We start from the raw sequence: 71203 nt of genomic DNA on the forward strand, positions 1-71203 counted from the left end.
CGAGGGTGGAGTTGTGCTTGAAGCCCTTCCTGCAGTCGGGGCAGCGGAAGGGCCTCTCCTCTGTGTGAATGCGCTGGTGTGAGAGGAGATTGGAGCTGGTGTGAAACCTGTTCCTACACTGGGGACACTCATAGGGCCTCTCCCCAGTGTGGATCCTCTGGTGTCTGATCAGGTGGTCTCTCCGGCTGAAGCTCTTCCCACACTCCAAGCACTTGTGGGGCTTCTCCCCATCATGAAGCTGCTCATGGACCAGCTCAGAGCCCTGGCTGAAGCTCTGTCCACCTTCCTGGCACTGGGTGGGTCTTTCCTCCTCAGAGCCCCCTGGGATGGGTTTGGAGCTCCTCCTCCTGAGGGATATCTGGGGCTTTTCCTCCCTGTTGGATTCTTGTACTGTGGAGCGACTTAAAACTTCTTCTTCCACGAGGTTCTGCTGGAGGGATTTGTCTTCCCTGGTCTCCAACCTCAGCTCCTTGTCTGGAGGAGGAAGGACAAGGAGAGGATGGGATTTGCCTCCATCCCAGAGAAAAGGGGAAGGAGATCCCCTCAGTCCATCCCCAGCAGGACAGTGTTGGCAGCAGGGCTGTCCTGCAGCCGGGGGCCGTGCTGGGCTGGGAGATGGAGCAGGAGAGAGGGGGAAAGAGGCACTGACTTCCTCCTCACCTGCCTGGTTGTCCTGGGGCATCTTCCTCTTCATCGTAGACTAAATTAAAAAGCTAAAAATTAAAATAACAATTCAGTAGTAAAACAAAAAAACTACTAACAGAGTCAAAATACAACCTGACACCCAGTTAGTCAGGGTGTTCGTGTCTGCAGTCCTTTTGGAGTGACAGATGTGGTTTTCTTGAAGCAATGACCTTGTAGAAGGGTGTAGTTTTCCTCTGAAAGTCCAGTGCTGGTGCAGATGGGTCTGGTGCTCCTCTGGGAATCCAGTGGAAACAGGCTGCTTCTGGGGTGCTGAATGTCAGATTATATCCAGGTAGGAATGCTTGGCTCCTCCCTGTGGGTGGAGCATCTCACAATGGGATGATTTACTTTTATCAGTCATGCAGTGAGCATCAATGGCCCATTAACAGAAGATGAGCCCCTGGAGGGAGGATGGGTTGTGGAAGAGATAAAGAACACTGCCCCACCTGGTTTTAACAGATGGGAATGGAATACAAACTTTTGGTTCCATCTTGCATTGCAACCCAAGACTATTGATAAAATGCATATTCATGAAGACTATACACTTTTAAACATTCCTTTGTGTGCACATTTTCTGGGAATTCTTTGGCTTAGTTTGACCCCTGACCTCATCTTCCTAAAGTATGTGCCATAATGCAGATGTGATTTTGAGACTTTTGTGTTTTATTACCTCTCAAGGCCACCTGGTCTGTGGTTTGGCAGTTATTGATGGCCAAAGGGTCAGTGGTGGATTCCTCCTGGTTCTTTCTGTGTTATTTGCCTGGGGTTTTTTTCAATGTTATCATATCATGCAGACATTTTAGCCAACGTTTTTCTTTGAATCAACATTAGCCATTTCACTATTGTCAGTCAGTTACAGAAACACAGGCATCAGTCATTATTTCCCAACCATAGTCCCTTCTGCCAAGGTAATTAGCACATTTTAATTTTTTAATATTTATATAATCTGTTAAATAGTATATTTATATTATTTATATTTATATTTATGTTTATGATTATTGTCTTTATATTATGTATTTAGACTTTTATAATATACTCTATTTCAATATTTTGCAATACCATAAACTATAATACGTTTATCACACTGAAACATGCAATCTCCACAGGGATTAGGGTATTAACTGCTAAAGGGTGACAAATTAGACTATATCAAAAGCAGTTTAAAAGAGATTACAAACTGTACTGTGTCAAAATAATTTGCAAAAGGCAAGATATAAATGTGAAAGCCAAGAACTACACAGTTATTTCTAACAGGTCTCCTGGCCTAAAAGAACACCAGGACAGTGCTAAATGAGCAGATTGAAGGAATTACAAGGATGCATGCTAGGAGTACTGAGGACACATGAAAGGCTGTCTTTGTTTGAAAGACAGGGATCTGCTGGGGAGGGGCAGGGCCTCCCTAGAAATGGAGAATTCAAACCCCCTCCCTCCAAATTATTATAATGTAGAAAAGGAAAGGGGCTTTCAGGCAGAGGGATGAGGTTAAGAAGAACAGTTCTTTACTAGTATATATAACAAGGCAAACAAACAACAACAACTGCAGCATTAATAGCAAACACAACCAGGAACCTTGGGAGGCATTGTTTCACAAAGCCCAGGGCAGTCCAATCTCTTGGGACCCTGAGAGCACCAGGCTGGAAGAGTGGAAAAAATCCCGGGCTGGTGGATGGGATCAGAAGCTGTGCAGTGGCAGCTGGAATGGCAGGGATGTCCCAGCAGGGCAGGGCAGTGTGGGGTCACAGAGCAGCAAAAAGCCTCAAGGCAGCGCCAAAGAAACGGCGGCAGCGGGATGGGGCTGGCCCAGCAGGGCAGGGGGAGACGAGCTCAGAATTCCTGGGCACATGAGCAGGGGTTGGCAGATTTCACAGGACTGCACTTTGGTGCTGGCAGCAAACTCCTCCCACAGCAAGCAGCAGCCTGGCTGTCCTTTCCCTGACACCGAGAGCAAGAGAGAGAAGCTGCCCCCAGCCCTGTCCTTTTTCCTGCCCCAAAACTCATGTTATCTCCCCCTCCTGACTTTTGGCCATCTCTGTATTTTGGTCAAGCACCCATAATTACTCAGTACTTGGTCTCCTAGCAATTTATGGAGAAAAAAAATCAGTAAATAAAAAGGATCAAACTGAACCTCCAATACTCTCCTGCTCCAACTCCTACTTCAGGGAACTTGGGCTCTGTTTTGGTTTGAATAGACAGGTATGTGCCAAGGAAGACTGGAGTCTCCCTTGGAATGTAAGCCCCCTCTCCTCTTTTTCAAACTATTGTTAATTTGCAATTAAAGGGGTGTTAGGCAAAGATTTTGGGGATAGGTATAGCAGTTCTTTACTAGGGATATTAAAAATACAAATATTTTAGTAGAAAAGAATAAGCAAACAAACAAGCAAGGAATCTCAGAAAACAAACAAACAAACAAAAAAAGAAACAAAAACAAAACCAAAAAAACCCCTAAAACTAGACAGTCAGAAATACAACCTGACACCCTGTTAGTCAGGGCGTTGGAAACAGTCCAAAGTCAGCCCTCCTGGACTGGCAGAGGTGTCCTGTTGGAAGCAAAGACGGTCCTGTGGAGCCAGGGGTCCTGAAGTGGGTCCAGACTTCCTTTGGGAGTCCCGTGGGAACACCAGAGTGCCTGATGACACATGTGGATCTTTTTTATCTTGGTAGAAATGGTTTGCCTTCTGCTCTGTGGTAGAGCATCTCACAATCGGGTGATGAAATGTGTCATGCCATTGCTGAGCTTTAATGGTGCGTTAACAGAAGATATTCCCATGGGGGTAGTGAAAGACTGAGCAGAGATAAGAGATAATATCCCACCCGGTTTTTAACAGCTGGCTTGTTATCAGAGAAGGCAGTTACCCCCCCCTTCTGGAGTTACAACAGATAAGATAAAACCTCCCCAACCGAGCTTTGCGCCATCTCTTTGTTTTTGGTCAAGTACTTGTTAAGTATCCAACACTTAGTCTCCTTGCTAATTTATGGAGAAAAAAATTCTTTAAAGTAAAAAAGGAGCAAACCTCACCCCCAACAAGCAGCCAGACTGGCTCGGGCACCAGCCTGCACTTCCTCACTTTGGAGTTCTACAGTAGTTTTTACTTGTCTGATTGTCCTTGGGAGATATTCTTCTCTTTAATGCTTCATTGCCATGACTATCTGTGCATGCACTGAAGAGAAATGAACTCACTTTCTGGGGAAATGAGCAGCTGCAAGTTGAGGGTGTGAATTTGAGATGGTTGATAACTGGGTCTTGCAGGGCCTTGGGGCTGGCCATGGATTTTCCAGCAAAGGCTGCAAAGACACTGGAACAGACTTGTCTCTGGATTTCTCAGTCCCTGTGGATTGGTTTTCAAAACCTTTGGATGGATTGCTGAAAGTCTCTAGATGCTTGTTGAACTCCAGGAATTTTACCAGAGCAGACTTTCTTGATTGATTTTCCAACCTATACTCTGAATTTTGAATTTGAACCATTCAAGAACATAAAACTGAATTAAGGTTGTTGTGGGGTTTTTTCTTCCCATGCCCGTAAAGTTTCTTACCTTTGAGAACTTTATCAGTCTTCTGCAGGGGCATATGCTTGTCTCTGATGATTTTGCAGTTTTCTTCCTCAGTACTGTTTTCATTACATGACTTTTATCAGTGTTTTATCAATATTAAACATCTGAACAGTGTATTTCAGATGAATACATCACAGCCCATAATCAGCCTCAAAGATTTTCCAGATTATCTGAAGGGGATATAGCTAAGATAAAGGTGTCAAATACCACAGTCACTTAGAGCTTGATCTCTCAAAGTCCTCATCAGCATTTTTTAAACAGTATCCTTTTCCATCTCCTTTCATGTAAGAAAGGTCTCATTCCTGCCATCACGGTGTCCCACAATTAAAACCCCACAGCTCTGTTTAGTACCTGTAGGTAGTTGAATTGCACTGTTTCCTTTGAAACCAGGTACGTGTTTGGGCTGCAGCCCTTGAAAGTATTCCTGATTGCAACATAATTTTGTGTGTCACAGGAGGTTATTGCTGCTGGGAGGCTCTGTGCTGATCTTTTGGAGAAGATAAATAATATTGAAGGATAAATCCAATGGAAAGCTAAGACAACAGAGTCATTGAAAGTTTTACAGGTCTTAGTTTTGTCAGTTTTCCCTTCCTTTAATTTTTTTAAAAGTAATTGTAATTTAAAGAGAAAGTCTGTTTTTCAGCAAAAAATTATTTGGAAGTTTAGTGGGCCATTCATTCACTCCAAATCTGGTACCAGTTCTTTTGACTCCATGATGACTCAGAAAATTTACAGTCATTCCTTTTGAACTTTTTCTTACCTCTTATCTTATCTTTTTCTTATCAGTGGTAGTGCTGATAAAATTTAAAGGCTATGGTTTCAGCAGAAAAACGCCTTTTTATAGATCATCAGATTATTTTCATTGTGGGAAAGAGGTATTAATTGGAAATAGATTCTCTTAGGGAAGGTAAGATTTTCTATTTTGAGGTGATGTGTTGAAATATATTCATGGAAAAATTTGACCCATTTATCTCCATCTGGTTTTAGGGGGAAGATGTGCAGGCTCTGAAGAGCAGCATTTGATGTCCTTGAGTTGGGGAACTCCAAACCCAAGGTATCTGTTTGGGAAAACGTTGATTTCTGTAGAGCTGGTACTAAAGTTGGGGCCAGAGCTGGGAAGTGTGGCTCCCAGCCCAGAGCCATCATCTCCATAAAACCACTCCTCCAAAGTCCTGGCATATTTTGGGATAGCCTGCAGCTCAATAGTGAAAATCTAAGTCTTGTATAAAGAACAGAGAGGGAAAAGGGGAAAAAAGCGTCAAAAGAAAGTAATTTGCATGTCTTGGGAGCAGAGAAATCATTTCAGTGAGCCCTCTCTGACAGAGAGTTTTGGAAAACTGGCACAGAGTTTTAAATTCACTGCAGGGAAAAAGCCAACTCCATGCTCAGGCCATGATATTTATCAAAAGCAAGTCTGTGACTGCAGGAACTCTCCTGCACAGAGGAATCCTGCAGGGCCAGCTGCTCTCCGGAAGGAGCCTGTGAGCTCCATCAGCCTTTTTGTCAAGCAGGGGCCAAGTCCCAAGTGTAGCAAGTGACTGAAAGATCCTGCCCAACCCCTGCCCAGGTGACCCAAGGTGAAGGGAGGGAGACCCCAGAGCCTTTTGGGGACACCTGGGACCCCCTGAAATCCCTTTGAGAGACCCCAGACTCTTTTGGGGACACTTGGGAACCCCCGGACCCATTTGGGGAGCCCCAGGACCCCCCTGGGACACCCCCAAAACTCTCTTGGGACCCACCCAAACTCCTTTAGGCCCCCCTTGGGACACCCCCAGACCCATTTGGGGAACCTCCTGGGGGCCCCAGACCTTTATGGGGACACGTGGGCACCCCTAGGTTCTCCTGGTATCCCCCCAGACTCATTTGGGACACCCTTGACACCCCAGACCCATTGGGGGTGCCTGGGACTCCTCCACACCCATTTGGGGAGCACTTTGGGACCCCCCAAACTCCTCAGAGACCCCTTGGGACACCCCAAGACCCATTTCGGACTCCTCTGAGATCCCAGACCCATTTGGGGACTCCCAAAAACTCTCTGGAACCCTTTGGGACCCTGTCCCAGACCCATGTGGGGACACCTGGGACACACTTGGACGCCCAGACCCATTTGGGGACCCCCAGAGACCCTCAGACCCACTTGAAGATGCTCCAGGACCCACCTGGGACACCCCCAGACCCATTTGGTAACCTTTAGAACGCCCCAAAATGCCCTGGGGACACCACCCAGGCCCATTTCTGCCCCTCCCCCTCCCTTTCTCCACCCTCCCAGACCCCCCTGGGTAACTTAGGGGATATTTTCAGGTTATTTTGGAGATATTTTGGAGTAAATTTAAGGAATGTTTTGGGGTAATTTTGGCAATATTCTGGGACTATTTCTAGCTAATTTTGGCCTATTTCTGAGGTAATTTTTCTGAGATTTTGAGGATAATTTGGGGTAATTATGGGGATGTTTTGGGGTAATTTGGGGTTAATCTTGGTGTAGTTTTTTGGATATTTTGGGGTAATTTTGGGGATGTTTTGGTGATATTTTGGGCTAATTCTCGTGTGATTTTGTGGTAGTTTTAGGGGATGTTTTGTGGTAAATTTGGGGTAGTTTTGGCTTTTTGAGAGTACACATTTTGATGATATTTTGTGGTAATTTTTGTGTAATTTTGTGGATATTTTGTGGTAATTTGGAGACAGGTGAGAGAAAATTCCCCAGGAATTTTCCGAAAAAATTCCCAAAAATCTGCGGGGGAGGTTGCCTAAAATGTACCTGAAATATTCCAAAAAAGTTCCAAAAAATGTGTGGGGAATGTTTCTCTAATCCCCCAAAACCCATCTCTGTGTGCTCAGCCTGTGCTCAGCACCCGGCCCCAGCAGTGTCCCAGTGCCAGCCTCTGTGGCATCGGTCCCCACAAGGGCTTTCCATGGCAATGGCCAGGCCAGGTGACCCAGGTGTGGTGTCCCAGGGAGGGCTGCCATGGAAACAGTGGCCAGCCCTGACCCTTTCTGTCTGCCTGAGCTGCCTTTGGCCCTGGCAGTGGCGTTTGCTGCTGGTCCCGCGGCGCCTGAGCAGCCAGCGCGGCACAGGGCAGGTGGCCATGGCACAGCCCCCAGCAAGGGATCCCCTCTGCCTCTGGGCACTGACACCAGCCCTGAGCAAGGGGCCCAGGCAGTGGGCTCAGGGCAGTGCCCGTGGCCACAGCCCCTTGCCATGGCCCAGGCCAGCTTGGCATGATGATCCACCCTCACTCCTGGCCCAGGCCAGCCCTGCACTGCCCTTCCCCACTGCCTGTCTGCACACAAGCACTTCCAGGCCTCTCTGCATTTCCCTTCCCTCACTCTGGGCTCACTCACACACCTCCCAACAACCCACCTGCAGCTTGGAGCTGCAAGGAGTTCAAAGCTTGTCTGGCCTTCAGCAGTTGGTCTAATTCTGCCTTCAGCCAACTTTGGATTTGTGTTTCTTGCAGAACTTCCTGTGTGTCTGAAACATTCCTTGCATGGTTCTGCCTTGGGGAAGGGGAACCTCCTTGGTGGCACCTTGGGCTTGGCACACACACTTGAGGAGTGTGTTTGTTTTCAATGGGGAAACTCAGAAGTTTTAGACTGCTTCAAAAAATAACAGAAGAAAACCCCTATGTTGGCTGAGTACAGCCATTTCTGCAAGCAAAGCAGGTCCCAGGTGAGTGAGGAGAGACAGGATGGGGTTGAGGAATGTGGAGCAAGGCTGTCCACACTGAGCCAGAGCTCAAGGCACAGCCTCTCTGACCAAAGCAGACCTCCTTGGGAGAGACTCTGGGTTAATATCAATCACAGAGTGCTGCAGTCACCTTTTCTCTAAAGACAAAAATAGACCCTTGAAAATAGGAATGTGGGTTTATTAGAAACTCTTTGAAAGCTTCCTCAATAACTCTAGGAAAAATGACTTCCTAATGAACTGCAGCAGACCAGAGGGAAATCAAGGCACAGCCATGGTTTGTCAGGACTTGTTTGATCCTAATGAGCCCCGTGGTGCATTTGGTGCTGAGCCCTGGAACCTCAGGGCCTGAGAGGAGATTGCACAAACCTTTCCAGGAGTCAAAGTCAGAAGAAACACCCAAAGTGTCTGGAAGCATTAATGAGTCCCACTGAGGTCCATCCCCAACATAGGCCTCTCATGGAGTTCTTGGAGGAAAGAATTGGAGGCCAGGATTGCACAAAAACTTCTCAGAGACTCAGTGTAGAGATGAAAATCCAAAATACCTTTAAAACCTTGAGTATCTTAAAGCATGAATGAGCCCCACTGAGTGTCAATGCAAAGCTCCAAAGGGACTCGTTAAAGCAGATAATTGGAGGCCAATTATCACACACAGCACTCAGACTCAGTGTCAAAAAGTAGTTCCTTAATAAACTTTGAGTTCTGTGAAGTGCTAATGAGCCCCACTGAGTGTTGTTACTGACTCAGAATCCCAAGGGACTTGTTAAAGTAGATAATTGGGGCCATGATTGCACAAACTTCTCATCGAGTCAGTTTTTAAAAGGGAAACTCCAAGTACCTTAAAATAACTAAAGTATCTTGAAGCATTACTGAGCCCCACTGAGTGTCATTACTGACAAAGCCTCACAAGGGAGTAATTACAGCAGATAATTGGATTGCACAAACTTCTCAGAGATTCCAAGGCAAAAGCAAAACCCAAAGTCCTTTGAAGAACCTGCAGTCCCTGGGAGCATTAAGGAGCCCCCCAGGGCCATTCCTGACCAAGGCTCCCCAGGGACTCCTTCCAGCAGATCCTTGAGGCCACTGGGATGGGAGGGGGATGCTGAGGGCAGGACAGGGGGCTGACAGTGCCCAGCCTTGCTGGGGCTGTGCCAGGAGGCCCCAGGGCCTCAGGACAAGGTGTCTGCTCACAGCCCTTGGTGGCACAGAGGCTGCTGTGCCCCAGGACATCAGGACTTGGCTTCTCTTTGTCCCCACCTGTCATCACTGCCTGCAGTTCTCTGCTCTGCCTGGGGCCTGGGGACACTTTCTCTCTCATGTCCCTCAGTGGGACCCATTAAAACTTCCAGAAACTTTGGAGTTGGATTCTGACCTGTAGATCTGGAGAGGTTTCTTCATCTCCCTCTCAGGGACTGATGTTCAGGGCCTCAGCAGAAGCCCCAAGAGGGTCATTAAAGTCCTTCTGCTGTGTCTCTGCTGCTGAGATGGGCCGGGCTCCTGGCACAGAGGCAGCTCCTGGCAACCAAGAAGAGCTTAAAACCACATTTCTCTTGATGAGCAGCTCTTCTCCCAGCCCAGCAGGGCTGGGGCACTGCCTGCAGCCACCCTGGGCACAGCACACAGGCACAGAGACCTTCAATCACTCAGGGCTGAGAAGGGGCTGACAAGTGCCTGGGGGAGAATCACTCCCAGCCCTTGGCACAGGAACCTCTGGCTGCAGGACAATGCAGCTGCAGCTCCTGCAGTCCTCTCCTAAAGCTGGAACATGCCAATGCCTACAGACTCTGTGAGTACATTCTCTGCTTCTCTCCTGTGTAGAGCAGCCAGGGGTGCCCAGGGCTGTCCTGCAGAGCAGGGCCCTGCAGCCCAGGGCGCTGTGCTGGGGCAGGGACTCTGCTGCCTGCCAGGGACAGCTCTCAGCCAGCCCTGGGAGCTGCTCCCAGCACTGGGGGACAAGATCTGGGTGGAAGGAGACATAGCTGGTGAGTTGTGGAAGTGTTCTTCTTGTGTGGTGAAGATGTTGAATTGTTCAGGACTGCTCCCACCATGACATTTAACTGCAGAACATTTCCAAGCAGATTATACAGGGAGCAAAGCGAGGCAGGGGCTGGAAAAATGGGGAACTCTTGCATGTTAATCTACATCTCTGGGTAGCCTGCATGGGAAATTGCACACAGATATTAATCTCTCTGTCCAGGTTGAGAAAAATAACACATTTTTCTCTCAGATCTTACTAAACCAGGCAGTGACAGGAATCACAGAGTGTCCCTTGCAGGCAGCACCAGTGTTGATTTCCCAGCCTCCTCAGGGTTGCTCTGATGTTGCCATCAGAGCCTGCAGAGCCAGAGCTGCCCCTGGGCAGTGCCTGAGCTGGGAGGGCTCTGCAGGGCAGAGCTGAGCCCCCAGGGCTGGGCTGGGCTCTGGCAGCACTGGCAGGGCCCAGCCCTGGGCACAGGGAAGCAGCTGCAGGCAGGGACAGCTCCAGGCAGCAGAGCCCTGGGCAGGCAGTGGGGGGAAATTGTGCTGGGATATTGAAAGTCTTGTCTTAACTGAACTATTCCATGATTACTCTTTTTACAGATCCCCATGCCAAGACACCACAAATGTCCAACAGCAGCTCCATCAGCCACTTCCTCCTGCTGGCATTGGCAGACACGAGGCAGCTGCAGCTCCTGCACTTCTGCCTCTTCCTGGGCATCTCCCTGGCTGCCCTCCTGGCCAACGGCCTCGTCATCAGCGCCGCAGCCTGCGGCCACCACCTGCACAGCCCCATGTTCTTCTTCCTGCTCCACCTGGCCCTCAGTGACCTGGGCTGCATCTGCACCACTGTCCCCAAAGCCATGCACAATTCCCTCTGGGACACCAGGGACATCTCCTACACAGGATGTGCTGCTCAGCTCTTTTTCTTTCTGTTCTTCATGTCAGCAGAGTTTTCCCTCCTGACCATCATGTGCTACGACCGCTACGTGTCCATCTGCAAACCCCTGCACTACGGGACCCTCCTGGGCAGCAGAGCTTGTGCCCACATGGCAGCAGCTGCCTGGGCCAGTGCCTTTCTCAATGCTCTCCTGCACACAACCAGTACATTTTCCCTGCCCCTGTGCCATGGCAATGCCCTGGGCCAGTTCTTCTGTGAAATCCCCCCGATCCTCAAGCTCTCCTGCTCCAAATCTTATCTCAGGGAACTTGCGCTCATTGCTGTTAGTGCCTGTTTATTATTTGGCTGTTTTGTGTTCATTGTTTTCTCCTATGTGCAGATCTTCAGGGCTGTGCTGAGGATCCCCTCTGAGCAGGGACGGCACAAAGCCTTTTCCACCTGCCTCCCTCACCTGGCCGTGGTCTCCCTGTTCCTCAGCACTATCGTGTTTGCTCACCTGAAGCCTCCCTCCATCTCATCCCCATCCCTGGATCTGGCCCTGTCAGTTCTGTACTCGGTGGTGCCTCCAGCCCTGAACCCCCTCATCTACAGCCTGAGGAACCAGGAGCTCCAGGCTGCAGTGTGGACACTGATGACTGGATGTTTTCAGAACTATTAAACTGCTGGCCAATTTCTGAAAATCACTTGTAATAAAATTAATCTTTGATATTTCTTGTTTGTTTGGTTGTGGGTTTTCTTCCAGCATTTGGTATTTTTAATCTTATCAACAAAGAAATGTCGTTGTTTGTATCTGTTCTAATTTTGATTCTCTCCATCTTCCTTGCAGCCACAGTCTGTGTCAATGAGGGACTGCTCTCTTGGTGTCTTTAAAAGAACTCAAGGATCTCCCAGCCAAGTTTTCTGCAGAGATCCCCTTTTGTTCTCTTCTTTGCAGCTGCAGCAGCACGGTCTGTGTGCAGAGCTGGGGGCAGATCAGGGCTGGCACAGCAGCTGTGCCCAGGAGCAGCAGCCCTTGGTGCTGCCAGTGCTGCTGCCGTGGCCCTGCCCCGCTGCCCTCCTGGCCCTGGTGTTGCTGTAGGGCCTGAGGGCTCTCGGGGCCGGGCACAGGGCTGGGGGTGGCAGTGCCGGGGCTGCAGCAGGGACAGGCCATGGGCACTGCTGGGGCAGCGCTGACGCCTCAAGGCAGGGCCTGGGGGCTCCAGGCTCCTTGCCCAGGCTCTCTCCAGAACACGCCCAGGCCAATGCTCAGCACAGAAAAGCCCTGGGAGCAGCCCCAGGCTGGCCCTGGGCAGGCTAGGGGCAAACAGCAGGGCTGGGGCTCTGCAAGGGCCCTGGGGGAGACGGGAAGGAGCAGCAGAGCAGGGGCTGATCCATCCCCACTGCGCTGGACACCCCAGGGCAGCGTCCCAGAGCGTCCTCATGCACCTGCCAACAACATCCCCCCTGGGCAGCCCTGGCCTCTCCCCCAGCTCACACAGGGGCCGCATCCTTGCAGGCACAGACACGGCAGCACTGCCTCAGGAGCCCCTGTTTGCACTGCCCGGAGCAGGCCTCAGCACCCCCATGCTGTTGGGGTGGGGAGATGAACCTGAGGGAGCACAAATGCCATCAGCCCCTGGGGCCAGGAAGGGCTGGGCCACAGCAGGGAAACCATTCAGCTTTGTCGTGGCCTCTCAAGTCACACAGAGAGTTTGTTCCCATCAGCTCTGAGTTTCCTGTGCCACTGCAGACGTTGTTGCTCAGAGCCAGGGCTGCCTGGCAGCCACCCCCAAACTGCCCTCAACATTTCCTTTGCTTCACCTTGGCTTTCTTTCCTCTTCCTGCTACAAATTTCTTCCTCTTGCCCACCCCTGTTCCCTCCCCTGCAAACAGCCCATCCCTGGTTGCCCTTTCCTCTCTGGCCCCACTCCCCATTGCAGTTCCTGAGTTGGCACCATGGGAACGTCCCTTGGGGAGCAGGATCATCCTCCAAGGGCTTCAGGAATTGTCTGCAGGCTCCTGCAGTGCCTGGGGCTGCTCCCTGTCCAGAGGCACCCCAGGCCAGGGGGGCACATCTGGGCTGCTGTGTCTGGCTGTGGGGCTCCTGTTGTGGGCCATGAGGAGGAGCTGCAGAGGCTCTGCAGGACTGACAGGATGGGCTTTGGGGCTGTCAGGAGAAGCTGAGGGACCTGGGCTGCTGCACCTTCTGAAGAGGAGGCCCAGGCCTCATCCTGACACTGCTGCAAGGCTGCTTTCAGAGAATCACACAATCAGCAAGGCTGGAAATGACCTTGGACATCATCAAGTCCAAGCTGTGCCCTGACACTGCCTTGTCTCCCCTGAGCCTCCTCTTGTCCAGGAGAAAGAAGCCCAGCTCCCTCAGCTGCTCCTCACAAGACTTGTGTTCCAGAGCCCTCCCCAGCCTTGTTCCCTTCTCTGGACACGCTCCAGCCCCTCCATGTTGTTCCTAAATTGGGGGGCCCAGAACTGGACACAGCACTCGAGGTGCTGCCTCAAGCAGTGCCCAGCACAGGGGAAGAATCTCTGCCCTGCTCCTGCTGGCCACACTGTTCCTGATCCATAGGAGTGCCAGGGCTTGGATGAGGGACATGGTGGGCAGGGCCTGGGGACAAAGTCGAATTTCTGTCAGCCATGAAGGGTGTCTTGGGTTTTCTAACAAAACAAACAAACAAATAAACAAACAAACAAAAAACAAACATGAAAGAAAAAAAGTTTATTCTATTCCATCTTTTGAAACCTTGTTTGTTGAGGTGTTTTTCTTTATCTGTTGTATCTCCAGGAGGGAGGGTGCAAGTGCCTTTCTGATAACAAGCCAGCTGTTAAAACCGGGTGGGGCATTGATTCTTATCTCTGTTCACCCTCCCATTACCTCCATGGGGATCTCTTCTGTTAATGGGCCATTACAGCTCAGCAATGACAGTTAAAAAATATTTGTGGGATATTTTTCAGATATTTTGGTACCAGTGTAGGGATATTTGGGAATAGTTTGGGAATGTTTGTTCTTGGAGTATTTTGGGGACATTTTGAGAAGATTCCTTAATTATTTTAGGAACATTTCACAGACATTTTAGAAATGTTCTGTGATTTTTTTGGGGGGAATTAGGAATGTTTGGGGGATATTTTGATGAAGTTGTGGGCATATTTCAGGGACATTTCAGGAATGTTTTGGGAATATCCCAGAAATATTTTGGGAACATTTTTGGGATATTTCAGGGATATTTTGAGGATATTTTGGAGATGATTTGAGAAGATTCTGGGAATATTTCACGAATATTTCAGAGACATTTCAGAAGCAGTCCACTCACATTATTGGGAATTTTTGGGGAACATTTTGAGGATATTTTAGATACACTCCATGAACACTTCTGGGAATTTTTTGGGAATATTTCAAGGGATTTTAGAAAGACTCCATGCACATATTTGGGAATATTTTTTGAGAGTGTTTCAGGGGATTTTAGAAACATGCTTGCACATTTTTTGCAATATTCTGGGAACATGTTAGGGGATTATAGAAACATTCCCCAAACATTTTTTGGATTTTTTTCTGGAATATTTCAGGGACATTTTAGGCACCAACCCCGCACATTTTTGGAAAAGTTTTGGGAACCTTCTCGGGGAATTTTCTCTCACCTGTCTCCAAATTACCCCAAAATATCCACAAAATTACCCCAAATTATCCCCAAAATCTCAGCAAATATACCTCAGAATTAGACCAAATTAGCTCAAATTTGACCCAAAATATTGCCAAAATTACTCCAAAATATGCCTCAAATTTACTATAAAATATCTCCAAAATAACCTCAAAATACCCCCTAAGTTACCCAGGGGGTTCTGGGAAGACGGGGAAAGGAAGGGGGAGGGGGAAAAATGGGACTAGGGGTGGCACAAGGGGATATGGGGGGATCTCAAGGTTTCCAAATATGTCTGGGGGTGTCCCAGGAGGGTCCTGGAGCATCCCCAAATGGGTCTGGGGTCTCTGGGGGCCCCCAAATGGGTCTGGGGGTGTCCCAAGGGGGTCCCAGAGGAGTTGTGGGGGGTCAAAAAGGGCTCCCCAAATGGGACTGGGGGAGTCCCAGGTGCCCCCAATGGGTCTGGGGTCTCAGGGGTGTCCCAAATGGATCTGGGGGGATCCCAGGAGTAACCAGGGGGTCCCCATGTGTCCCCATAAAGGTCTGGAGCCTCCTTAAAGAATCTGGGGTCTCCCAAAGGGATTTCAGGGGGTCCCAGGTGTGTCCCAGGTGTCCCCAAAAGGCTCTGGGGTCTCCCCCCCCTTCACCTTGGGTCACCTGGGCAGGGCTTGGGCAGGATCTTTCAATCACTTGCTACACTTGGGACTTGGCCCCTGCTTGACAAAAAGGCTGATGGAGCTCACAGGCTCCTTCCGGAGAGCAGCTGGCCCTGCAGGATTCCTCTGTGCAGGAGAGTTCCTGCAGTCACAGACTTGCTTTTGATAAATATCATGGCCTGAGCATGGAGTTGGCTTTTCCCCTGCAGTGAATTTAATATTCTGTGTTCGTTTTCCAAAACTCTCTGTCAGAGAGGGCTCACTGAAATGATTTCTCTGCTCCCAAGACATCCAAATTACTTTCTGTTGACTTTTTTTTTCCCTTTTCCCTCTTTGCTCTGTATTCAAGACTTTGGTTTTCATTGTTGAGCTGCAGGCTATCCCAAAATATGCCAGGACTTTGGAGGAGTGGTTTTATGGAGATGATGGCTCTGCGCTGGGAGCCACACTTCCCAGCTCTGGCCCCAACTTTAGTACCTGCTCTACAGAAATCAACGTTTCCCAAACAGACCCCTTGGGTTTGGAGTTCCCCAACTTGAGGCCATCAAATGCTGCTCTTCAGAGCCTGCACATCTTCCCCCTAAAACCAGATGGAGATAAATGGGTCAAATCTTTCCATCAATCTCTTTCAACACATCACCACCTCAAAATAGAAAATCTTACTGCTCCTAAGAGAATCTATTTCCAGCTAATACCTCTTTCCCACAATGAAAATAATCTGATGATGTATTTAAAAGGGTTTTTTCCCAAAGCATCGGCCTTCAAATTTCGTAAGCACTACCACTGATAAGAAAAAGATAAGAGAAGCAATAGGAAAAAGTTCAAAAGCAATGACTGTAAATTTTCTAAGTCATTATGGAGTCAAAAGGACAGGTACCAGATTTGGGGTGAATGAATGGCCCACTAAACTTCCAAAATTTTTTTTGCTGAAAAACAGATTTTCACTTTAAAATAAAATTATTTTTAAAAAAATAAAAGGAAGGTAAAACTGACAAAATTAAGACCTGTAAAACTATCAATGATTCTGTTGTCCCAGCTTTCCATTTGATTTATTCTTCAATATTTTTTTCAAAAAAATCAACACAGAGCCTCCCAGCAGCAGTAATCTCCTGTGACACAGAAAATTATGTTGCAATCAGGAATACTTTCAAGAGCTGCAGCCCAAACACATACCTGGTTTCAAAGGAAACAGTGCAATTCAACTACCTACAGGTACTAAACAGAGCTGTGGGGTTTTAATTGTGGGACACCGTGATGGCAGGAATAAGACCTTTCTTATATGAAAGGAGATGGAAAAGAATACTGTTTAAAAAATGCTGATGAATACTTTGAGAGATCAAGGTCTAAGTGACTGTGGTATTTGACACCTTTAAATTACCTATACCCCCTTTCAGATAATCTGGAAAATCTTTGAGGCTGATTATGGGCTGTGATAAATTTATCTGAATTACACTTTTCAGACATTAAGCATTTATAACATACTGATAAAAGTCATGTAATGAAAACAGTACTGAGGAAGAAAACTGCAAAATCATCAGAGACAAGCATATGCCCTTGCAGAAAACTAAAAAAAGTTCTCAAAGTTAAAAAACCTTTACTGACATGGGAAGAAATAAAAACCAACTTAATTCAATTTTACGCTCTTGAATGGTTCAAATTCAAAATTCAGAGTATAGGTTGGAAAATCAACCAAGAAAGTCTGCTCTGGTAAAATTCCTGGAGTTCAACAAGCATCTAGAGACTTTCAGCAATACATCCACAGGTTTTGAAAACCAATCCACAGGGACTGAGAAATCCAGAGACAAGTCTGTTCCAGTGTCTTTGCAGCCTTTGCTGGAAAATCCATGGCCAGCCCCAAGGCCCTGCAAGACCCAGTTATCAACCATCTCAAATTCACACCCTCAACTTGCAGCTGCTCATTTCCCCAGAAAGTGAGTTCATTTCTCTTCAGTGCATGCACAGATAGTCATGGCAATGAGGCATTAAAGAGAAGAATATCTCCCAAGGACAATCAGGCAAGTCAAAGCCACTGCAGAACTCCAAAGTGAAGAAGTGCAGGCTGGTGCCCTGAGCCAGGCTGGCTGCTTCTTGGGGGTTAGGTTTGCTCCTTTTTTACTTTAAAGATTTTTTCCCCATAAGTTACCAAGGAGATGAAGTGTTGGATACCTAAAAAGTACTTGACCAAAAACAAAGAGATGGCGCAAAGCTCGGTTGGGGAGGTTTTATCTTATCTGTTGTAACTCCAGAAGGGGGTGGGGGGGAGGGGGGGGGGTAACTCCCTTCTCTGATAACAAGCCAGCTGTTAAAAACCGGGTGGGGTATTATCTCTAATCTCTGCCCAGTCTTTCACTACCCCCATGGGAATATCTTCTGTTAACGCACCATTAAAGCTCAGCAATGGCATGACACATTTCATCACCCTATTGTGAGATGCTCTACCACAGAGCAGAAGGCAAACCATTTCTGCCGAGACAAAAAAGAGCCGCAGGTGTCATCAGGCACTCTGGTGTTCCCATGAGACTCCCAAAGGAAGTCTGGACCCACTTCAGGACCCCTGGCTCCACAGGACCATCTCTGCTTCCAACAGGACACCTCTGCCAGTCCAGGAGGGCTGACTTTGGACTGTTTCCAACGCCCTGACTAACAGGGTGTCAGGTTGTATTTCTGACTCTGTCAAGTTTTAAGTTGTTTTGTTTTGGTTTTGTTTGTTTGTTTTCTGAGATTCCTTGTTTGTTTGTTTGCTTGCTTATTCTTTTCTACTAAAAGATTTGTATTTTTAATATCCCTAGTAAAGAACTGCTATACCTATCCCCAAAATCTTTGCCTAACAGCCTTTTAATTGCAAATTTACAATAATTTGAAACGGAGGAGAGGGGGCTTACATTCCAAGGGAGACTCCAGTCTTCCTTGGCAGATCCCTGTCTATTCAAACCAAAACAGAGCCCAAGTTCCCTGAAGTAAGAGTTGGAGCAGGAGAGTGTTGGAAGTTCGGTTTGATCCTTTTTTATTTACTGATTTTTTTTTCTCCATAAGTTGCTAGGAGACTAAGTACTGAGTGATTATGGGTGCTTGACCAAAATACAGAGGTGGCCAAAAGTCAGGAGGGGGAGATAACGTGAGTTTTGGGGCAGGAAAAAGGACAGGGCTGGGGGCAGCTTCTCTCTCTTGCTCTCGGTGTCGGTGAGAGGACAGCCAGGCTGCTGCTTGCTGTGGGAGGAGTTTGCTGCCACCACCAAAGTGCAGTCCTGTGAAATCTGCCAACCCCTGCTCATGTGCCCAGGAATTCTGAGCTCGTCTCCCCCTGCCCTGCTGGCCCAGCCCCATCCCGCTGCCGCCGTTTCTTCGGCGCTGCCTTGAGGCTTTTTGCTGCTCTGTGACCCCACACTGCCCTGCCCTGCTGGGACATCCCTGCCATTCCAGCTGCCACTGCACAGCTTCTGGTCCCATCCACCAGCCCGGGATTTTTTCCACTCTTCCAGCTTGGTGCTCTCAGGGTCCCAAGAGATTGGACTGCCCCGGGCTTTGTGAAACAATGCCTCCCAAGGTTCCTGGTTGTGTTTGCTATTAATGCTGTAGTGGTTGTTGTTTGTTTGCCTTGTTATATATACTAGGAAAGAACTGTTCTTCTTAACCTCATCCCTCTGCCTGAAAGCCCCTTTCCTTTTCTAAATTCTAATAATTTGGAGGGAGGGGGTTTGAATTCTCCATTTCTAGGGAGACCCTGCCCCTCCCCAGCAGATCCCTGTCTTTCAAACAAAGACAGCCTTTCATGTGTCCTCAGTGCTCCTAGCATGCATCCTTGTAATTCCTTAAATCTGCTCATTTAGCACTGTCCTGGTGTTCTGTTAGACCAGGAGACCTGTTAGAAATATCTGTGTAGTTCTTGGCTTTCACACTTATATCTTGGCTTTTGCAAATTTTTTTGGCACATTGCAGTTTGTAATCTCTTTTAAACTGCTTTTGATATAGTCTAATTTGTCACCCTTTAGCAGTTAATACCCTAATCCCTGTGGAGATTGCATATTTCAGTGTGATAAATGTATTACAGTTTATGGTAGTGCAAAATATTGAAATAGAGTATATTATAAAACTATAAATATACAATATAAACGCAATAATCATAAATATAAATATAAATATAAATATAAATATAAATACAAATACAAATACAAATACAAATATATGGTTGGGAAATAATGACTGATGCCTGTATTTCTGTAACTGACTGACAATAGTGAAATGGCTAATGTTGATTCAAAGAAAAACGTCGACTAAAGTGTCTGGATGATAAGATAACATTGAAAAAAAACCCAGGCAAATAACACACAAAGGGCCAGGAGGAATCCACAACCAACCCTTTGGCCATCAATAACTGCCAAACCACAGACCAGGTGGCCTTGAGAGGAAATAAAACACAAAAGTCTCAAAATCACATCTGAATTATGGCACATATTTTAGGAAGATGAGGTCAGGGGTCGAACTAAGCTAAAGAATTGCCAGAAAATGTGCACACAAAGGAATATTTAAAAGTGTATAGTCTTCATGAATATGCATTTGACCAATAGTCTTGGGTTGCAATGCAAGATGGAACCAAAAGTTTGTATTCCATTCACATTTGTTAAAACCAGGTGGGGCAGTGTTCTTTATCTCTTCCACAACCCATCCTCCCTCCAGGGATTATCTTCTGCTAATGGGCCATTGATGCTGACTGCATGACTGATAAAAGTAAATCATCCCATTGGGAGATGCTCCTCCCACAGGGAGGAGCCAAGCATTCCTACCTGGATATAATCTGACATTCAGCACACCAGAAGCAGCCTGTTTCCACTGGATTCCCAGAGGAGGACCAGACCCATCTGCACCACCACTGGACTTTCCGAGGAAAACTATACCCTTTTACAAGATCACTGCTTCAAGAAAAGCACATCTGTCACTCCAGGACGACTGCAGCCACCAACACCCTGACTAACTGAGTGTCAGGTTGTATTCTGACTCTGTCAGTGTTTTTTTCTTTTTTTTTTCGACTGCATTTTTAGTTTAACATTTTACTTTAGGCTGCGATGAAGAGGAAGATGGCCCAGGATATCCAGGCAGGTGAGGAGGAAGTCAGTGCCCCTTTCCCCCTCTCTCCTGCTCCATCTCCCAGCCCAGCACGGCCCCCGGCTGCAGGACAACCCTGCTGCCAACACTGTCCTGCTGTGGATGGACTGAGGGGATCTCCTTCCCCTTCCCGCTGGCACAGAGGCAAATCCCATCCTCTCCTTGTCCTTTCTCCCCCAGACAAGAAGCTGAGGATGGAGACCAGGGAGGACAAATCCCTGTGGGAGAACTTCGTGGAAGAGGCTGTTTTGAGTGGCTCCACAGTGCAGGAGTCCAACAGGGAGGAAAACCCCCAGAGATCCCAAAGGGGGAGGGTCTGCAGACCCCTCTCAGGATGCTCTGAGGAGGAAAGATCTACCCTGTGCCAGGAAGGTGGTCAGAGCTTCAGCCGGGGCTCTGAGCTGGTCCATGAGCAGCTTCATGATGGGGAGAAGCCCCACAAGTGCTTGGAGTGTGGGAAGAGCTTCAGCAGGAGGTCTCACCTGATCACCCACCAGAGGATGCACACTCGGGAAAGGCCCTATGAGTGTCCCGAGTGTGGGAAGAGGTTTAAGACCAGCTCCAATCTCCTCTCACACCAGTGCATTCACACAGAGGAGAGACCTTTCTGCTGCCCCGACTGCAGGAAGGGCTTCAAGCGAAACTCCATCCTCATCAGGCACCGGCGCATCCACACTGGGGAGAGGCCCCACGAGTGTGGGGAATGTGGGATGAGCTTCACCCAGAGATCCAACCTGATCAGCCACCAGAGGGTCCACACCAGGGAACGGCCCTACGAGTGTGTGCAGTGTGGGAAGAGCTTCAGCCAGCGCTCCCACCTGATCCGCCACCAGAACACCCACGCTGAGGAAAAGCCATACAAGTGTGGGGAATGTGGGAAGGGCTTTAACCAGAGGGGCCAGCTGATCATCCACCAAATGATCCACACTGGGGAGAGGCCCTACGAGTGTTCTGAGTGTGGGAAGGGGTTCAAGATTAGCTCCCATCTCCTCCAGCACCAGCAAATTCACAGAGAGGAGAGGCCCTTCCGCTGCCCTGACTGCAGGAAGGGCTTCAAGCAAAACTCCACCCTCGTCACCCACCGGCGCATCCACACTGGGGAGAGGCCCTACGAGTGTCCCCAGTGTGGGAAGAGCTTCACCCAGAGCTCTGCCTTGACCAATCACCAACGGAGACATCGGTGAGGGAACCCCTGCGAGTGCCTCAACTGTGAGAAGAACTTCATGTGAGTCTTCAACTCCATCCCCCATTGGATGACCCACATTGGGAAGAGCCCTGGTGACCCACATTTACCATGACCCATGCAGGGAGGACACCTGTCTCTTTTCCTGCCGCTGGAAATGGTGTGAGGTGGAATTGAAGAGTGTCAGGGTCTTGTCATGGCTCTGTCATTGTATTTGATGCCATCTCATGTCATTGCCAGGGGCAGGAAAGGGACTATCTCTCCCCCCCAAGAAGAAGGGTGTCCTTTGCAGGAATGAGGAAATATGTGGCCAGGAAGAGCCCGTAGATCTTGTAGTTTTCCCTGCATATAGTTTGCCATACCCCTTCTGTTACCTATATTGCTTCTGTTCCTATTTGTTGCTTATCTTGTTGCAGTTCCCAGCAAATTGTTCTTATCCCAGCCTGGGGTCTTTGCCTTTTGTACTTTCAGTGGGAGGCTGGAGGGCAGCGAGGGGTGGCACGGTTTTAGCGGGAGCAGGAAATTGGGGAATCCCATTCCTAAAGCCCGGCCTGGGGAAACCGAGCATCACAGCTGGTGCCAGCCCTGGCTGCCCTGGCAACAGCCTTGGGAGCGGGTCCCTGGCTGGGGGCTGTGGGAACCTCTTCCCTCTGGGGCCCAGGGACAGGACTGCAGGGAACGGCTGGAGCTGCTGCCACTCCCTGCTCCAAGTGCCTCCTTCCAGCCGGGCTCTGGGGCTGCTGAGGCTGCTCTGGGCTCTGCCAGGGCTCTGCTGGGGCTCAGCTCTCGGCCACGCTGGGCCTGCTGCCCATCACATTGCTCCAGGCACCTGAATCACACTGGGAAAGAAGGGAAACTTGCAAGGGATTTGAGATTCAATAGTTTTTATTGAAAAAATCCTAAGTAGCCAACAGAAAGCTGTTCTCAAGTGCTGCATCTCCTCTGCACCCACGTGTCCTGTCTCCTCTGGGCCAGCTCTTGTTCTCCAGTTGTTCCTTGCAGGCCACCAGGAGCCAGCAAACACCCTGTGTAGGCACCATGTGCAGGTTTAATATGCCAAGTTCAATTTATCTTCAACTTTACCTAGTTTATTTGTAGCAGAATTAACCCTTCCTCAAAAAATAACCATTGCTTGCCCATTTTTAAAACACTCACATAGTTTGAATTTGCTTTATCGTGTACATGTTATGTTAACTTGAAAAATGTTTTGAACAGAAAAACACATTTACTTTTTTAATGACTTCCAGTTTTCCTAAGAAATTCTGGCTGGCTTTGTTTTGTTCTGATACTGCAGGCTTCAGACCCATTTTTTGCAGTCGAATTGAAGATGTATTTCATGGCATAGAATAGACAAATCTACCACAGAGAATGAAGGGTAACAGTTTAAAATTAATCTTATTTGGATTATTACTTGTAGTCCTTATAAAAACCCTTTCCAGGAGCTGGGTTTTCAAGCTGGAGGATGAAGTACAGCGAGTTTCTCTGGATAATGTTGGAGCCCATCTCAGCAGGTGCAGAAATGGGACAGAATCCAGCATTTGGAGTGTGAATTTGTAGTCCTGGCCTTGCCCCAAAGGAGAGACAGGATGTCCCCTGCAATGTCTGCATGGAGCAGACAGAAGAGATGGGGAAGTGTCTGCAGGGCCCCTGGAAGGGAATCTTGGCATTCCTGTCAGCAGGATCCTTTTGTAGCTTCAGCCTGGGCTGGGCAGCACTTCCATCTGCAGCTTCCATGTGCTGCTCCAGCAGCTGCTGCTGCTGAGGACCCTGAGGGAAGAGGCCACGGGAGGGATGGAAATGCTGCAGGGACAGCACCAGCCTGGGCCAGGAATGAGCTTTGCCTTCCTGGCTGGTGCAATGAGGCTCCTTTGGTGCAAGAGGAGGCAAAGATAAAGTCAAGTTCAACAGGAAAAATGTAGAAAATTGGAAGCTTCTCAAAATGCCACATGGTCATTTGTTAGCTCTGGAAAATTTTTATTTTCCAGGTTTTTAAACAGAGTTTAATTGGGCATCTCTTGTCATTTTTTTCTGCTCTCCTGATCTCGAAAAAGAGGTTCTGTGCTCCTGTGAGGCACATCTGGAGGGGTGGTTGGCAACCATGGAATCCTCTGGGAAAGCACTTGATTGACTTCAGGGCAGGGGTGGAGAGCTCAGCCTGAGGACAGAACTGTTCCAGATGCCTCTGTCCATGTCCAGCTCCTCACAGCTGAGTCCCTGAACACGCACGGTGGTTTACAGGGATTTATTTTCCTCTCCTGTTCACTTGGAGATGTTTTTGGGATCCTTTAGAGGAACATCTGACCAGCCCCTGTCCCCATTCCATTTTATTCTCTCCACTTTGGAGTTGGCCTGCTGGGTTTGACATGGAAATTGGTAGTGTCTCCCCATTCTTCCCTCCAGGTCCCAATTGTGACTTGTATTAAACACTGCAAATAACCTCATTTATCTGGTGGGGAAATTGTGAGGTGGAGAAACTTAATAGGTTTTGTTTTCATGAACCTTGTGATGGTAAAGAAAAATGAGGTTTGTCATTTTGGCGTGGTGCTGGGTGTCAGAATTCGGGGGCTTATTTCTTGTTCTTGTTCTTATTATTAGTATTACTTTTCATTGGTAAGACTTTTAAATCTTAGACATTATTAACAATGCCTGGATGTCACTCACTGGGAAAATTCCCTTGCTTTTCCCACCAGGATTAAACTGTACAGTCAACTCCATGCAGCCAGTGGATTCTAAAGATGGAAAATCCTGTTAATGGTGGGTTTGGTGTGGTTTGGAGCTGGGGAAGGGTCTCATCCCCTCCCGGAGGTGCCCCAAGCCCGCTCTGCTGCCACGTCTGCACTGGCGGCCCCTCAGGGTTGCCCTGCCCTGGGGACATGGTGGGACCCCCCTCCTGCCAGGGCTGAGGCTCCTCATGGCCCCTCACAGCCCCTACACTCCGTCACGGTTTCTCACAGCCCTTCACATCCTTCCATGGCCCCTCACAGCCCCTCACAGCCCCTCATGGCCCCTCACGGCCCCAGGCATGGGGCTCCTCCCAAAGGAGGAGGGGTCGGGCCCTGCTTGTTCTCCTTTCATTTCGGTCCCTTCACAGCCCTGAGGAAAGAAAGGCTGCAATGGAGCCTTTCCCCAGCCTTTCCCTCTGGGTTCATTGCGGCTGAAGCTCTGTGCTGGCGCTGGCCCCAGCGCCAACATCCCCGCAGCCCCGCAGGCCTTTGGTGTCCCCCCGTGTCCATTCCCTGTCCCCGAGTCCCGCCCGGCTCTGGCAGCAGCAGGAGCCGCAGCGCAGCGGGCGCCGGCCCGGCCCAGCCGGGGCTCCCGGGCAGGAGCAGCAGCAGCGCCGGCCCCTTCCCACCTGCTCCTGCCTCGCCTTCCAAGGCCTTTGTCCACCTCAATTCGGCACTAGAGCAACAATCACCCACCCACAGCCCTGATTGCTCAGGGCCCGCCTGTGCTGCCCTGACCCAGCCTGCAGAGAAAGAAAGGATCGGCTTCCAGCGCTCTTTTCAGCACTGTTTTACTCCCCCTGAGGTGACAGCAGGAGGTGCTGCTGCCTTTGCCTTGGCAATTGTAGCTCATGGCTGCTCTTGCCTCTCTTCTGGTGGCCACTTGAATTTTATCAGTAAAACTGCAAATGCCTTTTTTGATCAGTGCCACCCAGAGGTGCTTTTATGATAGGAAACTCTGGCATCATGAGTAGCAGATCTCCAAATGTTCACAAGTCCCTGCGCACAAAGTTGAGGAGAATTAAAGCCACACAGGCCACATTTGCAGCACTCAAACACAGCCCTGTTGCTGTTGCTGCTGCTGCTGAAATAGAATCAACTGGCAGAGGCCATCACAGAAATTGCCTCTGCAGTGACAAATAAAATGAAAAAAATCCACCAGGAGAAAGAGAAACCAGAACTCCTCGACTCCCTTCATTGCTTCCTCCGAGCAGCAGCAGCAGCAAGTGGAGATGGGCAGAGGTATTTGCAGCTGCTGCTGATCCCAGCTGGAGCCCAGCCTGCTGCCCAGGGCCAGCGGGAACCTGAGCCCAGCCCGGGCAGCTCCCGCAGTGTCGGGAGCTCAGCGCAGGCGGGGCCAGGCCCAGAGCCCCGGGCACGGCCGCCCATTGCGGGGCAGCGGCGCAGGCGGAATGTCCTGCGGCCCAAACCTCCTGCTCCTGCCACACAGCAGCGCCCATCCTTCTCCCCCTGCTCCTCCTCTCCCAGCACGCCACCAATTCCAGCTCCCAGGAGCCTTCCCAAGACAGGGCTCAGGCTCCTGTTTCAGCCTGAGTGTCCCTGCAGAGGAACAGGGCATCTTTCAGGCACTTCCACAAGCTCAGGCTTCTCATTTCATGAGGAATCTGGGATGAAAATGGCCTTTTTCAGAAGGAGAAATACAGAGGGAATGGCTGAGCAATGATTAGAAAAAATGACCCTTTTTCCAAAGTTCACCGAGTCATTCCCTTCATTTCTCCTTTTCAGATCCTTTCAGTCATCTACTTGGTGATTTTCAGCTTGTTCTGGTGCTTATCATGAATTGATTGTGCTCTTGATTTAGACCAATGCATGAGATGTAGAATCATCTAAACTGAACACAGAAACACAACTCCCTCTGTCAGCCAATTTCCATGTTCTAGATCACTTTCCAGGTATCCATGGGGATGTTGGAATTATTATCACACAACTCTCCACTCCTGGCTGCAGCCTCTGGAGATTCTTTCTCTGCATTCAGCCAGGCTTCTATTCTCTAACAACTCCTGGTACCTTGTCATGTTTTGTAGGGTAGAACGGTAACAATGAAAACATTAAAAATGGCAGAACTCCCCACTCCACAAGGAAAAAGAACAAGCTGTAAAGTTCTCAAACATTTGTCCTGCTTTGCTGCAAGAGTTGTGCTGCACTCATGGTGTGGAAAGCCAAGAGAAGATGCAACTGGTGGCACATCTTGTGACAGAAGCTGCACCTTGTTCTCAGGGAAGGTTCTTGGAACGAGCAGACAGGACTGTGAAGATTGTGGGAAAACTGTAACAGCTTTTAAGAAATAAAATTAAAATAGGAAAGAACAATCCATGATAGTCTTCTCTATTTATTTTTATGCTCCCCTTTTCCATCTTGCACCACTTCTCCATGCCATTAATCCCAAATGGATCTCACCTCTAAGATCCATGACTTGGCAAGTTTTAAATCCTGTGAGATATCATGAGCTACATCGTGCTTGCCTTCCCCTGCTTTTCCTGGAAAGCAATGCTGGAGACACAAGTGCAATGCTTTGGTCAGGTACAAATTCTGCATTAGGGAATGTGCTCTGATAATGTCTGACCCTCAGCAGGGACAATGCACAGCAGCAACCAAGGGGATTCCTCTGCCGCAGTGCAGGAGTCAAGACTCTGGGTCTTGGCTCAACAGGGCAAAGTTCCCATGTTTGGACAGGCTCAGGGGCTGCCCCCGAGGAGCGCGGGGCTCAGCGCTGGGCCGAGCGGGCAATGGAAAAACGGACATGGGGACAAACGGCCCCAGGGCTTCAGTTGCAGCAGTTGCAGCAGCGGCAGCAGCAGTGGCAGCAGCGGCGGCAGCAGCAGCAGTGACGAAAGCAGCGATTTATTGAGTTTCTCCTACCTTTCTTCTCCCTCTCCTGCAGTCCCACGCCCTCTCCCAGTCTCCTCCCGGTGTCCCCCTCCTCTCCCAGTCTCCCTCTCCCTTGTCGGGCCGGGCAATGCCCCGGGCCCGCCCCCGGCCCCGGGTGGGGCTGCCCCGTCCCAGTCCCCGGGCGTCCCGCCGCGGTCTGGTCTCCGCCCGGCTCTGGCTGTACTGGCGGTGGCGCTGCTGGGCGGGGATCAGTGCCCGGGGCTGGGGCAGCATCGCCGCCCTTTGGCTCCGCCTGCTCCGAGCCCGGCCCCGGCCCCGGCCCCTCCCGGACCCCGCCGAGGGCACAGGCGGAGTGGCCGCTCCCGCCGCCTCCGCTGCGGCTTCCCCGGCCCGAGCTCCTCCGCTCGGCAGCGCGGCCGCCGGCCCCGACCCGGCGCTGTCGGGTTCCAAGGAAGGAACCCCTGGGGATGCCCAGCCCGGGGCGCTCGGGGGGCGCTCGGGGGCCGTTGCTGGCCCTGGGCCAAGCGCTGACAGCCGCGTCTCGCCGGCAGGGAAGGCGCAGCCGGGCCGCAAGGAGCAGTACCAGCTGGGTTCGCTGCTGGGGCGCGGCGGCTTCGGCAGCGTCTTCGCGGCAACGCGGCTCTCGGACGGCGCCCCGGTGAGCGCCAGGGCCGGCGGCGGGCACAGGAGGAGGAGGGCGGAGGAGGAGGATGGGGCCAGGCAGGGCAGGCGGCGAGCTCAGCCCGCTGCTCCCCTTGGCTTGCAGGTGGCCATCAAAAGGGTGCCACGGAACCACATCCAGCACTGGGACGAGCTGGTGAGTGAGCGGGGCCAGCAGGAGAAGCCGGGCTGTGCCGGGCGGGGATGAGCCCAGGCCTGGCAGGGTGGAAGCTGCCAGGACGCCTCAAGGGGGGTGATGTGGGGCCAGCAGAGGGTGCAGAGCATCCCGGGCTGGGTAAAGGGCTGCCCCAGCCCTGGCACGGCCTCAGCCCCACTGACGGCATCGTGGTCCTCCCGCAGCCCAACAGCACCAGGGCACCACTGGAGGTTGTGCTGCTCGACCGGGTCTCCACTGGCTTCCCTGGGATTGACCAGCTGCTGGAGTGGCGGGAGTTCCCCAACGACATCGTGATGGTGCTGGAGCGCCCAGAGCGGTGTCAGGACCTGCAGCACTTCATTCGGGCACGGAGGTTCCTGTCCGAGGAGGTGGCGCGGGAGCTGTTCCGGCAGGTCCTGGAAGCTGTGCAGCACTGCACCAGCTGTGGAGTCCTGCACAGGGACATCAAACCTGCAAACATCCTGGTCGACCTGGCCACTGGGCAGGCCAAATTGATCGATTTTGGCTGTGGCACCTACCTGCAAGACACAGCCTACACTCGATTTGCAGGTGAGCCCAGGAAGAGTGTTCTCCCAGTTCTGGACATCTCATGGCCCAATATCTCAGAGCCCCACCTGGGTGTGGCAGCAGGGATTCTCCCTTTTGCTGCTAGTCATGGCACTTAGACTTCAGATGGGTTGCTTTTGAGCAGAGTTGTGTGGGGGGCAGCTTCCAGCCCAGCTGGCAGCCTTTGCCAGCCACTCTGCCCAGGACTGGAACTGGGACTGGGGCATCCAGCCCGACAGAAACGCCTATGGGTGAAGGTAGCAGAGAGAGGTGGCCAGAACCTGAGCACCAGCCAGTTTGGTGTGCAGACGATACAGGGCTTGGACTGCTCTGCCTTCCTGGTTTGCTTTGGAATCATAATGTTTTTGGGGGCAATGCAGGCAGGGAGGAGGAAAGTATGGATTTTCCCCAGCTTTGAGTGGGTTTTCTCTTGTTATGGTCAGGCCTTTCCAGGTTTTTTGTTGCCCTCTTCTGACACCAGTGGCTTCTTTCCCAACTCCAAGTTTGTACACAAGTCCCAGGTGCTGGCAAGAGGGCAGTGGGTCACACCATGTGCCACTGGGGCAGCCCCGACATGCCCAGGGATGCTGGGGCCAGGCTCTGGGAGCAGCAGCATCCCCCTGATGATCTCCATCTGTATTCCATAGGAACACCATCCTACAGCCCCCCGGAATGGACCCACTTTGGCTGGTACTATGGCAGGCCAGCTACCATCTGGTCCCTGGGCATCCTGCTGCACCAGATGGTCTGCGGGGAGCACCCTTTCAGGAGGGGCCAGAAGATCAGCTGGGACCATCAGCTCTCGCTGCCACAACGGCTCTCTCAAGGTGGTTCCTCATCTCTGGGCACAGGGGAATGCCAGTGCTGGGAGACAGCAGTGGGGCTTGTGAGCATCCTGCTCTGGCAGCAGCTGGGGAGGTGGCACATGTGCTGCTCTCCTGCTTTCCTCCAAAACAGGGAATTGATGGGAAAGTTTAGGCCCAGCTCTGAGCACATCCAGCATGGACTGGGCATGGGAATAGTGGGGCAAAGCGGACAGGAGCCTTCTCCAGCTGACCGGGGCTTTCTGGTTTCTCTCCCCAGAGTGCCAAGATCTGGTCAGGAGGTGTTTATCCGTGCCTGACTGGGAAAGGCCTTCATTAGAAGACCTCTTGTGTCATCCTTGGATGCAGGATAATCATCGGCCATAGAAGAAGGGAAAGAGCCACAAGCACACTTTGATGCAGGGCCCTGGTAAGTTACAGCTCCACACACGCCTTGGCAATCAGAGGCAAAGAAACCCAGACTTTTTTGTGCTGCCTGTGTCACTGTGCAGGGGTCATCGGATGGGCCCTTGTGCTGGAGCTGAGCTGCTCTGCCCAGCACTGGTGGCTGCCATCCAGGCTGGTTTGGCTTGTCCTGGTTCACTGACAGCTGGAGCCCTGGGCAGAACCCTGACAGCCTGGTCTCACCCCCAGGGAAGGAGAAGGAGCCCCTGGAGAAGCTGGACCAGGTGGGGCTGCTGCTGCTGGAGACGGTGAGAACGACACCAAGGAGGACAAGCTCTTCCTCGTCCTGGCCACCACAAGGCTGAAGATGATGGACTTGGATTCTGGCACCTTCTTCAAAGCCAGGCTCCACAGCGAATTTGCAGATGAGTTCACACACAGGGGGATGCTCCCAGATTTGGGCATTGCACAGCCTGACCAGGAACAAAAGGTTCTCCCTTTGCTGGGGCAGGTGCAACTGATTGTTCAGTGCACTGCCAAGCTGCTTTTTGTCAGGGCTGGGATCATGGGCTGGGGTGGTTATGAAATGGAAGTTGGCTCCTGGCCCTGCCAACAGCCCCCACCACCCACCGTGCCCTGGGCTGGGGCTGGGGCAGCCCAACACAAACAAACCCCCTTGGTGGGAGCAGAGGTGGGACTCCAGAGCCTGTCCATGGGCTGCTTTGCCTTGCAGGCAAGGAAGGGCTTGGGCTGCTGCACTCCCCTTGTTTGCTTTGGGATCACCATGATTTTTGGCGGGCAGTGGAAGGGGGATTGGGAGAAAGCCTGGGCTTCCCTCACTGGTGGATGGGTTTTTCCCCAGCATGTCAGGATTGGGGCTTCCTCAAGCCCCTGACAGCTACAAGACCTTTTACCTTTTCTCTTGTTTCCCCTTTTTCTCTGTAATCTATTTTCATTAATTTGTTGTTTGTCTTTCTAAAGGAAGTGTTCTAGGTGGTGTCCAGTCTGGATCAGGAAGTGCTTGGGACCAGCTGTGGTGTGGATGTGCCGTGCCCTTGGAAAAGGATGAGGACATGGTTTGGGAGCAGCTTTTCCTGAGGCCGCAGATGGCGTGAGGTGGGTCCACGTCTTCTTGGCATGGGTGAGAGAAGAGGTTTTGGGGGATGGCAGCGAGCACAGGAGCATCCTGCTCTGGGCAGCTGCTGAGGGCTGGATCTGCCATGGCTGGCTGCAGGCTGGGCACATGTCCTGCCCTCCTGCTCTGCTGCCAAGGGCAGCAATGATGGGCAGCTTTGGGCCCCGCTCTGAGCACGGCCAGCACGGCCTGGGCACCGTGGGGGGCTGGGACAAGGGCACAGGAGCCTTCAGCTCACGGGTGGTTTCTGGTTTCTCTCCTTGCAGCCGGGCTCTGCAGATGCTGAGGGTGCTCTGGGCTCTGCCAGGGCTCTGCTGGGCTCAGCCCTGGGCATGGCTGGGCTGGCTGTGCCTTCACATGGCTCTGACAGCTTTGCATCATTTGAGCCCGTTCTGAGCACAGCGCCTGAGCTTTCTGCTTTTGCAGGTGAGTGAGACTCTCCTGCAGGCCAAGAGATTGCAGTTAGGGGTGCACACCCAATTGGCAAGAACCCAGATGCTACACGATCCCAACTGAACACCCGGATCTCCACAGGATGTTTTATCTGCCCTACTCCTCTCTCCTTTTTGGCTGGAATTGTGCAATTGCACTTTCTTCCTCCTCTAGAAGTGCCACGAGTGGGCCAAACCTGGTGAGGGGGCCGTGTTCCTGAGGCAGTGCGGTCTGGAGTTGGTGGATGAAGAATTGCCCTTCTGCATTTGTACACCAGAGCAAAAACTGTAAGCGGGATTTTCCATCCTTAAGTAAGCCCTGACCATTTCAAAGGGAATGTGCACCTCATTCACAGGGTGAGAAGGAAGGTCATCCTCTAAAGGATTTGGGGTTTGATGGAGTTTAGATTCCCAGTCCTGCTTGAAGCTGGAAGGGTACAAGCAATTCCCTATTGCTTCAATCACAATTAAAAAACAATGTTGAAAACAGTCCCCAAAATCTTTAAAAGAGGCTGCTGAGATCAGTAAGATGGATCCATGTCATCAGCACATTCACAAACTAAATACCTGAGTTCTCTTTTTCAAAAGATCAGTTACCTCTTAATGCAAAGTTACAGAAGATATTCCACTAAAAAGTTGGAATATCTTTTATGTACATTTTACGTACAATTTTTTTCTTTTTCTTTTTTTTTTTTTCTTTTTTGAAAGAGATAACATGTCCTATAAATGTCTTTTGCTGCTGGTTCCCATGTGGAGCAGCTCCCTTCCCTCTGGCTGAGCTGCTCAGGCAGAGCCCGGCAGCTCCTGGCCCTGCAGGGCTGAGGCTTTTCCCCCTTGCTGGGCACAGACTGATGGAGCAGCACTGCTCAACACGGGGACACACACAGGGAGCAGAAGCAGCTGCCTTTGTCCACCTGCAGCTCCAAGGCCCAAACTGTGAGCAGACAGGGCTGGAAGAGCCTGGCAGGCTCCCTGTTTGCTGTGCTGCCCCACTTGTGCCCGGCCCAGCTCTGCGGGAGGCAGAGGGAGAACAAGGGGCAGCTCCCTGCCAGCCCCAGCCCAGGGACCCCTCCGGCCCCGGGCCTTGGGGCACTGTCAGCACCTGCTGCTCCAGCCACAGCTTCTGCTGGCCCTGACAGCAACCACCAAACTGTGCCTGATCCCCAGGGAGCAGCAGCAGGGCCTGGATCTGATCCCTCACTCTGGGGCAGGGCTGGACAAACGACCCCCACAGCAGCAGCAGCACATGGAGCTGACTTTCAGCACAGCCCCTGCCACTGTTCCCTCCCGTGTGCAGGGGTGTCACAGCAGCCTGAGGCACCTGGGAGCCCTGAGGGCCAGCGGGGACTTGAGATGGCAGCCCTGGGCTCCTGGGGGTTGTGCAAGGAACAGAGGTGGGGACTCCCTCTCCATGTGGAGCTCCCAGATGGAAAAGGCTGCTGTGAGCAGGCAGCTCCAGGGGCAGAGAAAGGAGGGTCTGGACACTGGATCTGTGCCAGTCCCACAGTCCTGGGCAGCAGCCACCGAGCCCCAGGGGAACAGAGGGCACAGCAAGAGGGACAAAACCAGGCAAGGTCAGAGACTGGAGGAGGCAGAGCTGGGAGCAGGAACAGCTGCTTCATTGCACTCTTGGAGAAAGCTCTCGGCTGTTTCTAAGCGCTGAAAGGCGTGAAGGGCAGAGAGGAGGCGACACCAAGCAATGCTCCTGTTTGCACACCCTCCCCTCTCAGTGTCCCAGAAGGAATTGGATGAACTGTATTCTCTCCGAGTCATCTCGTTCAGAATGAGCAGCTCAGCACCAGGAGCTGAAGGAGCTGCAGCCTGAGGCCACAAGAGCTGAGCAAGAGGGTACTTTTTGACCAAAGTAATGCTGCTAACATGGACCTGACTGAGTCCAGCAGATCAAATCATGGAAATACAGAATCCTGTGTGTTGGGAATGGCCTGTGAGCTCATCCAGTCCCAGGGTTAAGGCAGCAGTGTCAAGCCCAGCACTAAAGCCTGAAGTGCCAAGGCTGGACAGGAGGCCTGACTGAGGCCTGAACAACAGGCCCTGAGCCAAAGGTGACCTCTGGATGGACCTTCCAGCCAAAGGTTATCTTTGTATCTGCTCATTAACAAAATATCCCTGATCATTAGCGTTGTAATAGATGTGTGCACTCCTTAGTGAAACGTGTATTGACCTTTGTGTATTTAGAAGCCAGACAAGGCTATGAAATCTGACATCTGGCCTTGTTTGGGGCTGTGTGGTCAAAGGCAACCCCCCTGGTTCCTCCTTGGGCCCTGGCCAGGCTTTGGGAGGGACCCAAGAGGAGAATGAAACCAGATGTTCCTGCACCAGAAGTGCTGCTGTCAGTTTGTTTATTCAGCACTATCAGAGCTGGGCCCTCTCCCAGCCAGGCTGGAGCCTCACCTGTGGCTGGAGGAGCTGCAGGAATTCCCAGTGCCCGGGAGTGGCTCTGCAGCCCTTGGCTGTGACAGCTTCCCCCAGCTGATGTGTGGATCTGGGCCATGGGAGAGTCTGAGGGTGACTGGGGATGGATCTTCCTTAATCACTGTGGGCAGCCTTTGGTAGTGATGATTGGCTGCATTGCTGAGCTGCTCCTTTGGTGCTCCTTTGCTGCTTTGAACTGCAGTAAATTTCACTGTTTCCTTCAGGTGGTGTCTGTGCCTTTGGTGCTGACTCTGCCCACCGGTAAAACAAAACTGGCATCGTTTGGCTGAATCACCACAAAGTGTCACTTTTTAAACCTAAAGGTGAGGAATCAGTCCTATCCAAAATTCCTGGATGGGAAGCCCTTCCCAGAGTTCTCTGGCTCTGGAGTGGGCTGAGGTGGGAAGGGATTTTTGACAGGGGCCACTGTATTAGAGGGTGTAAAGTATCCCACAGTGGCTCTAAAATGGCTCTAAAACTGCTCAGCCAGTGTGGGTACCACAGTGGTGCCTTAAAAAGGAGAAACTAGATGCCCTGAAAGCCCAGGTACTCTCATCAGTGAGAGAACAATTCCCAGGGGCACACTGTTACCATGACATGGATGACATTTTGATTGCAGCCCAAACCAAAAAAGAACTCTCACTGATCCAACCGAGCCTGTTGCAAGCCTTCAAAACAGTTGGGCTGCAAGTAGCACCGGAGAAAGTGCAGCAGCAACCAGCCTGGAAATATTTGGGACTCAAACTAATGAACCAGACTATACAGCCACAAACAATTCAATTTTCACCCGAAATTCCAACTCTAAACCATGCACAAAACCTCTTGGGTACCATGAGCTGGGTCAGACCTTACCTAGGACTGACTGACTCTCAATTAGCACCTTTATTTGACCTCCTAAAGGGTGACTCTGAATTAACTTCCCCCAGGAAATTAACCCCAGAGGCAAAAGCTGCTCTCCAAACAGTAGAGCAAACCATCACAAACAGACAAGTCCAGCGGATATGCCCAGAGGTGTGGATCACTGTGTTTATTCTCCTTGTTAATTTTCATCCTACGGGTGTTATTGGACAGTGGAATACACACTGGCCGGATCCTCTGCACATTCTAGAATGAATGTTTCTACCTCATCAATCAAAAAAAGACGCACCCACCATCTTTGAACTCATTGCACGGTTAATTATCAAATGTTAAAAGCAGACGGTGTGGAGCCGTGTGTGGGACAGCGCCAGGAACAGCTTGTTCACCCACCTCATGGAGACCTGGCACTCTTCAAGTGACCCTTCCTTTAAGGATTCTGCTTGTTTACAAACTGTTTTTCTGTTTACAAAGTGATTTTCTGTTAATTGGTTTTTTCTCAGAGTTTTAAAAGTTGAATGTTCTCTTGTTTTGGTGTTAAGTTGTAATTTGGAACCATAAGCAGTTAACCTGTAACATGCCAGCCTAGAAGATTGTGATCTCACCTGACAGCTCCTGGCAGTGAGTGCTGCAGCTCCAGTGGTACATGGGACACATCACTGCCTGAGGAGGATTCAGTTTGTCAAAACCTCCTTCAAACTAAACCCATGCTGTCTTCTGTTCCCCTGTCTGCAAAAGGGCCCTTGCAAATGGGATAACAGAAAACAATTGGCATTTTAATAAAAACCAAGGCAGGAGATGTAGCAAGGTGCAGGTGGTTTACAGCTGGACATAATGAGTCTGATCAGAACATACCCAACTGGGCTGACCTGGCTTGTTCTAGAAGTCCCTGGGGGAACAAAGAGCTCAGCCAAGCCCACGCAAGCCCTGGCTGCAGACACAGCACTGGCCAGAGCTCTGGGCAGGGCAGAGATTCCCAACCAGTTTGTCTTTCCAAGCCCGGGGAATTCAAACTCACCATAAAAGGGAGTTTGGAACAATAAATCGTGGCTGTTGGTCAGAACTCAAGAAGACACTGTGTCCTGTGTCTGTCTCCAACCCACCAGCCTCACACCACGCTATATCTATATCTAAATCTCTGTTTATATCTATATCTTTATATGTGAAATAATAATAATAATGTGAATTAATGCTGACAATACTGATTTGCCACCTTTGGCTGCTCAGGGATGGAACACTAAATACCCTCCAGAAAAGCAGTGGCCAGGACCCAAATGTCAGTGGTAAACTTTGTGAGATTGCACACAATGAATAAAGGAGGAAGAGATGAAATTAGCAATTTTTATGGGGTTTGCTCACCCTGTGATGTGGAATGCTTTGTCTGTTCCTGTGAAAAATACAGTGATTAGGACTGCTGGCTTTTTCCTGTACCAGACTATCCACAAGCTGCAGGATTGATTGAACAGACAAAGGGGCAGTTGAAAGAGCAGTTGAAACAACGAGGAGATGGGAACCTGTCCTGATGGAGAACCCATCCCACAGATGTTCTCCATCCCCTTAACAACGGGCCCAGTGTGGAAATGGAAACCCCTGGATGTGCACGGCTGCACCCAATTTGCAAATCCAACCGTGCACTGGGAGACTTTGACTTGTGGGGAAATTGTTCTGGGTGTGAATGGCCCCTGACAGGGCCACCCCAGAGGCTGCAGGGCTGGACCTTCATGCATTAGTGTTAATTAGGATAAATCAGAAGCCAATGAGAGTTATCAATACAAGAATAGGAACTCAGATTCCTGCAGGACACTGGAGGTTTGAGAACTGCTCACTGGAGCTTGGCCTTGAAAAGTGTTGCTGTCATGGGAGAAGGAATTGATGCAGATTATCAGGGAGAAATCAAAGTAATCCTTTTAAACACTAGTGACCATAGTGGATTATTTAAGCCTCTGGCACGGTAGCAATTACTGATATTGCAGTTTTCCAAACAGTTGTGAAAAGAGGAGATCCCCAGTGTCACTGTGGTCCCCTGGTTCCACAAGGCCCCGCAGTGTCCCAGGGCACCTCTGGTTCTCTGGGGCCCTGTCCTGGGTTGCAGTGTACGATGTACACAAAGTATTTATTCTATCACCATCTTCATGAGCTGTTGAAACCAGGTGTGCTTGTGTTTTCCCAAGCCCCCTGCCCCTTCTGCTAATGACCTTTGGGGTGTCTTCTGCTAATGACCCATTAACACCTGGCCCATGAGTCACAGGTAACTCCTGTCAGGGGTTATCTCTGTTAATGGGCCATCAAGGACCCACTTCACACTCCTCATCCTATTGTGAGATGCTCTGCCCAGGGGGAGGAGCCAAGCATTCCCACCTGGATATAAGCTGGTATGTGGGACAGTGCCAGGGCACTTACCCACTGGATTCCCAGAGGAGCAGAGCTCCCAGACCTTTCTGTGGGATCACTGCTTCAGGAAGAGCCCCTCACCTGGACTGCTCTCACCACCCTGCTCAGGTTGTGTTCTGACTCTGTCAGTGATCCTTTGTGTTATTGCATTTATTTTATTTTATTTTTACCTTTTTACCTTTCTTCTCATTAAATTATATCTCTGACTTGGAGCCTCTCATTTGTTTTCCTTTCAAACCACAACAGGCCCGCAGGGTTTTGCTGGCGGGCAGGGTCAGCCCCAAAGGGACAGACACCAAGTTAAGGGAGCCCAACCCCGGCCGCGGGGGGACCCGCCACCGCCACCGGGACCCCCCAAAAACACCTCCCGGGGACCCCCCATGTCCCCTTGAGGGGCATCTGCGCCTCAGCTTTGGAGCCCTGCAAGGTGCAAACATCCAGCTGCCCGGCCCCGACAGAAAAAAGCCCAGGGAGCCGTAAATATATTTTCTGTGAGCTCCAACTATCCCTCCCCCCTTCAAAAAAACCGCCCAGGATATTTGGGGCGAGCTCCCCCTCCCCGGTCACCTGCAGGACACGGGGGGCGATGGCGTTGATTCTGGTAGAGGAGCCCCAGTGGGGGGTTTGGGGGTCCCGGGAGGGTCTGGGGGTCCCAGGAGGGTCTGGGGGTACCTGGGTGATGCTGATGATGGTGATGTGTCCCCGTGCCAGGTATGAACCTTCTCAAGGGGGTCTGGGGGGGTGTTGGGCGGTCCCATGGGAATTTTGATGTCCTGAGAGGGTTTAGGGGTTTCCTATGGGGCGTTTGCAGTCTTGGGGAGTTTTTGGAGGGTCCCAGGGATGTTTTAGGGGTTCCAGGGGAGGTTGGGGTGTCACAGGGGGGTTGGAGGTTCTCGGGAGTTTGGGGGGTACCTGGGCAGTGCAGGTGACAGAGCTGGGACCCCGTGCTGGGTCTGAACCTTCTCACTGTGCACGGGCAGCGTCAGCGTGTTCAGGGAGATCCTGGGGGACCGGGGGGTCACCCCAATTGCCAGGGGACCCAAAATACAAAGGGACTCCTCTGAATTCCCCTCACCCCCGGATCTGCTGCAGGCAGGGGGGCACCAGCACTCGGCCCCTGCCCTCCACAATCATGGGGGGGGGGCTGTGGAAAATACCGGGGGGGCACAGACAGGTCAGGGTGGAACCCCAAAGTCCTGGAGGAGGGGACACGGGGACAATCCCAGCAATCCCCATGAGGGGCTTACAGGGGACCCAGGAGGATTTGGGGCTGGTCGGGTCATGGGGGGATTTCCAGGAGTCTTGGGAGGGGGGGAAGAACAGGGTGACCCCCCAGGATGGGTTTGGGGAGAGCCAGATTGGAGCTTCCAGACGCTGAATCCGATGAGGAGAATGACCACGATGGCAGCGATGACGGACACAGCGACCACCAGGGTGAGATTCCCGCTGGATTGCGGCTCTGGGAAGCTCGGGATGGTGAGGAGGGGCAGGGAACCCCCATCCCACTGCTCCACATTCCCAAACTCCCAGTTAGCACATTGCACAGGAGAAGATCCCGGGCTCCGGCATTCCGGGATGCTCCACCCGGCACCGGTGCTGCTCCCGCTCCTCCGGCAGCGCCTCCATCCTGGCCCAGGTGTGGAAGGTGCCGTCACTGTTGGGAACGATCCCGGATTTCATCCCCCTTCATCCAGCTGATCCCCGAGGTGCTGGGGTAACATCTGTACACGGGGCAGGACAACATCAGGATCCCGTGTTCCACTTTGCCGGACACACGGACATCAGGGGGTCCTGGAATGGGGTAACAGAGATGCATCCATGGAATTCCATGGCAATGGGAGGAGGGTGAGATCTGCCCATGGAATTCCATGGCAATGGGAGGAGGGTGAGATCTGCCCATGGAATTCCATGGCAATGGGATAACAGTGAGATCTGCCCGTGGAATTCCATGGCAATGGGATAACAGTGAGATCTGCCCATGGAATTCCATGGCAATGGGATAACAGTGAGATCTGCCCATTGAATTCCATGGCAATGGGATAACAGTGAGATCTGCCCATGGAATTCCATGGCAATGGGAGGAGGGTGAGATCTGCCCATGGAATTCCATGGCAATGGGAAGAGGGTGAGATCTGCCCATGGAATTCCATGGCAATGGGATAACAGTGAGATCCGCCCGTGGAATTCCATGGCAATGGGGTAACAGTGAGATCTGCCCATTGAATTCCATGGCAATGGGATAACAGTGAGATCTGCCCATGGAATTCCATGGCAATGGGGTAACAGTGAGATCTGCCCGTGGAATTCCATGGCAATGGGATAACAGTGAGATCTGCCCATGGAATTCCATGGCAATGGGAGGAGGGTGAGATCTGCCCGTGGAATTCCATGGCAATGGGATAACAGTGAGATCTGCCCATGGAATTCCATGGCAATGGGATAACAGTGAGATCTGCCCGTGGAATTCCATGGCAATGGGAGGAGGGTGAGATCTGCCCATGGAATTCCATGGCAATGGGATGGCAGTGAGATCTGCCCATGGAATTCCATGGCAATGGGAAGAGGATGAGATCTGCCCATGGAATTCCATGGCAATGGGATAACAGTGAGATCTGCCCATGGAATTCCATGGCAATGGGGTAACAGTGAGATCTGCCCGTGGAATTCCATGGCAATGGGATGGCAGTGAGATCTGCCCATGGAATTCCATGGCAATGGGAGGAGGGTGAGATCTGCCCGTGGAATTCCATGGCAATGGGATGGCAGTGAGGTCCATCTACAGAATTCCCATCAGGATGGTGGAGCAGCAGGATCCATCCATGCAAGTCCCATGGGAATGGGATCACTGAGATCCACGGATGGAATTTCCATGGGAATTCCCACGTTCCCAGATTTAGCCCTCCCAAATCCCACATTTCCAAATCTCATATTCCCATGGGAAATGCGCCCTCTCCACCTTTATGCTCCAGTGCCTCCCGCCCATATCTGACACATTTCCGGAGCCATTCCAGGCAGGAGTGCCCCAGGGGATTTGTTAATTCCTCAGCCTCGATCTCCTCATGTTCCCGGCGCCTCTTGGTGACCTGGGCAGCGCCGTGGCCACCAGGAATCCCCCGGATCCCACGGACAGGAACGGGGGGAAGCCCGGGCCGGGCTCCGACAGCGCCACGGGCAGGGACCGCAGGGAGAGGAGACCTGGGGGGACACGGAGATCTGGGGGCTGGGGGGCCATGGCTGAAGGAAAGGGGTGACTGGGAGGGCTGGGAAGGGGCTTTGGGTGTTCCAGGATTGCGAAAACGGGGCTCTGAGGGGTGGGAGAGGCGGGATGGCCGGGAAAGGGGTGCAGGGGCTGTCGGTGCCGGATAAGGGGGTGCAGAGTGGAACCCATGCCCGGGAATGGGGTTCGGGGGGATGGCGGCGCCCAGGAATGGGGCTTTAGGGGCTCCCCGGTGCTCCGGAATGGGTGGGCAAAGAGTCCCGGTGCCGGGGGTCCCCCTGAGCTCTGGTCGCCCTCCCCTGGTCCCCCAGGAGCGCCCCCAGCCCCAGCGCTGGAGCCATCGCGCGGCTCCGCTGCGGCCCCGCCCACAGCCCCGGGCCCGCCATTGGTGCGGCCAATGGGAGGTGGCGTGTGAAGTGACGTCACCGGGCGCCGGGCAGATCCCGGCGGCGCAGGGCGGGGAAGGCGGAAGCCAAAGTGCCCGAGGGAGCGCGCGGGGAGGGCACAGGGGAATTCCCGGGAATTCCCCGCGATCCCTCCTGGCATCCCCCGGTGTTGCCATAAGGCCTCTGTTAGCAGTAGTTAGGCTAAGGAGTTGGTCCCTGTGCAGGCCCATGGGAACCAAACCTGAGAAATGAGGCCTGAGAATCTGCTGATGCAAGGAACAACGTTTAAAGGACTTAGTAGAGCATGTAGTACATAGGTATACAAATTACTTGTGAAATATGATTACATGGTTACCAATAAAATGTTTTCTATGGTGGGAGTTAAGCTTAGAGAATTAACCTTTATTTTAGCTAGAGCAAGCGTGCAAAATTTATAGCCTTTAGAAAGGTTACCTGTAAGATGAATGTGAATGTTTAAAGTAAAATACGTAGGAGACTGCACGTAGGCTGATGAAGTAAGATTTGTAACAAAGGTATAAAAGATGAGCATCTTTTGTAACCAACTCGGGACCCTGACTTTGAGACATTAGTCCTCAGGTCCCCGGGCCCTGAATAAAGCACCGCATAAACTGACACTCTGTTGGTTTGTGTTTTCTCTGGGGATCGGGCAGCAGTTTTCTGGCGACCGCGGCAGGACTCCGGAGGTGGCTGGGGCGGTTCGCGAGCTGATCAACTCCACGCCGGCACCGGGTGATTTCTGGGGAGTCATCGACCCGCGCCCGACCCCGCGCCTGACGGACGACTGTGAGAAGGTAAGCCCGAAAGGTGCTTTATTTTTTTTTAAGGTTTGGGTGCCTGCCTAATACGACGGGACGGCGATTCCCGCAGGGTTGGGCTAAAGACGTCTATGGTCTGGGAAGCCTAGGCGCCAACCGTCAGACGAGGCGAAAGCCTCGCAGGCTCGGCTCTTGCCCCTCGCGGCGATGAGAAGTGGCAAGATTGGTATTGGTATTGGTACTGGTATTGGTATTGGTATTGGTATTGGTGTGTGTGTGTGTGTGTGTGAGCAACTTAAAGTGTAAAAAAAAAAAAAAAAAAAAAAAAAAAAAAAAAGAGATGATGCCGTTTAAAACCTTTAAGACTTTGGTACAATCTAATGATAAGGTCCCAGGGAATTCCCCCTTGGGATGTTTACTGGGAAGGTGGAAAAAGGAAGGATTCCACCAAGAGTTACATAAAAGTAAAATGATTGATTATTGTAATCATCGATGGCCGCTATATGAAACTGGTGGCCCAGAGTGGCCTTTGAATGGATCTGTTAACTCTGATGTTATAACCCCTTTGATGTGCTTTTTACAGAATAATGAGAAATGGGATGAAATACCTTATCTTGATTTGTTTTATGCTCTCAAAAACAAACCAGAGTGGCAAAAGGAGTGTGGAATTATGATCTTGCAAAAGACAGAGAATGGAGATGGCTGTTTAGGATGTAAAAATAGAAGTAAATGTGATGAGTGCGTTAGTAAGTTAATGAGTACAGAGGAAGACATTTCGTTGCTTGTATCCCCTAGTGCCCCCCCTCTAGAATCCTCTGAAGAAGAGGATGGAGCAGAATGTGTGGGGGGGGAGAAAGTGGTTTCCTGGGACTCGGGGAAAAGTGATACTCAAGAGACACCTGCGAGAAAGGTGAAGGAGAAGCCGAGAACTCCCTTAGCTGAAAGAACTAGAAAAGGGAGAAAGGGTCGGGAGGACCCTCAATTAATGGCCCCATTGAGGGAAGCGATGGGGGCGCAAGGAGAGAAAGTAGTGATTAAAGTCCCATTTTCCCCAGGCAATTTGATGATATGGAAGCAGTCAGCCGGGTCGTATCGGGAGGACCCAGAAAGAGTGGCTCGTGTGGTTAAAATGGTGATAAAAACTCAGAATCCGGATTGGAATGATTTACAAGTTTTACTAGACACATTAATGGACTCCACTGAAAAGGAGATGGTATTACGAGTCATGACGGAGAGAGCTAGGGAAATGGTGCGGTTGCAGCTGGCTGAGGGAACTTTGAGTGATTTGGTGCCAAGAGAGGATCCTGGGTGGGACCCGAACACAAACAGGGGTTGGAAAAGGCTTAGAGACTACCAAGAGCTGCTGATTGAGGGAGTTAGGACTGGAATACCTAAAACCTTAAATTGGTCTAAATTATATTCTGTAAGACAAGATAAAAATGAATCTCCTTCTGCAGTTTTAGAACGGCTGAAAGAGACAGCCAGGAAATATACTAATTTGGAAGTGGAAGGAGAATCAGGAAAATTACAATTGGCTTTGATTTTCATGGGGCAGTCGCAGGAAGACATTAGAAAGAAGTTACAGAAATTAGAAGGGGAGGACACGAGGAATTTAGAGAAGATGTTGGAAGTTGCTTGGAAAGTGTATAATAATAGGGAAAAGGAAACAGTGAAAAGGCATCAGTCTAGCATGTTAGCAGTGCTACAGCAGGCGGTAGGGGGTGATAATAGAAGGGGGCGGGGAAGAGGGAGAGGAGGTATCAGTCACGGGAGAATTCTGCAAAGTCAGGGAAGAGGAGGAGCTGGGAATATGTTGGGGGTCCAGGGAAGGTTGGATATTAATCAATGTGCCTTTTGTAAGCAGATGGGGCATTGGAAAAACGAATGTCCAGTGAGATTGGGAATGGGGAACGGAGCAACTACTATGGGAAATATGGGAACTTTCGCTTCAGGGACAGCAGATGTTGCTCAAGCATTTGTTTTAGGAAACTATCAGAATCAGAGCTGACTAGACCAGGATCTCAAGGTAACCTTAGAAATTGGAGGACAGGAACATGAATTAAGAGTGGACACTGGAGCAACACATTCAGCATTAAACACAAAATTAGGACCATTAAGTGATACTAAAATTCAAGTTGTGGGGGCTATGGGAAAAATGGAAGAGAGGGCTTTCTTACAGCCCCTAGATATTAAATTTGGAGGGAAGGCGTTTGATCATCAGTTTTTATATTTACCTAACTGTCCAGAGTCTCTTCTTGGAAGGGACCTATTGTCACAATTAAATGCAAAAATAATATTTGAAAAAGGAAGAGTTAAACTGGAAATACCAGATGAACAATTGTCCAAATTATTTGTATTTAAAGAAGTTGAACCTACCCCCGTCCCAGAGGAAATAGAGCAGGCAGTAGTACCTTGGGTTTGGGAAACAGGAGTCCCAGGAAAATCCAAAGCAGCCCAGCCAGTGGTAATTGAATTAAAGGAGGGAGCACAACCTGTTAGGGTGAAACAGTACCCTATAAAGTTGGAAGCCCGGGAAGGGGTAGCCCCTTTAATCGCTCAGTTCATTACGCTAGGGATATTACAGGAATGTGAATCTGAATTCAATACCCCTATTTTTCCCGTAAGGAAGTCAAATGGTAAGTATAGACTAGTGCAGGATTTGAGGGCAATAAACAACATTGTCAAAGACATTCACCCGGTGGTGGCCAACCCGTATACTTTGTTAACATCTGTGTCAGAGAAATTCCAATGGTTTACAGTTATTGATTTAAAAGATGCCTTCTTCTGCATCCCACTGGCATTAGAAAGTAGGAAATATTTTGCCTTCGAACGGGAAAATCCGGATACCGGACGAAAAAGGCAGCTCACTTGGACACGACTTCCCCAAGGATTTAAGAATTCTCCTACAATTTTTGGAAATCAATTAGCCAAAGAGCTGGAGGAATGGAAGACGACTCAGGTAAGAGAATCACCCTTCTCTTACGTTCTCCTCCAGTATGTGGACGACATCTTTCTGGCTACAGAACAACGGGAGGTCTGTTTAACCCTAACCATAGAACTGTTGAATATGCTGGGACAAGGAGGATATCGGGTTTCTAAGGAAAAGGCCCAATTAGTCCAAGAGAGTGTGATATACCTAGGCTGTGAAATCTCAAAGGGGGTAAGGAAATTGGGAATCAATAGAGTTGAAGCTATCTGTGCAATACCCACACCCCGAAACCACCAAGAACTAAGATCCTTTTTAGGAATGGTGGGTTGGTGTAGACTCTGGATACCAAACTTTGGGCTAATGGCTAAACCCCTTTATGAAGCTTTAAAGGAGTCTCAACTGCAGTGGAACAAACCACAGGAGAAGGCCTTCCTAGATCTGAAACAGGCCTTGAAAGAGGCACCTGCACTCGGCCTACCAGATTTAAATAAAGACTTTCAGCTATATGTCAATGAGAGGCAGCGACTAGCCCTGGGCGTACTAACCCAAACCCTCGGATCGTGGAAGAGGCCTGTTGGGTATTTCTCTAAACAACTGGACACTGTGAGCGCAGGATGGCCGGCATGCCTGCGGGCAGTGTCAGCCACAGTGATACTGATCCAGGAGGCCCGAAAATTGACTCTGGGGAGAAAGATGGAGGTGTTTGTGCCCCATATGGTACTGGCAGTTTTGGAACAAAAAGGGGGGCATTGGATGTCCTCTAGCAGATTGTTACAATACCATGCATTGCTCAGAGAACAGGATGATGTTGAGCTCAAAGTGACTAATTGCATCAATCCAGCAGAGTTCCTCCGCAGTGAGCAGAATGAGGGCGAATTAACACATGACTGTGTGGAAACCATCGAACAGGTATACGCTAGCCGACCGGACCTGAGAGATGTGCCCCTGGAGGTGCCAGACTGGGAACTGTACACCGATGGATCCAGCTTCGTAGAGAATGGAACCAGGTATGCCGAGTATGCGGTGGTGACCCTCACACAGGTGGTGGAAGCTAAGGCCCTCACCCCAGGAACATCTGCACAGAAGGCTGAAATTATAGCATTAACCAGAGCCCTGGTCCTGAGCAGTGGGAAAAAGGTAAATATATGGACAGATTCAAAATATGCATTTGGAGTTCTGCACGTACATGGGGCTTTATGGAAAGAGAGAGGACTGTTAAGTTCACAGGGGACATCCATTCGACATCGGAATGAGATCCTGCTGCTACTGGAAGCTGTGTATAAGCCAGTGGAAGTGGCTGTGATGCATGTGAAAGGACACCAGAAAGATGAGGGAAAGATTTTTCGAGGGAATCGGCTGGCTGATTTAATCGCACGAAAAGCTGCTAGAAAGGTCTGGACTGAAATGGCGCTGATTCCAAAGAAGGTAGGACCGGTACAACCTTATATGGGACAAAAACCCAGTTATTCCGCTGAGGATGAGAAACTGGCACAGCTGGTCCAGGCCCAGAAGAATGCAATGGGATGGTATGTGACTGGGACTGGCCAAGTAGTGGTCCCTACCAAATCGATGAAGGTGATTTTAGAAACTGAGCATAATAAATGCCACTGGGGAGCAGAGGTATTGGTAAAATTTCTGAAGAGGGAAATTATCTCTAACCAGATGTTAACAATGGCTAAACGAGTGAATGCCATGTGCCCAGTGTGCCTTAAAAATAATCCAATAGTGAGGAAGCAGATACAACTAGGGAAATTACAGGTAGGAGCAGAGCCAGGAGATTATTGGCAGATAGATTTTTCCGAATTGCCCCGATCACAAGGATACAAGTATCTGCTGGTGTATGTCTGCACGTTTTCGGGATGGCCAGAGGCTTTCCCTTGCAGAACTAATCAGGCCAAAGAAGTAGTGAAAACATTAATGAGAGAAATCATTCCGAGATTTGGGGTTCCATTAGGGATCTCTTCTGACAGGGGACCTCATTTTGTGGCAGGAGTGGTACAGACAGTCGCCCGACTGTTAGATGTTACCTGGAATTTGCATACCCCATGGTGGCCTCAATCCAGCGGGCAAGTAGAGAGGATGAATCAAACCCTGAAAGGACAGATTAAGAAAATCTGTCAGGAGGCCAAAATCCAGTGGCCTCAGGCCCTGCCATTAGCCTTGTTAAGAATTAGGATTAAACCCCGGGAGAGGATAGGAGTAAGTCCATACCAGATACTGTATGGCAGACCATATCATGCTACAGTATTAAAGGGAGACCCTCATGTAGTAGGGAATGATGTGCTTTTTAATTATGTATTGTCTCTGAATAAGGTACTTACTGCCCTAAAAGGAGCCCTGCAATGGAACAGACCCCTGCCGCTGGAAAATCCTGTCCATGACATCCAGCCGGGAGACCAGGTCTATGTGAAGAATTGGAACACAGACCCCCTGAAAGAAACATGGGAAGGCCCACGACAAGTGATCATGACCACCTTCACCGCAGTAAAAGTCGAGGGGATCGACAACTGGATACATTACACCTGAGTCAAGAAGGTGCCGACCCGTTGGGAAGTTCAACCGTTAACCCCCACTCGAATGGTGTTCCAGCCCAAGGTCAGATTCTGACAGTTGGGTTCTTGCTGATCTGTTTATTACCTTTAACCAATGAATTTTTAGTTATTACAGAACTTGAACCCAAAATAGTGATGATGGAAGGAATGAATGTGTCTATGACCTGTCTGTTCACGGACAACCAGAAAGTTGGATCCGACGAAATCAATATAAAGCGGAGGAGACAAGGGGCAGAACAAATTCATACAGGTATAACTATGGTTTGGGATAAAGATGAGCAAAAAGGAAATACCACCCTGCAACTATCCAATGTCACAATAACTGACAGCGACGTTTATCGTTGCGTAGTCTGGATAAGAGAGAGTTTTGATTATGGGAGTTTCAAATTGAAAGTTTTACCATGGGATACTGGGAAAATAAGTGAAGAAACTGTAGCTGTAAATGTAACTCCAGTCTCAACTCAGGTGGATATGTGGGACGGACCTCCTTTGAGAATAAATTGTACCTTCAAATTGGAAAAGGAATGTTATCAGGATATCCAAGTCAAGTGGTGGAAACAGAATAAACATCAGCAATGGGAAAGACAGCTGGGGAATATAAGTTGGTGGACTCTGGGAACTTATGGGAAGGGGTGGCTGAATTATACTGATCCAAAGATAGGAGAGACAGAAGGTATATATCTGTGCATAGTGTCCTGTGGAGGGAAAGGGAATTTTGGGTTACGAAAGGTGGAGGCAAGGGCCCACTTAGGCTCTGAAATTAAGGCCCAACATGGAGAATATCAAGTGACCAAAGGGAAGGATGTGATTCTTACTTGTGAAGTTAAAGAAGGCCAGCATTTTTCCGAGTATGGATGGTGGTTTGGGAAAAATTTAACATCTGGAAGGAAGTATCAGATAGAAAGGAGATTAGGAGAATCAATTATCCTGATAGTAAGGAATGTGCAGCCAGGAAAAGATGAAGGCATTTACTGGTGTTGGATAGCACAGGATGATTGGTGGGCACATGCAAGAACGATGATGTACCTAGATGAGATGAGAATGACTCGGCAGGTAGATAATGAGGTAGGGTTACCAAGAAACTCTAAACAGGAAAATCTGGTAGTAGCACTGATACGAGACTTTGGAAAAACTCAGAATGTGTCATCCATAACTGCTTGTCTACCTTTACCCCATGCAGCAGGGGATCCCATACCCTGGGGAATTATTCCTATCACTGAAATGCCTCCGATCACCAGAAATGGGACAAAGGAATGTAGGAAAGAGTTGCATAACTGTACTGAGTGGACAGTTAAAACAACAACTCTCCACAAACAGTGGTCATCACCTGGAAGCAGAAGGGATTGTGAAGCCTTACCCAATTCCAAATTCATCACGATTGGACGATTCAAAAATGTAGGATGGTGTGAATATGATGAGGTACAATCACATAAAATGCCCATTACAAAATATTACTATGAAGTGGTTTGCCAGGATGGCAAGGAAGAGTGGACTACATGGCAAGCAATCTGGGGGCCAAGCTTGCTGGAAACATATAGTTATCTGCGGAAAATTGGATGGTGTATACAATGGACTGGTAGAAAGAACCAGACACATGCCCATGTCCTGACAGCAGAAACAAGTCATAGGAAAATGACAGAGAAAGTAGAGTCATGGAATTGCACAAGGGTAATTACGTGTGATACACCAGGAGAGCAGGTAGGGCTGGTACCAGTGAAGATTTTGCTGAAATGGGGATGTGAATGTAGAGGATACAACCACTCTATAAAAGGAGAATTAAAGGGACAAAAGCAGGTGAATTGCAAAACTACTACTATAAGGAGTCCAGGGAATTTAGTAGGGGTCATGGGACATGGAATGTGGACCACACATATACCTATAGATGGATTGGTGACCCAAATAACGTTGGGAGTGCCCACATTATGCCCGTTCTGGAAACAATCAAGATTGACAGATTTGGACATAGGAAGGAGGAATAAAAGAGAGGTCACGGAGGGAATAGATACAGAAGATGAGTGGCATGAACCATCAGGAGGGGTCAAATTGGGTTGGATGTTAGAATCATTATTTGCTCCCATATCGACCTATAGAAATAGGGAAATGCTCTACCGGCTTTTGGGACAAACTGAGAGATTAGCATCAGCCACTAAAAAGGGGTTTAAGGATTTGAATTTGCAGCTACAAGCAACTAGTAGGATGGCTATACAGAATCGAATGGCATTGGATATGTTGTTATTAAAGGAACAGGGTGTCTGTGGGTACCTACATGATAGAACAGATCATTGCTGTATCCATATCCCAAACGTTACAAAGGAAGTAGAAAAAGACATAAGTCAATTGGATGATATAGAGTCTAAGATAGAGGAAACCAAAGAAGATGCTGAACACAATTGGATTGGAGCAATATTTAGCTCTTTAGGGATCCAGGTTTCTGGTTGGATATCCTCTGTTATTCAATATGTAATAATGATTATAATCTTGGTTGTGATTATTTTTGTAGCATATCGTTGTTTCTTAGGAATGATCTTTAGGGAAAGGATGCATACGAGAAGAGTCATGAAGGCCATGACCCGAAATGAAGTCATGACAAGAATTACTCCACCACCATCTTATATAGAGACTGCTGCATGAAGAAGAGAATTCAGCATCCTTGCAACTGGTTGAAGAATGCTCAAAAGGGGGGAGTTGTTGCCATAAGGCCTCTGTTAGCAGTAGTTAGGCTAAGGAGTTGGTTCCTGTGCAGGCCCATGAGAACCAAACCTGAGAAATGAGGCCTGAGAATCTGCTGATGCAAGGAACAACGTTTAAAGGACTTAGTAGAGCATGTAGTACATAGGTATACAAATTACTTGTGAAATATGATTACATGGTTACCAATAAAATGTTTTCTATGGTGGGAGTTAAGCTTAGAGAATTAACCTTTATTTTAGCTAGAGCAAGCGTGCAAAATTTATAGCCTTTAGAAAGGTTACCTGTAAGATGAATGTGAATGTTTAAAGTAAAATACATAGGAGATTGCACGTAGGCTGATGAAGTAAGACTTGTAACAAAGGTATAAAAGATGAGCATCTTTTGTAACCAACTCGGGACCCTGACTTTGAGACGCAAGTCCTCAGGTCCTCGGGGCCCCTAAATAAAGCACCGCATAAACTGACACTCTGTTGGTTTGTGTTTTCTCTGGGGATCGGGCAGCATTGGGAGCAGAGAAATCATTTCAGGGAGCCATCTCTGACAGAGAGTTTTGGAAAACTGGCACAGAGTTTTAAATTCACTGCAGGGAAAAAGCCAACTCCATGCTCAGGCCATGATATTTATCAAAAGCAAGTCTGTGACTGCAGGAACTCTCCTGCACAGAGGAATCCTGCAGGGCCAGCTGCTCTCCGGAAGGAGCCTGTGAGCTCCATCAGCCTTTTTGTCAAGCAGGGGCCAAGTCCCAAGTGTAGCAAGTGACTGAAAGATCCTGCCCAACCCCTGCCCAGGTGACCCAAGGTGAAGGGAGGGAGACCCCAGAGCCTTTTGGGGACACCTGGGACCCCCTGAAATCCCTTTGGGAGACCCCAGACTCTTTTGGGGACACTTGGGAACCCCCGGACCCATTTGGGGAGCCCCAGGACCCCCCTGGGACACCCCCAAAACTCTCTTGGGACCCACCCAAACTCCTTTAGGCCCCCCTTGAGACACCCCCAGACCCATTTGGGGAACCTCCTGGGGGCCCCAGACCTTTATGGGGACACGTGGGCACCCCTAGGTTCTCCTGGTATCCCCCCAGACTCATTTGGGACACCCTTGACACCCCAGACCCATTGGGGGTGCCTGGGACTCCTCCACACCCATTTGGGGAGCACTTTGGGACCCCCCAAACTCCTCAGAGACCCCTTGGGACACCCCAAGACCCATTTCAGACTCCTCTGAGATCCCAGACCCATTTGGGGACTCCCAAAAACTCTCTGGAACCCTTTGGGACCCTGTCCCAGACCCATGTGGGGACACCTGGGACACACTTGGACGCCCAGACCCATTTGGGGACCCCCAGAGACCCTCAGACCCACTTGAAGATGCTCCAGGACCCACCTGGGACACCCCCAGACCCATTTGGTAACCTTTAGAACGCCCCAAAATGCCCTGGGGACACCACCCAGGCCCATTTCTGCCCCTCCCCCTCCCTTTCTCCACCCTCCCAGACCCCCCTGGGTAACTTAGGGGATATTTTCAGGTTATTTTGGAGATATTTTGGAGTAAATTTAAGGAATGTTTTGGGGTAATTTTGGCAATATTCTGGGACTATTTCTAGCTAATTTTGGCCTATTTCTGAGGTAATTTTTCTGAGATTTTGAGGATAATTTGGGGTAATTATGGGGATGTTTTGGGGTAATTTGGGGTTAATCTTGGTGTAGTTTTTTGGATATTTTGGGGTAATTTTGGGGATGTTTTGGTGATATTTTGGGCTAATTCTCGTGTGATTTTGTGGTAGTTTTGGGGGATGTTTTGTGGTAAATTTGGGGTAGTTTTGGCTTTTTGAGAGTACACATTTTGATGATATTTTGTGGTAATTTTTGTGTAATTTTGTGGATATTTTGTGGTAATTTGGAGACAGGTGAGAGAAAATTCCCCAGGAATTTTCCGAAAAAATTCCCAAAAATCTGCGGGGGAGGTTGCCTAAAATGTACCTGAAATATTCCAAAAAAGTTCCAAAAAATGTGTGGGGAATGTTTCTCTAATCCCCCAAAACCCATCTCTGTGTGCTCAGCCTGTGCTCAGCACCCGGCCCCAGCAGTGTCCCAGTGCCAGCCTCTGTGGCATCGGTCCCCACAAGGGCTTTCCATGGCAATGGCCAGGCCAGGTGACCCAGGTGTGGTGTCCCAGGGAGGGCTGCCATGGAAACAGTGGCCAGCCCTGACCCTTTCTGTCTGTCTGAGCTGCCTTTGGCCCTGGCAGTGGCATTTGCTGCTGGTCCCGCAGCGCCTGAGCAGCCAGCGCGGCACAGGGCAGGTGGCCATGGCACAGCCCCCAGCAAGGGCTCCCCTCTGCCTCTGGGCACTGACACCAGCCCTGAGCAAGGGGCCCAGGCAGTGGGCTCAGGGCAGTGCCCGTGGCCACAGCCCCTTGCCATGGCCCAGGCCAGCTGGGCATGATGATCCACCCTCACTCCTGGCCCAGGCCAGCCCTGCACTGCCCTTCCCCACTGCCTGTCTGCACACAAGCATTTCCAGGCCTCTCTGCATTTCCCTGCCCTCACTCTGGGCTCACTCACACACCTCCCAACAACCCACCTGCAGCTTGGAGCTGCAAGGAGTTCAAAGCTTGTCTGGCCTTCAGCAGTTGGTCTAATTCTGCCTTCAGCCAACTCTGGATTTGTGTTTATTGCAGAACTTCCTGTATGTCTAAAACATTTCTTGCATGGTTCTGCCTTGGGGAAGGGGAACCTCCTTGGTGGCCCCTTGGCCTTGGCACACACTTGAGGAGTGTGTTGTTTTCAGTGGGGAAACTGAGGAGTTTAAACTGCTAAAAAAAAAGATAATAAACTGATTTTTGCCTGTGTACAATCAGTTTTCCAAGCAAAGCATGTCTCAGGTGAGTGACGGAAGGCAGGATGGTGTTGAGGAATGTGTGGAGCAAGGTTGTCCACACTGCCTCAGAGCTCAAGGCATAGCTGCTCTTGCCAGGACAAACCGCCCTAGGAGAGTCCCTGGATCAATATCAGTTACTGAATGCTGCAATCACCTCTTCTCTAAAGGGAACAGTAATAAAATACATCCTTTCAAATAGAAATGTGTATTTCCTAATAGCTCTTGGAAAGTTTTCTCCATAACTGCAGTAGGAAACCTTCCTAATGAACTGCACCAGACCAGAAGGAAATCAAGGCACAGTCATGGTTTGTCAGGACTTGTTTGATCCTAATGAGCCCCGTGGTTCATTTGGTGCTGAGCCCTTGAACCTCAGGGCCTGAGAGGAGATTGCACAAACCTTTCCAGGAGTCGAAGTCAGAAGAAAAACCCAAAGTGTCTGGAAGCATTAATGGGTCCCACTGAGGTCCATCCCCAACACAGGTTCCTCATGGAGTCCTTGGAGTAGAGAACTGGAGGCCAGGATTACACAAAAACCTCTCAGAGACTCAGTGTGGGAAGGAACATCCAAAGTACCTTAAACACCTTGAGTATCTCAAAGCATTAATGAGCCCCACTGCGTGTCAATGCAAAGCTCCAAAGGGACTCATTAAATCAGATAATTAGAGGCCAATTATCACACACAGCACTCAGACTCAGTGTCAAAAAGTAGTTCCTTAATAAACTTTGAGTAGTGTGAAGTGCTAATGAGCCCCACTGAGTGTTTGTACTGACTCAGAATCCCAAGGGACTTGTTAAAGTAGATAATTGGGGCCATGATTGCACAAACCTCTCATAGAGTCAGTTTTAAAAGGGAAACTCCAAGTACCTTAAAATAACTAAAGTCTCTTGAAGCATTAATGAGCCCCACTGAGTGTAATGACTGACAAAGCCTCTCAAGGGACTAATTACAGCAGATAATTGGATTGCACAACCTCCCAGAGATTCCAAAACAAAAGCAAAACCCAAAGTCCTTTGAAGAACCTGCAGTCCCTGGGAGCATTAAGGAGCCCCCCAGGGCCATTCCTGACCAAGGCTCCCCAGGGACTCCTTCCAGCAGATCCTTGAGGCCACTGGGATGGGAGGGGGATGCTGAGGGCAGGACAAGGGGCTGACAGTGCCCAGCCTTGCTGGGGCTGTGCCAGGAGGCCCCAGGGCCTCAGGACAAGGTGTCTGCTCACAGCCCTTGGTGGCACAGAGGCTGCTGTGCCCCAGTGCACCAGGACTTGGCTTCTCTTTGTCTCCCCCTGTCATCTCTGCCCCAGAGCAGAGTTCTCTGCTCTGCCTGGGGCCTGGGGACACTTTCTCTCTCATGTCCCTCAGTGGGACCCATTAAAACTTCAAGAAAATTTGGAGTTGGATTCTGACCTGGAGCTCTGGAGAGATTTCTTCAGCTCCCTCTCAGGGACTGATATTCAGGGCCTCATCACCAATCCCCGAGAGGGTCATTAAAGTCCTTGTGCTGTGTTTGTGCTACTGAGCTGGGCTCGGCTCCTGGCACAGAGGCAGCTCCTGGCAACCAAGAAGAGCTTAAAACCACATTTCTCTTGATGAGCAGCTCTTCTCCCAGCCCAGCAGGGCTGGGGCACTGCCTGCAGCCACCCTGGGCACAGCACACAGGCACAGAGAGCTTCAATCACTCAGGGCTGGGAAGGGGCTCAGAAGTGCCTGGAGAAGAATCACTCCCAGCCCTTGGCACAGGAACCTCTGGCTGCAGGACAATGCAGCTGCAGCTCCTGCAGTCCTCTCCTAAAGCTGGAACATGCCAATGCCTACAGACTCTGTGAGTACATTCTCTGCTTGTCTCCTGTGTAGAGCAGCCAGGGGTGCCCAGGGCTGTCCTGCAGAGCAGGGTCCTGCAGCCCAGGGCGCTGTGCTGGGGCAGGGACTCTGCTGCCTGCCAGGGACAGCTCTCAGCCAGCCCTGGGAGCTGCTCCCAGCACTGGGGGACAAGATCTGGGTGGAAGGAGACACAGCTGGACAGGCTTGGAAGTGTTCTCCTTGTGTGGTGAGGATGCTCTGTTTTTCAGGACTGCTTCCAACATGACATTTAACTGCAGAACATATCCAAGTAGATTATGCAGGGAGCAAAGCGAGGCAGAGGTACAAAAATGGGGAAATCCTGAATTTTAATCTACATCTCTGAATCTCCTGGATGGGAAATTGCACATAGATATTAATCTCTCAGTTCAGGTTGAGAAAAAGTAACACAATTTTCTCTCAGATCCTACTAAACCAGGCAGTGACAGAAATCAGCACAGGGCCCCTTGCAGGCAGCACCAGAATCACTTTTCCAGCCTCCTCAGGGTTGCTCTGAGGTTGCCATCAGAGCCTGCAGAGCCAGAGCTGCCCCTGGGCAGTGCCTGAGCTGGGAGGGCTCTGCAGGGCAGAGCTGAGCCCCCAGGGCTGGGCTGGGCTCTGGCAGCACTGGCAGGGCCCAGCCCTGGGCACAGGGAAGCAGCTGCAGGCAGGGACAGCTCCAGGCAGCAGAGCCCTGGGCAGGCAGTGGGGGGAAAGTGCCACCAAGCTGGGCTGGGATATTCAAAGTCCTCTCCAAACTGAACTATTCCATGATTACTCTTTTTACAGATCCCCATACCAAGACACCACAAATGTCCAACAGCAGCTCCATCAGCCACTTCCTCCTGCTGGCATTGGCAGACACGAGGCAGCTGCAGCTCCTGCACTTCTGCCTCTTCCTGGGCATCTCCCTGGCTGCCCTCCTGGCCAACGGCCTCGTCATCAGCGCCGCAGCCTGCGGCCACCACCTGCACAGCCCCATGTTCTTCTTCCTGCTAAACCTGGCCCTCAGTGACCTGGGCTGCATCTGCACCACTGTCCCCAAAGCCATGCACAATTCCCTCTGGGACACCAGGGACATCTCCTACACAGGATGTGCTGCTCAGCTCTTTTTCTTTCTGTTCTTTATCACAGCAGAATTTTATCTCCTGACCATCATGTGCTACAACCGCTACGTGTCCATCTGCAAACCCCTGCACTACGGGACCCTCCTGGGCAGCAGAGCTTGTGCCCACATGGCAGCAGCTGCCTGGGCCAGTGCCTTTCTCAATGCTCTTTTGCAAACAGTCAATACATTTTCCCTGCCCCTGTGCCATGGCAATGGCCTAGGACAGTTCTTCTGTGAAATCCCCCAGATCCTCAAGCTCTCCTGTTCACGCTCCAACCTCAGGAAACTTGGGTTCATTGCAGTTAGTGCCTATTTAGCACTTGGGTGTTTTGTGTTCATTGTTTTCTCCTATGTGCAGATCTTCAGGGCTGTGCTGAGGATCCCCTCTGAGCAGGGACGGCACAAAGCCTTTTCCACCTGCCTCCCTCACCTGGCTGTGGTCTCCCTGTTTGTGAGCCCTGCCCTGTTTGCTCATCTGAAGTTGCCCTCCAACTCCTTCCCATCCCTGGATCTGGCCCTGTCAGTTCTGTACTCGGTGGTGTCTCCAGCCCTGAACCCCCTCATCTACAGCCTGAGGAACCAGGAGCTTAAGGCTGCAGTGTGGAAACTGATGACTGGATGGTTTCAGAAACATTAAACTGCTGGCCTATTTCTGCAATTAATTTGTAATAAAAGTATTCTTTGATAATTCTTGTTGATTTCATTTTGGAGTTCCTCTTTGTTTGTTTTACTTCATAATTCTTAACCAGAAAGAAATGTCACTGTTTGTGCCATTTCTCATTTTATTTCTCTCGACCATCCCTGTGGCCACAGACTGTGTCAATGAGGGGCTGTACTCTTGGTGGCTTTAAAGGGACTCAAGGATCTGCCAGCCAAGTTTTCAGCAGAGATGCCCCTTTTGTTCCCTTCTGTGCAGCTGCAGCAGCAATGTCTGTGTGCAGAGCTGGGGGCAGATCAGGGCTGGCACAGCAGCTGTGCCCAGGAGCAGCAGCCCTTGGTGCTGCCAGTGCTGCTGCCGTGGCCCTGCCCCGCTGCCCTCCTGGCCCTGGTGTTGCTGTAGGGCCTGAGGGCTCTCGGGGCCGGGCACAGGGCTGGGGGTGGCAGTGCCGGGGCTGCAGCAGGGACAGGCCATGGGCACTGCTGGGGCAGTGCTGACGCCTCAGGGCAGGGCCTGGGGGCTCCAGGCTCCTTGCCCAGGCTCTCTCCAGAAGACGCCCAGGCCAATGCTCAGCACAGAAAAGCCCCGGGAGCAGCCCCAGGCTGGCCCTGGGCAGGCTGGGGGCAAACAGCAGGGCTGGGGCTCTGCAAGGGCCCTGGGGGAGACAGGCAGGAGCAGCAGAGCAGGGGCTGATCCATCCCCACTGCGCTGGACACCCCAGGGCAGCGTCCCAGAGCGTCCTCATGCACCTGCCAACAACATCCCCCCTGGGCAGCCCTGGCCTCTCCCCCAGCTCACGCAGGGGCCGCATCCTTGCAGGCACAGACACGGCAGCACTGCCTCAGGAGCCCCTGTTTGCACTGCCCAGAGCAGGCCTCAGCACCCCCATGCTGTTGGGGTGGGGAGATGAACCTGAGGGAGCACAAATGCCATCAGCCCCTGGGGCCAGGAAGGGCTGGGCCACAGCAGGGAAACCACTCAGCTTTGGTGTGGCCTCTGTTGGAGTCAGCTGTTGGAGTCCAGGGCATCCCTCTGGGCACCCTGGATGGTCACATACCTCGGTGGAGAGGCCTGGGACGCCAAAAAGTGGGTCTGGGGTCTGTGCAGGGGGTTTTGCCTGGCACAGAGCCCAGGAAGACACAGTCTTTGATTTTGGTCCATGTGAAAAACATCAAACACAGAGAAGAATTGCAAGTCACAAATGTATGACAGACAGTAGTGTAGTTATCACCATGTAGAAGATTTTGTAGTTTAGCGTTTTTAGGATGTAGATGCAATGGGACAAGGTGGAGATTTTAGGGCGGTGCCCTGAGTTCTTCTTCTTCTCCCTTGGCATCCATCTTCTGGGGACATGTTGGAATGATTATCACACAATTCTCCACTCCTGGCTGCAGCCTCTGGAGATTCATTCTCTGCATTCAGCCAGGCCTGCATTCCCTAACAACTCCAGATACCCTGTCATGTTTTCTTAGGGTAGAACAGTAACAATGAAAACCTCACCAATGGCACAACTCCTCAGCCCATCAGGAAAAAAAAGGACAAGTTCTAAGGTTCTCCAAATATTTGATCGGCTTTGCTGCAAGAGTTGTGCTGCACTTGTGGTGTGGAAAGCCAAGAGAAGCCGCAGTTGGTGCCACATCTTGTGACAGAAGTTTGACCTCATTCTCCAGGGAAGGATCTTGAAAAGGGCAGACATGACTGTGAAGAAGATTGTGGGAAAATTGAAACAGATTTCCAGAAGTGAAATGAAAATGGAAAGAAACAATCCAAGATGTTTTCTGCCATGGATTTCTATGCTCCCCTTTTCCAGTTTCTCCTACTTCTCCATCCCATTCATTCCAAATGGATCTCACCTCTAAGACCGATGACTTAGCCAGTTTTAGACACTGTAAAATACCATGAGCTACACACAGTTTGCCTTCCCCTGTTCTTGTTGGAAAGCAATGCTGGAGCCGTAAGTGCAGGGCTTGGGTCAGGCACGAATCCTACAGGCAGGGAATGTGCCCTGACAGTGTGTGAGCCTGAGCAGGGCCAATGCCCAGCAGCGTTGCTGTGCTCGGCTTCCATGGAAGCATCCCAGGAGCAGCTGCTGAGGTCAGGAGCCATGGCAGGCACCAGGCTGCTCCAAAGGCCCTTGGCAGGGTGGGCTCCTGGCCTGGCTCTGTGTGCCAGGAGCCGGCAGCGCTGGGTGCAGGGAGCCCAGGGAGGGCACAGAAATGCTGGGCTGGGAAATGCTGGGGGGGACAGCGAGATGGGCGTGTGCAGCCGGCCAGGGCACAGCAGCAGCACGCACAGGGGGCACAGCCTGCAGGACACATGGCCAAGGGCTGGGCAGGGCTGGCAGGGCCACAGGCACCCAGGCCTTTGTCCCCTGGGCTCTGGCAGCGCCTCTGGAGGCCCCACAGGAGGAACTTTCCTTTCAGGGCCTGCACTTTGCTCCTCCCTGGCCCCTCCCTGAGGAGGCTGGCAGGGCTTGCAGTTTGATGACATTTGTCCTTGCTGCCCCTGCCATCCCAGTGCCCCACAAAGAGCCCCGAGGCACCCGGGAGGGACAGGCCCTGCTGTGCCAGGCCTGGGCTCAGGGCTTGGCCTTTCTGCTCCCTCCAGCCAAGGCAGGCCTTGCTCAGCACTGCAGTTCCTGCTGCTGTGCCCCAAGCTGGCTCGGCCGCTGTTGGAAAGGGACTTGAGGTACCTCGATCCCCTCAGGGGGCACATGGGAGAAAACAACCAACTTCTCACCAGGGTGGAGAACAAACTTATAACTTGCAAATTTCAGAGAATGAGCTACATGAGAAATCTTAAAGCACCATGGAATTCCTGTAAATCATTTCACAAAGCAGTGACTGAGCAAACTCTGACCTGTCCTACTTCCAGTTCTCCAGATTTTGAGAAGAAGTAGTCAGGAAGAGAGAGCAAGAGAGAGAGATCCATAGTCTTCCTTGGATCCAGCACCATCTCAGCTGCTGGGAGCTCTGGGGCCGTGGGACGTGTCAGTGTCACACTCGTGTCACAGCCTCACCTGCTCTGGCCCCTCTCACAGGTGGGGTTTTTGGGGTGCCAGGGGTTTGGCAGCCACTTTGGGGCTGGAGCAGAGGCTGCACTGGCTGGGGCTGGGGCAGTGATGGCCCCACCTACACAGAACTTACCCTGGCCCCCAAACACACCCTGGAGATGTCTGGGGCCATTCATCATTTCTCTGCTCTCCAGCACCGAGGCAAGGGACTGTGGCTGCAGCTCTGAGCTGGTGCCCAAGGCAACCACCCCTGGCAATGGGGCTGCAGGGAGCTGCTCTCAGGAAACCCCCAAAAGAGTTGAGGACTGCCCCACAAGTGCCTCAGAAACATGGGATATCCCAAAATTTCTTCAGGAATGTGAAATATCCAAAAACTCACTCAGTAATTGGCTCCCCTTCCTTTCATCATCCCCAAACTTGGCCTGTGTCAATCCAGACCCCACCCCACCTCCCCAGTCCCAACACCAACTCATCCCACCCCTGCTGGGCATCAAGACCCCCTTCCCAAGCCCTATTTCCCCCATTTTACACCTCCAAAACCCCCTCCCACCCATCCTGCCCCACCCAATGCTCACCTCATCCCTCCTGATTTGCATCCCACTTCACCCAATCCCCTTCCAATCACATTCCACCCTGAGTGGCTGTGGAATCAATTTTGGAAGTAATTTTGGGGTGCGATTGAGTAGTTTTTAGTGGCATTGAGCAGTTTTGAGGTGACAGATCGAACCTTCTCGTCTTTTTGAGTGCAAAGACATGGAGAAAACTACACCACATACCCCCCCAAACCACCAAATGCTCCCAGGTACCTCCCTGAATCCCAGATTCCCTGGAAACACTAGTAAAAAGTGAGGCTTTAGATGTCTTTCATGAGTTTATTGATTTTTACCCAAATTTTGTCTATTTTAAAGGGATGAAAATTAATCAAAAGAGTATTAGGGAAAACCAAACAAAAAGACCACCAGCCCAGTGTCTTCCCAAAGGAGATTACAGTGAATGTGGGTCACCAGGGCTCTGCCCAATGTGGGTCCTCCAGTGGGGGATGGAGTTGGAACAGACCATGAAGCTCTTCCCACATTTGGGGCACTCTCAGGGCCATTCCCTTAACGGTGACTCTGTTGGTGTTGGGTCAAGGTAGAGCTCCTGGTGAAGCTCTTCCCACACTGGGGACACTCGTGGGGCCTCTCCCCAGTGTGGATGCGCCGGTGGGTGACGAGGTGGGAGTTTCGCTTGAAGCCTTTCCTGCAGTCAGGGCAGCGGAAGGGCCTCTCATCAGTGTGAATCCGCAGGTGCAGGAGGAGATCTGAGCTGGTCTTAAACTTCTTCCCACACTCAGAACACTCACAGGGCCTCTCCCCAGTGTGGCTCATTTGGTGTCTGATCAGCTGGCCCCTCTGGTTGAAGCCCTTCCCGCATTCCCCACACTTGTATGGCCTTTCCTCAGCATGGGTGTTCTGGTGGAGGATCAAGTGGGAGCGCCGGCTGAAGCTCATCCCACACTGCTCACACTGGCAGGGCTGTTCCCTGGTGTGGATCCTCTGGTGGCAGCTCAGTTGGGACCTCTGGCTGAAGCTCTTCCCACACTCCAAGCACTTGTGGGGCTTCTCCCCATCATGAAGCTGCTCATGGACCAGCTCAGAGCCCTGGCTGAAGCTCTGTCCACCTTTCCGGCTCAGGATGGGTCTTTCCTCCTCAGAGAACCCTTGGATGGGTTTGGAGCCCCTCCTCCTAAGGGATCTCTGGGGCTTTTCCTCCCCATTGGATTTGGTTGCCTTGGAGCTCCTCAAAGTGGCTTCATCTATGAGGTTCTGCCATGGTGATTTGTCCTCCCTGGTTTCCATCCTCAGTTCCTTGTCTGGGGGAGAAGGACAAGGAGAGGATGGGATTTGCCTCCGTGCCAGAGGGAAGGTGAAGGAGATCCACCCCCCGTCCATCCCTGCAGCCGGGGGCCGTGCTGGGCTTGGAGATGGAGCAGGAGAGAGGGGGAAAGGGGCACTGACTTCCTCCTCACATTCCTGGCTATCCTGGGGCATCTTCCTCTTCCTCAAAGCCTTCTCTTCCATCCAGCCAGGTTTTGGGAATGGGAAATCCTGGTTAGGGGAAAAACAAGGGATGAGCATGTTGAGTTTGAAGGTCCCTCTGCCCGTCCATCTCTCGATGTCACCGCCCATCTGGGTTCCATAAAAACCTCCCAAACACCAAGATGCAGCCCCGAAAATGCCTCCCAGCAGTTCCCTGTCTCGGGTCTCTCCACTTTGGTGTTCAGGGGTTCCCCCTGTCCCAGATGCTGGGGGTCACGCTTGTATTGGGGAACCTCGTGGTTCCTTCTCTGTTAAGGGTAGAAGGTTCTTAGCTCAGGAACTGGCTGACCTCATTGAGAGGGCTTTAAACTAGGTTTGAAGGGGGAAGGGGATGCAGCTGGGCTGCCTGGAAGCAGACCCAAGGGTGCTAAGCCTGAGTTAGGGCTGAAATCAGTAGCCCAGCTGAAGGGCATGTACACCAATGCACGTAGCATGGGTAACAAACAGGAGGAGCTGGAGGTCATGGGGCAACAGCAAAGCTGTGATGTAGTCACCATCACAGAAACGTGGTGGGATGACTCACACAGCTGGAGCACTGCACTCCATGGCTACAGGCTCTTCAGAAGAGACAGCAAAGGGAGAAGACGTGGAGACTGGCCCTTTATATTAAGAAGGTTTTTGATGCAATAGGTATAGAAACAAATGAAGATTCAGTTGAATGGCTGTGGGTGAGAATTAAGGGGAGAGCCAACAAGGCTGACATCCTACTGGGAGTCTGTTATCATCCACCCAACCAGGAGGAAGAGCTGGACAACTTATTCTATCAGCAGCTGGAGAATGTTTCAGGATCACCAGCCCTTGTTCTTGTAGGTGACTTCAACCTGCCAGACATCTGCTGGGAACTTAATACAGCAGAAATGAGGCAGTCCAGGAAATTTTTAGAGTGCATGGATGATAACATTTTGTCACAGTTGGTAGGTGAGCCCACCAGGGGAGAGACTATGTTAGATTTATTGTTCACAAATAGAGATGGGCTGGTGGGAGATGTGGTGGTTGGAGGACGACTGGGGCAGAGTGATCATGAAATTATAGAGTTCTTGATATTTGGTGAAATCAGGAGGTACATCAATAGGACTCTTACATTGGACTTCCAGAGGGAAGACTTTGGCCTATTTAAGAGACTTATTCAGAGAGTTCCTTGGGAAGCAGCCCTTAAGAACAAAGGAGTTCAGGAAAGCTGGGTGTTCTTCAAAATAGAGATTTTGAGGACACAGGAACAGACTGTCCCTGTGTGCCGAAAGATGAGTCAATGAGGCAAACGCCCAGCCTGGATGGGCAAGGAGATTTTGGATGAACTCAGGAATAAAAAGAGGATGCATCATTTTTGGAAGGAGGGTCAGGTCCCTCAGGAAGTATTTCAGGGGATTGTTAGAGCATGTAGGAAAAAAAATAGGGAGGCCAAAGCTCAGTTTGAACTCAAAATGGTGACTTCTGTTAAGGATAATAAAAAATGTTTCTACAAATACATTCATGGTAAAAGGAAAGGTAAGGCCAACCTTTGCTCTCTATTGGATAAGGGAAGGAACTTAGTAACTGCAGATGCAGGGAAGTGCTTAATGCCTTCTTTGCCTTAGTCTTCAGTGGGAAGATGATTTGTCTTCAGGACAACTGCCCTCCTGGGCTGGTAGATGGTGTCAGGGAGCAGAATGGTGCCCCTGTTATCCAGGAGGAGGCAGTCAGAGAACTGCTTGAGATGCTTGGACACTATAAATCTCTGGGCCAGATGGGATCCACCCCAGGGTGAGGAGGGAGCTGGCAGATGAGCTTGTGAAGCCACTCTCCATCATTTACCAACAGTCCTGGCTCACTGCTGAGGTTCCAGGTGACTGGAAGCTGCCAATGTGACACCCATTCACAAGAAGGGTGGGAAGGAGGATCCCAGTAATCATAGCCCAGTCAGCCTGACCTCAGTACCCAGTAAAGGTAATGGAGCAGTTTATATTGAGTGTCATCACACAGCACCTACAGGATGGCCAGGGTGTCAGAGCCAGCCAGCACGGGTTTAGGAGGGGTGGGTCGTGTTTGACCAACCTGGTCTCCTTTGATGACCAGGTGACCTGCCTGGTGGATGCAGGAAGGGCTGTGGATGTCTGTTTGGACTTCAGCAAGGCCTTTGGCACTGTCTCCCACAGCACACTCCTGGATAAGCTGGCAGCCCGGGGCTTGGACAGGAGCACTCTTTGCTGGGTTAGGAACTGGCTGCATGGCCAGGCCCAGAGAGTGGTGGGGAATGGTGCTGCATCCAGCTGGGGACAGTCACCAGGGGTGTTCCTCAGGGGTCTGTGCTGGGGCCAGCTCTGTTCAGTATTTGTATTGACGACATGGATGAGGGTATTGAGTCTTTCATTAGTAAATTTGTAGATGACACTAAGCTGGGAACATTTGTTGATCTGTTGGCAGGTGGGAGGGCTCTGCAGAGAGACCTGGAATGGTTGGATGGGTGGGCAGAGTGCAACAAGATGGAGTTTAATGAGTCCAAGTGCCAAGTCCTGCACTTTGGCCACAATAACCCCTGCAGTGCTCTAGGCTGGGGATGGTGTGGCTGGACAGTGCCCAGGCAGAAAGGGACCTGGGGGTTCTGGTCAGCAGCGGCTGAACATGAGCCTGCAGTGTGCCCAGGTGGCCAAGAGGGCCAATGGCCCCTGGCCTGGATCAGGAATGGTGTGGCCAGCAGGAGCAGGGAGCTCATTCTTCCCCTGGACTCAGCACTGGTGAGGCCACACCTTGAGTGCTGTGTCCAGTTCTGGCCCCTCAGTTTAGGAAGGACCTTGAGACGCTTGAATGTGTCCAGAGGAGGCAACGAGGCTGGTGAGGGGCTTGGAAAACAAGCCAGAGGAAGAACCACTGAGGGAGCTGGGGGTGTTTAGCCTGGAGAAAAGGAGACTCAGAGGTGACCTTATCACTCTCTACAACTTCCTGAAGGGGGGTTGCAGACAGCTGGGGGTTGGTCTCTTTCTCCAGGCAGCAACTGACAGAAGGACAGGACACAGTCTTCAGCTGTGACAAGGGAAATATAGGTTGGAGAGTAGGAAGAAGTTTTTCACAGAAAGAGTGATTAAATACTGGAATAGTCTGCCTGGGGAGGTGGTGGAGTCACCATCCCTGGATGTGTTTAAGAAGAGACTGGATGTGGCACTCGATGCCATGATCCAGTTGAGGTGTCAGGGCTGGGTTGGACTCGATGATCTTGAAGGTCTCTTCCAACCTACACATTCTGTGATTCTGTGATGGGACCCTGACTGGGGTTACTGGGAGCTACCAGAGCCATGCAGGAAACCAGCTGTGCACACACTGGGAGGAACTGGGAAAAACTGGGAATGACAGGATGCATACTGGTGACAACTGGGAGGTTCTGGCAGGGACTGGGATAAAACTGGGGGCAACTGAACCATGCTGAGGGAACTGGGAGTGCCGGGCAATGACTAAAAGAAGACTACAAAACCTCCTTCCCCCAAAAAAAACCCCCCAAAACAAAACAAAAAACCAAACAAAAACAAAACAAAACAAAAAATCCACCACAAACCAAAAAAAAAAAAAAAAAACCTCCAAAAAGAACAATTGCAAAAAACAAACAAACAAACAAACAAACAAACAAACAAACACCAACAACAAACCAAACAACCACAGGGAACCAAAAATCCCAAAAAACCAAACAAAAACCACCAAAAATCCAAACCAAAACACTTTAGACTGACACAAGTACTGCTATACAGCATTTACTTCTACTCTATGTTAACCTCATTCCTCAAAATCATTCCTTTCTTTTCCAAGAAATACCTGTGGGAACAGAAATCTCTCCTTCTCTGTAGGACATTCTGTATTAAGGATCAGTTAATGTGATTAAAGATTTACTGGCTTCTTTTTCTCTCAAACATAGCAAAGGAGAGAGAAATATGAAAACAAAGCTCTAGTAATGTCATTTTTAATTCTGACACAATAAAGGATTTTTTTATTTTAAATTTACCCCATCCACTCTGAAAAGCACCATTCTCAGGCTAAGCCTAAGGGATCCATCTTTTTTAATTTGCTGCTAATGCTATTTGTACAGCTCCCAGCCCTTGTTCTGGCCATGGGGGGCCCAGGGCTGATCCTGGGAGCTGCCACTGCCGGCCCCGGGACCCCCGAACCCCTTTCCCGGCCATCCCGCCCCTCCAGCCCCAGCGCCCCCCAACGGGGTCCCGGCAATCCCAGGGCTCCCCCCCTCTCGGGCTCCCCGCTTTGGGCTCCTGGGGCTCTCCTGTCTCTGGGCTCCCGCTCAGGGGCTCCCCAAAGCCCGGCCCTCTCCCGGGCTCCCCAAACCCGGGGTCCCCCCGGCCCCGCCGGGGCTCTGCCCACACCGGGACCCCCCAAAACCACCTCCCGGGGACCCCCCCATGTCCCCCCGAGGGCCATCTGCGCCTCGCCTTTGGAGCCCTGCCAGCTCCAAACATCCCCCCAAAAACCCCAAGCCCAGGGAGCCCAAGCCCGGGATATTTGGGGCGAGCTCCCCCTCCCCGGGCACCTGCGGGATGGGGCCGATGGTCCCGGGGCTGCTGCGGCTTCAGGGAGCGCTGGAGCCGCCCGCTCCCTCCTCTGCTCTTCTTCCTCCCGCTTCCCGCGGCCGCTCCGCCTCTTCCTCCCTCCCTCCTCCTCCTGCCCCGTTCCCGAACCCCTCGCAGCCCGCGGGACGAGCGGGGATGGAGCCGGGAAAGGTCGGAAGGCAGAGAGGGCCCAGGGGGATGCCAGGACTGGCAGTGACTGGGCTGTGCTGGGAGCACCTCATCACCCCCGTCAGGTGACATTTTATAGGGGACCCCCATTCCAAGCCCCTCTGGGGGATGTTTTGCCCCCCCCCAACCCGGAGTGGATTTTTGGGATTCTCTCTGCCATGGCCGCTTGAAGAGGCGCCTGTTTTGGGTTCCCAGGAAAACTCCCCTTCAAAGGGCAACACCACTCCCGGTGATTCCGGCAGCGAAGCCCCGGGGGGGGCTGGGGGTCCCAGGGGGGATTTGGGGGTCCCGGGAGGGTTTGGGGGTCCCGGGAGGGTTTGGGGGTCCCTGGGCGGGGCCGGTGACAGAGCTGGGACCCCGAGCCGGGTCTGAACCTTCTCACTGTGCCCGGGCAGCGTCAGCGTGTTCAGGGAGATCCTGGGGCCCGGGGGGTCACCCCAAATCCCAGGGGAGCCCAAATGGCCAGGGAGCCCCTGCAGTGCCCCCAGCGCTGGATCTGCTGCAGGCAGGGGGCCACCAGCACTCAGCCCCCACCCCCCACCATCACAGGGGGGCAGAAACGGGGGAGGGGCACGGACAGGTCGGGGGGACCCCCGAAGTCCTGGGGGAGGGGACACGGGGGGACTCCCAGGAATCCCCGTGGGGGGATGAGGGGGGACCCAGGAGGAGTTTGGGGGGGCCGGGGGGGTCATGGGGGGACCCCCAGGAGTCTTGTGGGGGGTGGGGAGGGCAAAGAACAGGGCGACCCCCAGGATGGGTTTGGGGGGGATCTGGGCTGGAGCTTCCCTGGCAGTGGGATGGGGATGGGATCTGCCCATGGAATTCCATGGGAATGGGATGGCAGTGAGATCCAGCTACAGAATTCCCATGGGAATGGGACAGCAGTGGGGTCCATCCTTGGAGGCCCCACGGGAATTCCCATGTTCCCAAATTCTGCCCTCCCAAATCCCACATTTCCCAATCCCACATTCCCATGGGAATTCTGCCCTCCCCCCCTTTATGCTCCAGTGCCTCCCGCCCATATCTGACACATTTCCGGAGCCATTCCAGGCAGGAGTGCCCCAGGGCATTTGTCAATTCCTCAGCCTGGATCTCCTCCTGTTCCCGGCGCCTCTTGGTGACCTGGGCAGCGCCGTGGCCACCAGGAATCCCCCGGATCCCCGGGGGCTCGGGGAGAATGCCAGGAGTGGGAGTGACTGGGCTGTACTGGGATCCTACTGGGATCCTGCTGGGAGTGAGCAGGAGCAGCGGGATGGCTCCAGGGCTGGGGCTGGGGGCGCTCCTGGGGGGACCAGGGGGAGTGGGACCCCCGGCCCCGGGACCCTGACCCGCCATTCCCGGCCCCGGGACCCCCCTGCTCCCCTTATCCTGCACAGGGACCCCCTGAATCCCCCATTTCTGAACACCAGCACCCCCTGCTCCCCTTTTCCCGCCCATCCCATGGCTCCCAGCCTCCAGACTTCCCCTGTGCTTGACTTTGGGATGGCGTGGAATGCCTTGGACCCCCATTCCTGCCTTTCCCAGCCCCCAGCCCCACCTTTCTTCAAAACCAGAGACCCCCCTGAACTCCCCCTTCCCAAACACTCTGAGTATCCCCACCCTGGTACCCCCTTTTTGGGAAACCCTGAACTTTCCTTTCTTGGGCTCAAGGACCCCCTGGAACTGCCTTCTACCTCTCCAAGTCTCTGCTCCCCATTTCCCTGACCCTGAGACCCCCCTGCACCCCCATTCCTGAGAACCCAGGTGCCCTTTTACCCCTTTGCCCTGCCCTGAGACCCCCCTGCACCCCCTGATCCGGCACCAACACAACCTTTTCCCGGCCACCCCGCCTCTCCCAGCCCCCAGACCCCCCTTTTCCTTCTCCCTGGGACCCCTGGGCCCCCATTCCTGCATTTCCCAGCCCCTCCTTTCCTCACAATGAGGAGCCCTGGCAGCTCAGGTGAATCCTTACTAAAAAACAGTTCTCTTTTGCTTTGATGACTTTGTCCCTATTTAATTTCATTCAAGAGTTGGCTCCTTTCTAACACCTCTCTCCAGCAGCTCAGGGCTGTGTTGCACAGCACTTGCTGTGTGCCAGAGAGCACAAAGCAGGCTGGGCTGGTGCCCCTGAATATTTCTGCAGAGCACTCTGCATTTCACCCCTTTGCTGTGGCTGAGTGCAGAGCTCCAGGAGTGCAGGCGCTTCCTGGCAGAGCTGTGTGAGGCCCTTTTGTGCTGCAGATGTGACCTGCCAAGCTGTCCCTGCCTCCCGCTGGCCTCGGTTCCCCCGGGAGGCAGAAGCGCCGTGCCTGAAGGACGCTGCCCTGTGCTGGAGCCTGCGGAGCAGCCCGGCTCCCTCCCTGTGCCCAGAGTGCTACACACACTGCTCACCTTTGCCAGGAGTGCCAGGGCAGCCGGCACAAGAGTAGGAATCCTCAGGCAGGCCTGCAGCCCTGGGCTGTGCTGTGCCTTTCTCTCCTCCTGTGCAGACTGCGGGCGGCCAATGCCACCAGTCTGTGCTGTGCCCGGCACGGCTGCGCTTCCCCTCGGGAGCAGCCGGCTGCCAGCTGGGCTCTGAGAGCGCAGCATTCGCCCGCGGCCACCAAGAGGCCCCCAGGGCCGGGCTGCTGCCTCTTGCAGCTCCAAGGGCCTCCTTCCAGCCTGCCCCTGCCCAGGCTCAGGCTGCTCCGGGCTCTGCCAGGGCTCTGCTGGGGCTCCAGCCTGGCCAAGGTGGGGCCTGCTCTCACCTGGCGCCCGCTGACAGCTCTGCACCAGCTCTGCACCTTTCCCAGCAGCCTCCCTGACCTTGCTGCTTTCTCACTGGGGCAAAACTCTCCTCCACACACAGAGACTGCACTTAGGGATACAAATCCAAGGGGCAGGAACTCAAATGCTCTCCAGTCAGAGCTCAAGGCCTGCAGATGCACAGGGTGTTTGGGCTGCCCCACTCGTCCTTTAGTTCTGCCTGCAAATGCCACTGCCCTTTCTGCCTCAAACACAAGTGCCACAGCTGGGTAAAACCCAGCCAGTGGGCCACATTCCAAAGGCCCTGTGGTCTGGAGAGGATGACTGAAGAAGAGCCTTCCCCACTTTCCAACCGTACCAAAGAAGCCCTCAATGTCATTTTCCACCTCTAAGTTCAGAAGAAAATGTTGAGCTTTCTCAGAGGCTCCGAAGGAGGGGAATCTTTGAAAGGAGTTGAGATTTCACAAAATTTATTTGTTTACAATCAATGCTAATATCATACGCTACTATCCTACGCTACAATACTACAGTAGAATCTTAACTGCAATCCTATCTACAATCCTACTCTAAATTTTTTCTCTGGACTGGTGATGGGCCAAACAGTTCTAATGTCGGTGTCTCAATCTTCTTTCCTCCTTCCACTCTTTCACCATCATGATCAATGGCACCAGGCTGGATGTCGGCTTAGCCAGAGTTACAAATGGATGCTGCACAAAGGAAAAAGAAACAACAATGAACCATTACTGTCCAATATTTTTTAAATGAAAAGGGGATTGAGACAGAGTAGGTCTAAGGACCAACACTGGGGCAGCAGTGGCAGAGTTTGCTGCAAGAGCTGCTAAGTGCCCCAGCCCTGGAAAGATTTCAGGTCTGAGCATCCTGATCTCTTTCAAGATGCCCCTGCTCACTGCAGGGCACTTGGACCAGATGAGCTTTCCAGGTCCCTGCCAGCCCAGCCCAGTCTAGGACTCCTGGCTGTTTGCATTTGAACAGCACCAAGAGTGGAGGTGAGGAGGAGGGGGCTCATCTGATGCCTTGCACTTGAGTGGAGGAGGAGCCCATCCCTGGGACAGTGTTTCCCTGCAGCCCCTTGGCATTTTACCTGCAGCAGCTCCTGGGCAGACCAGCGCCGCGCCTCGTCTGTCTGCAGGCAGCAGCTCAGGAAGTCCCGCAGCAAAGGGGAGAGGAGCTTGGGCTGCTGCAGCTCTGGGGTCCCTTTGGTGGCTATTAGGATCTGAGCCTGGAGAAAAAGGAAACACCAGTCTCTCAGCTGCTTCTTTCACCTCTGGAACTGCTCTCCCACATCCCATTGTTCAAGCTGCACTCTGCAGTGGCAGTTTCTGCCGTGGCACAGAGGCAGAGAAGACTTTCCTGGACCAACAAAAACCCAAAGCCCGATGCAGCCACAGCTTCTCCAACATGCAGCAGATCTTGCCTTGGCAGCAGATCTTGCAGCAGATTTCATTGATTGACCTTGTTAGTGGAAACTACATCAGAAAAGCACCTTTGCTTCTCTGAGGATGCACCTGACCAGCTTGGCAGGCTATTTGGAAGAGGGACTTTGCTCTATTAACTCACTCTACTATTTCCAAGGATTATTACATGCAAAGCATCTCTGCAGTGCTTGTTGGTCCCTAAAGCACAGCTGCCATCAAACAAAAGTCATCAAGCTTTTTGTTTGTTTCTTCTCTCCAAACCACTCTTTTAGAAACTTGGTTGGGTTTAAGTTTCTTCATTTCAGGAAAGAGAACAGCAGCTCTAAGATGGTTGTTTCCTGTTAGTAGGGCCATCTCTGTGGCCAAAAGAGTTGGAACGACTTCTAAGCCAAAGCCAAATGTTGTTTGAGAAGGGAGATTGTTTGTGTGGGGTAAGGCTTGAGCTCCCCCAGTGATGCAACCAAAACTCCAGCAGATGCTGATGTGCTGCAGGGACATTTTCAGAAAGGGGCCGTGGTGGAAGTAGTTCCAGCAGATGGCAATGGGATTTTGTCCAATGGCACACAGAAGGTGGGCTGGGGGAGAAAGACAGCGGGATCAGAGAGTATTTACACCTTACCGAGCGAGGAGTTTCATTAGAGTAGGGAGGTTCTCCTTCCACCATTTCAATTGTCACAATCCCAAAGGCCCAGATGTCAATTTTGGGGCCATATGGGTGACCTTTCACCAGCTCAGGTGCTCTCCACCAGTAAGTGCCGACCTCTGAGCTGCGTCTACTCTGCTCAGGGGTGAGTAGAGCAGACACGCCAAAATCAGCTGGGGAGAAAGCAAAAGACTGTTTTGATTTGAATCCTGTGCAATTAGGAAAGCAAGCAAAAGAATTGCCCAGTAGAAGTTGGAGAATGTGCTGTTGAATCTCCTGCAACAGTCCCTGCTCTGTTTCCTCAGGACTTTAGCCAAGGAAATATGGCATTGGCTACTTCCAAAATCCCCACATTTTTTACACTGCCTCCAGCAGTGGCTTTTGTTGCCCTGAAGCTTTAGACTTGTAGCTCCCCCTCTCTGGAAGGGACACACACAGAGCAATGCCACTCTGGACTGCTTGTTCCCTGCCATAGCTCTGTGCACGTTGCAACCGTGTGGTCAGCTCACAGCAGGGCTCCCTGCACTGCCACCAGCACCATTTTTGGGGAGCTGGCAGTCACTCCAAAGCAGCCCCACACCCGCCATATCCCTGGAATGCTGCACCTGACCAAGAATATACTGACCCAGCTTGACAGAGCCATCGGTCCTGAGGAGGATGTTGGGGCTCTTCAAGTCTCGGTGCATCACGTGGTGGGAGTGGAGGTAATTCAGTCCTTGGAGGCACTGAGAGAGGAACCAGAAACAGGAGGGCAAAAATCAGGGATGGGATTTCATCACACAAGAAAGGAAACAGCTCTCC

General features: G+C 51.3%; 1 protein-coding gene across 1 annotated transcript; it reads left to right on the forward strand.

Moving 5' to 3' along the window:
* Positions 1–10517: 10517 nt before the first annotated feature.
* Positions 10518–55778, forward strand: LOC310918350 (olfactory receptor 14J1-like; the record flags this gene model as incomplete). Its single annotated transcript, XM_083877200.1, has 2 exons — positions 10518–11396; positions 55725–55778. 2 exons carry the CDS (start codon positions 10518–10520, stop codon positions 55776–55778), a joined length of 933 nt encoding a protein of 310 aa, XP_083733326.1.
* Between the last annotated feature and the right edge of the window lie 15425 nt (positions 55779–71203).

Source organism: Zosterops lateralis (genome assembly GCF_965231275.1).
Source record: "Zosterops lateralis genome assembly, chromosome: 23".
NCBI lineage: Eukaryota > Metazoa > Chordata > Aves > Passeriformes > Zosteropidae > Zosterops > Zosterops lateralis.